This window comes from Gastrolobium bilobum, unplaced genomic scaffold (genome assembly GCF_033153095.1).
Source record: "Gastrolobium bilobum isolate Gb01-03AN ecotype WA unplaced genomic scaffold, APGP_CSIRO_Gbil_v1 utg7102, whole genome shotgun sequence".
Taxonomy (NCBI): domain Eukaryota; kingdom Viridiplantae; phylum Streptophyta; class Magnoliopsida; order Fabales; family Fabaceae; genus Gastrolobium; species Gastrolobium bilobum.
In genome coordinates, this window is record NW_026898776.1 from 297,902 (window position 1) to 369,990 (window position 72,089).

A 72,089-nucleotide genomic window follows, 5' to 3' on the forward strand; every position below is an offset into this window, starting at 1 on the left:
TTGTAAATCTTATATTTTTCATTGGGCTGGACTTAGCTTTTAATGAGTAGGAAAGAGTAAGAAAACAAATTGGGAAGATAGAAGAAAAAAAAAAAAATTTAATGCAAGTGTCAATATTCTTACTCCAGGAATCACAAAATTCAGGACTATATTAAATTTTTTCACTTTTAATGATAAAAGCCCAACACAAAACTCAAATTATCATTAACTCAATTATTAAGCCCAACGCAAGTGCCCTTCCATCACAGACTTAGTTAAACACAATTGCCTACACATTTGGTCCAATACCAATAGAAGTTCAAACTTAACTAATATGATCACATAATAGAAAATAATTAATTAGAATATTCATTAACTCAATTATTATAAAAACATAAAAAAAAATTAATTAATGATACACATATGAAGAAAATGTCCAAAAGTTTATATAGTAAATTGATAGTGTAAAGAATCAATTCAACTCAAAGGTTTAAGCTATTGGATGAGGCTACATTAATGACTTTATATTCTCTAACATGTCCCGTCACGCGAGAATTTACGTGTGCTAAGAAACTTCACAAGACTTAATTAATTATTAATCAAATGGGAGGCAACGAGAATCGAACTTGTGACATCGATGCTCTGATAATATCATGTAAAAAATCAATTTAATTTAAGCTTTTGGATAAGGTTATATTAATGACTTTATATTTATGTAACATAAGAGTATTGGGGAAACTCCTTAAATAAATAGTTGTCCAAGATGTTCTTGCAGTAGTTGTTGTCTACAACCGTTGGCGCACCGCAGTTGTTTCTCACGTACTGATCGGCCTTGTGGTTTGGAATTGCATCAGGTCACTTCTTGCAGCATACGAGGGACATTATCAGGGTTGGCGCAAGCTGGATCAACCTCTGGGTACAAAAGGTTAGACGAACAAAACTAAAGTAAAATATGTGAGCAAAATAAAGCGTTATCATATTAAAGTGTTGTCGTGCCCTTTTCGAACCCGTTATAAAAAGGTTAGACAAACAATTGAAGCCTTAATTCAAGGACTTACTCCCAATCTAACTAATTGTGAAACGATGAACTAATAAGAATTTTTTTTAATTTAAAAATAAAAGGAACAGCAGGCGAAAATTACATCCCTAATCACATTAATTATAGTTGTAGTCTAACACATCAAAAGCCCAAATAGATGCCACATGTTTAACTCTTGAGTAAATTAATACTCTATAATATATACTCTTATGAATAGTAAATTAATACTCTTTCACATGTTTAATTTCACTATGCCTTACCTTAAGCTCTTTGGTTGAGCCTACATCATACAAACAGGCTTCACAACATGCCTGCTAGATTGATGCTACGCAGCAAGAGCTTCTTGCCTTAGACATCAATCATACCTGGTCCTTAATAGATTTGCCAGATGGTGTTAAACCCATTGGATGCAAATGGGTATACAAGATCAAAATGAAGGCTGATGGGTCTATTGAAAGGTACAAGGCAAGGTTGGTTGCCAAAGATATAACCAAATGGAAGGGATTGATTATTTTGATACCTTCTCACTAGTAGCTAAGTTGGCTACAGTTTGAGTGCTTCTTTCTATTGCTGCAACTCGTGCTTGGGATCTTGTGCAATTGGATGTTAATAATGCATTCCTTCATGGTGAGCTCCATGAGGATGTATACATGCTACCCCCTCCAGGTTTGACCAATGTTGTTTCTGGTCAGGTTTGCAAGTTACACAAGTCAATTTATGGCTTAAAGCAAGCTAGTAGGCAATGGTATGCAAGGTTATCTTCATTACTTGTTTCTCTGAACTACACACAATCCACTGCTGATTATTCCTTATTCATTAGCCAGAATTGCTCATCCTTTACAACAATTCTTGTTTATGTTGATGATATAATCATCACTGGAAATAGTTCTTCAGAAACTACAAGAATCAAACAATTACTTGATGCTGAGTTTCGGATCAAAGATTTGGGTCTTCTCAAGTTTTTCTTAGGACTTGAGGTCAGTCGTTTAGATGCAGGGCTGGTTCTGAATCAGAGAAATTACACATTGGATCTTCTACAAGATGCTGGTCTCTTAGCTTCCAAACTGGTCAGCACTCCAATGGACCCTTCTGTGAAGTTACAACGGGTTCAAGGGGAAGTTTACTCTGATCCTGCCTCCTATCGTCGTCTCATTGATCGACTGTTATACCTCACAACCACACGACCAGATATCACCTTGGCAGTTCAACAACTCTCTCAGTTTGTGGCCAATCCCATGACTTTACATCATCAAGCAGCTACTCGGGTCTTAAGATATCTTAAAGGCTCTCCAGCAAAGGGTTTATTCTATCCCAGAACCAATGATCTTCACCTATCAGGTTTTGCAGATGCTGATTAGGGAGATTGTCTTGATACCCGAAAATCTTTCACTGGTCAATGCATTTTCCTTGGTCCTGCACTCATCTCCTGGCGTGCTAAAAAGCAGACCACAGTGTCACGATCCTTCACTGAAGCTGAGTATAAAGCATTGGCTTCCATTACTTGTGAAATCCAATGGCTCCATTTTCTTCTCACTGATCTTCAAGTCCCTGTTTCTTCTGTTCCTACTTCACTTTATTGTGATAACAAATCGGCTATCTACTTAGCCAACAATCCAGCTTTCCATGAGAGGTCTAAACATATTGAGCTTGATTGTCATATCATTCGTGAGAAGCTTAATCTTGGCATTCTCAAGCTCTTTCCAGTTTCTTCTCACAACCAGTTAGCTGATGTGTTTACCAAGCCTTTGTATTCAGGGCCATTTCTTTCTATTATTTCCAAGCTTGGTCTTTTGGACATCCATAGTCCAGCTTGCGGGAAGGTGTAATCATATATAATTGATGATGTGGCACTAACTAATTGTATTAGTTAGTTGCATTAAATGTGTCTTGTTAAGTTGGTTATTCGGTTAATGAGTTGTATAAATACTCATCCAAGTGTTAAACTGGTTCACAAGTTAATTCAATGAATGCATGCTATCTTTTCTGTTTTCCTCTTTCTCAGATGTGCTTCATCTTCTTCTGCATTATCTTCATGGTATCAGAGCTTGAGCCTTCACCGCCTCCCACTTTAAAGTGGAATTAAAATAAAAATAAAAAAGCATAAAAGGTAAACCAAAAAATTGGGCCTGTGCAATTCCACGCTTCTAGCCCAAAGGGCTCTTGCGTGAGGGGGCGTGTTGAGATATATAATCCCACATTGGTTAGATGTGCAACTAATGTGGCATTTATAAGGCCTTGGACACTCCCACCCTTTGAGTTAGCTTTTGGGGTGGTGTATCCCAAGGTTCTTTACAAAATTTAAAATAAAATAAAGGAAACATGGTTTGTTCTTTTAACTGTTCATAACTATGTACTCTTAGAGTACATAGTTTTAAGATTATAGTTGTATTATTTTTCTCTCTTCAGAAACTATCAACTGATGTGAAAAATGAAAAAAAGGTATAAGTTTAAATTCAGTGGCGGAGCCAAATTCAATTTGAGCCCGGGCCAAAAATTATATGTATTTTTTTAAATTTTAATTAATTCATATTATAATATATTTAAATTATATTAAATACAAAGCACCTGAGGAGACAGCACTAAGAAAAGTTTTAATTTTATTAAATATTTTTTTTATACAAGTAAGAATTGAACACATAATCTAGTACAACTTACTCAAATCTGTTATCAAATATATTTTAATTTTTAGATTGGGCCAAATACAAATTTTAACTTGGGCCAAAATACAATTTTAACTAGGTCAAATTATAATTAATTATATAATTATATACAATAAATATAATTTATTAAAATTTAGCACTGGCTGAGGCCACCCCCAACTACTATGTGGCTCCGCCACTAAGTTTAATTTTCTAACTATGTACTCCCCTCGGAGTACATAGTTATAAACAACTAAAAGAACATAACTTAGGTCTTTTAAAAGGACAATTTTTTTCCCTAAAATAAAATTATTTGACATTAAAAATAAAAAGGAAAAATTTTGTTTTCAACCATTGTGATTTTATGATTTATCATTTAACCCCATGTGATTTTAAACTTATTATTTAGGTCTATTGTGCTTAAATAATTTATCATTTAACCCTCTATGATTTCAAATTTTCACTTCCATTCATTGTGGTTATAAAAATATATCACTTAAATCTCTTCTGATCTTATATATATATATATATATATATGAGAGGGATATTCTAACTACCGAAATTTTTCACTGCCAACTTACTACTTATTTAATCACTATTAGATTAACATTTTCTCTCTCATCAAAAACTTTTTAACATTCTCTCTCTTTGATCCAACGGTGATGTGATGGGTAACAAGTTAGTAGTGAAAATTTTTGGTAGTTAGAATATCCCCACTATATATATATATGTATATATTATATATATGTATAATTTTATTTCTCAACTTTTATCTTATATTATTATCATATTATAAATTAAAATTATGTATTGAAAAATATAAATTACTTATTTAAATAAATTAATTTTAATTAATAATAATATCATTTATATCCTTATAATTGCATACATGTACATTTTTTTATTTTCCCTCTTTTAATTTTTTATATCCTCATCCAATGTATTTAAGGCAAATAAATAAAAATAAACTTTAAAAAATTGATTTATTTTTATCATGAAAATTAATGCAAATTAAATATTATTTTATTCTATCTATTTTTTAACCGATATCATTATAAAATTATCTAAAAAAACTAAATATATTATTTTGATAATACATATTTAATTTATCTTAAATAATATCTTTAAATTTTTAAATATACTTTTCAAATTAAAAAATAAGATAATTTATAAATTAATTTCAAAATAAATAAATTGAAATATTCTTTAATTTAATATTTAATTATCTGATAAAATAATTATATAAAATTAAATTTGAAAAAAGTAAATATTTTTATATTTATACGACCAGAAGCGATTTAAGTAATATATTTTTGTAATTACAATAAGTGTAAACAAAAATTTGAAATTACATGGGATTAAATAATAAATTATTTAAATACAATAAACTTAAGTGACAAATTTGTAATTACAAAAAGTCAAGTAATAAATTATAAAATCAGAGCGGGTGAAAATAAATTTTCCTAAATAAAAATATAGGTGAATGGGTTATCCAAACGCACTTATGGAGTTCCCTACACACGTGAGAGAGAAATTGGGCCCGTTGCATTGACATTATTCATTAAAATTAATTGTATCGAAGATTTAAAATTGGTCCACCAGCAGCGTTAGATACTCACCATTAGGGGTGTAAATGGGCCAGGCTGGCCCAGCCCAGCCTACGGCCCGGCCTACATTGAGCCCAGCTCAGGCCCGGCCTTTCAGAAAAGTAGAGTAGGCTTAGGCTTATAAAAAAACTTTTTTAATAAATAGGCCATAGGCCAATTTTGTCAAGCCCGGCCTACAGCCTTGTAGGCTGGCCTATTTAATTTATTAAAATAAAATAATAAAATAATATTTATTTTATGTGGCAAAGACACAAAGTACCAAATACCAATATCTCTTACTTTTTGTGCTATTTTATTTTATGAAAGGAAAACTTGTCTGATGTCTCCAAATTTTACATGCTGTTGCAGCTTAATACCATGGAACAATGAGTACCTTGCTGGATTATGATGTTACTGATGAAGATCTTTCAATAATACTCTTCTTTCCCTTGTCTTGATGGTGGTTTAAAGATTTTTAAATGAATGACATTTTCTTGTAGACTTTATTTCAGCATCTAGTAATTGTATTTTTCTTATTTTTCCATTTCTTTGACTCTATTCCTCTATGATATACATTCTAGAGCTGAGGTATTATGTTGACTCTTTCTTGTTTGTCATTTTTTTCTTATAAGAAGTACTAGTGCATGCATGAATGGAACTTTCTTTGCTCTATATAATTATTTTTTTTGCTTGGTATATATACAGGGAGGCCTACATGGCCTGTAGGCCATGTCAGGCTTTCTTATTTTTGAAAATGGGCCGAGCTTGGCCTACAAATAAAGCCTTTAATAGGCCAGTAGGTCAGATAGGCTGAATTTTTTTTTATATAGGCTTGGGCCAGGATGGCCAAAGCCCAGCCTATTTACACCCCTACTCACCATTAGTATAACATGCATCGATACTCACCATGTGTATAACATGCACTGGTCCACTTGCTTTTTATAGGTGATCAAATGAGACCCTACATACACCATTTACAGTAATAAAATGATACCATTTGCGTATATCTTTGTCGCATGCTCTAAGAAGTATGAAAGACTGGTCCACTTTCTGCTCGTTGGCATCAAATCAGGTGAATGCAAGAACAAATCGCATTGACATAGGCCCAACTAACTTGCTTTTAATCAAATTTTAAAACTTCTATAAGTTTCTGAAATTATTGGAGGTCGTGGGGACAATCACTATTTTGTTATTTATCAGAGTGTTGCGGGAACAATAAATTTGTTTGGAATGTAACGTGACATAATTCGTTACACTGTGCAGCAAAATATGTTTACAAATAATTCGCTACACAGTGTAGCGAATTATGTCATGTCAGGTTGCACAGTCATCAAAAATAACACGTGTCAAGCAGGCAGTAATTCGCTACACTGTGTAGCGAATTATGCTTGTATTGTTGTCTGCTTGACACGTGTTATTTTTGCTGACTGTGCAGCCTGACATGACATAATTCACTACACTGTGTAACGAATTATTTACAAACATATTTCTCTGCACAGTGTAGTGAATTATGCCGCGTGACATTCCAAAAATTTTTGTTGTTCGCGTGATAGTCTGATAAATAATTTGCTTAATGTGACAAAATAATCACTCTTCCGAGATCGTAGGTGTTCAAATCGTGTAGGGTAAATAATGAATATGTGTTGTACCAAAAAAAATAAATAATGAATATGTGTTTCCACGTGGACCAATTAACCTCAATCACATGATGCATTTTGCGAAACGCACATGGAATATGCGTGCGTGTTCAAATCCCATAAAGGCAGAGTGCGCAACTTGCACTATTTACATCCCAGCGAATGTCACGTGACATACTTCGATGGAACCCCGCGCAAATGAGCACTCATCCCCTGAACCGACAACTTAAATGTGCACAACCCCCTGTGCCTCTCATTGTATTATTCTTGCAAATTGTTTCACAACGTATTAATACGATAAAACATTTCGAAATTTATTTTAAATGAATCAAAAGACCTTTATATGAACAATGTAACTTTAAACGATGTTTAGGGTGTGATCGGGCTGTAATAGGTTAATTATAATTTAGACACACAGATTATTGATCCGATATATATACTTTTATTTAAGTGGTGAGTTATTTCTTTTGATTTATTGACTTATATTCTATTTATTTATTTATATAATACAATTTAAAAATATTTATTATATAATTTTTTTAATTAATTTATAATAACTAGATAAATTTATATTAAAATATTTAAAATTGATTATTACTTAAAAAATACATCTAAAAATATTCATTTAAAAATAAATATTCAAATACACTTAAATATTTTGTAATAATTATAATATTTTTAGCCTTATCAATTGACTCGCGTCATGTGTATCAAATGGAATCAAGCCAAATAAGGTCACAAATTATTTTTTTTTGTTTAAAATTTAAGGGGTAAGATATATTAATGACCTTTTTTTTCCCTTCTTGTAGTCACTTTGCCATTATTGGATCCAAATCAAATCAATAGCTCTATTTGATGATATGTTGTAACTGTTGATTTAATTTTGATCAAACGATAACAAAAATTGTTATAAGAAAATTCTTCCTCAAATTTTAATAATCAAACCCACATAATTTGTAAAATTATTAATCAAATAATCTTACCACTTGACTCATGGCAAAAATACTGTAGAATGCAACAATTCACTAAGCAGTTCTTTGTTATATCTTTGATGGATTAAAAGCATTAGGAACTTTAGATGAATGTTCAAGGAAAAGAAGAGGATTAATCAATGGTTCATGAGCTCTTTGAAGTCCAATATTTATATCTCTATAAATTACTTTTTTTTTTTTTGGGGGGGGGGGGGTCGTAAAGAGTTTATGGAAGCATAGTCTTATTTTTTGTTTTTTTGTTTTGTTTCTGTTTTGATACATGAGGAATAATTAGAACATACACCATCTAATACAACTACTCACCACTAGACTAACTCTAATGACTTGAAGCAGAGTCTAGTTGATAACACATGGAAGTGATACATTCATCAATTGCAGGATTTGAGTGGTTCGTTCTAAACCTAAATGATATTGGTGATAAACATATATGCATTAGCAAAGATTGTGGGTGTTGGCACATGATGCTCTATGCATTAATTATTGATGAGCCGTCAGCTTGTACAATTATGCTTAGGGCTCGTTTGGATGAGAATTTTTTTTCTCCAAAAGCTATTTTTTTTCAAGAAAAAAAACACTTTTCATTTTAAATTCGTTTGGATGTTTATTTTTAAAAAAAATCGAAGTCACAAAAAATCAAAAATATACTTTTTTTTTAGAAGTTAAAAATTTTAATTTCTAAAAAAAATAGAAGTCAAAAATCAATTATTTTTTTCAAAAATTAAATATTTTTATAAAAATATAAATAACTTTAACTTTTATAAAAAGTACTTTTAAAATAAGAAAGAGATAAAAGCTATTTTTTTTAAAAGGAAAAACATACGCGCTCTTAGACTTGTCCGTTTGTTCATGTCGCATAAGATTGAGAAATCCAATTTAGTTGTTTCATTTTCCAATGAAGATGCTTCGTTCATAAGCCATAACATTATCCGTTTGCAATGCCATTTAGTTGTTAAAAAAGAAAAGGAGTTGCTTACCAAAAAAAAAGAAAAGGAAAAGGAGTTATGATATTAAATGATTTACAATTCGTAATACTTTATTTATTTATTAACTGCTAATTGTGTAATACATATTTAAAATAAGGGAAATTATACTCTTATGTTACATAAGATATATCTCTCATGTCACACTCACATAAAAAGATGTGTCCCTCTATTTTTTTCTTTTCTTTTTAAAAAAATTGGTAAACCTCACTTAATTCATCTCACAACATAAGATAACATCTCTCCTATAACATGAGAGAAATAAAACCCTTAAAATAATCCGTCTATAAGATGCTTCGTTTATTTATTCACTACAACTAGTGCGTGCAACTCGTGGCAATATTAAATTGATATTTTAAGAAAATATAAAATTAGCAAGGTCAATCGAATTATTAAATAAATATGAAAAAAACCAAAATTCCATGACAGTTCTGTTGTACACCCAGGACCAGGAGACAGGTTACTTAGGTTGAGCCATTGATGCCAAAACCTTCCTTCCTGCAATCTGAATAAGTTGGTCAAGAAATAATAATAGTTTTTTTTTTTTTTTTTTACCTTTTGTCCTTATTGATTAATTAATAATCATTTTGTCTCTTATGCAGAACTATCTAACAATGTGTTCTCCTTTAATCAATTAATTTAAATATTTAATTGATTAAATGGTCAAAATAAATAAAAATAATTGACTCAAAATTTAATGGATCAGAGAGACGAGCGGCTCTTCCTGAATATATCCTGTTTTCCTGTGTACTAGTCCTTCGAATTCCATCCTCCAGTACTCTTTTGAATGAACAAGATAACCGGTCCAAAACAATATTATAGTATTTATATTGAATTTTCTATTGTACGTAAAACCAAGAACATCGTTAAAATGGAATATGATATATATATATATATATATATATATATATATATATATATATGAAAAAAAGTGACTAAATCGTCCAGTGCACTAAATTCTCCTGCGAGAACATAGTGCACTAAATATTACAATTGTGTTCTCCCGGGAGAACATAGTTATAATATTTACTATAACTGTTCTCGTGGGAGAACTTAGTGCACTGGACCAAATTTTACATCCAGTCACTGTACACTCACTAAACTCTATATATATATATTGATGATTTTTTTTTTTCAGAAATGAAACGATTTGTATATAGTCTCATATATATTAACAGTGGATTGATCAGCTGCATCGTTTTTGTTAAATTCTGTGATCCAAGATAAGCAGGTTTGTTCCATGCCTCAAACGTTGTATTATCTTATAACCAAGTTTAGATGACTAATCTTGTATATAAACAATCTCAATTTAAAATATGAGTTTCAAGGGAACACGTTATATATTGACACGTGGCAGGAACATTGTAGAATGCAATGATTCACTAAGCAATTTTTTATTACACCTTTGATGGATAAAAAGCATAAGGAACTTAAAGATGGCTGATTAAGCAAAGGAAGAAGATTGATCAGTCGTTGAAGAGCTCTTTGAAGTCCAATATTTTTCAATCTCTTCTGCGGTCCTTCCACGGATTCTCCCAGCAATAAGAGACCACCTGCAACAAGTCAAACTCAATCTAACTTGAAAAAATTACTCCATGATGGAGACACACATATATATAGGAATAAATATTTCTACAGCCACTTTAGATAAGGTTATCTACAGTTACCTTTTTATAAGTATGTTCTCTGGAAGAACATAGTTATAACATTAAAGTTGCTTTTTATTCTCTCTCTTCAGTTACTTTTCAGAACTTGTTTGCTGACATGGAGAGAGAAAAAAAAACAATTTTAATGTTATAACTATGTTCTCTCGGAAGAAAGTTGTAGATAACTTTATCTAAAATGACTGTAGAAATATTTTTTCCATATATATATATATATATAATATCATTTCATCATCAGTTATTCAATTAGTCTTATCTGAGCTGAGTAGGATCACGTAGACAACAAAACTCTTTCTATCAAGTTTTAACATAGCTGCATTTCCTTAAACTTAAATTCAAAACTACTAATTAAATTGGAAATCCCTTACCAATTGATTATGATCAAATAAATATATATATATATATATATATATATATATATATATATATATAATATTATCTAGTTACTCATTTTGACCACCCATATATCACATTCTCAATAGGAGAGACAAAGGGTAAAAATCAGTTGAAATTGTGATTTAATGATATGGAAAACATGAAAAAAAAAATACACATAATATCTTATCCATTTGCATGAAACGTGCAAATCGAAGGTAAAGTAAAGCAACCTCTTTCCAACCAATCTAAACACTCTAGCGATGAGATCCTCCTCGTCTTCGGTGAATTCTGGCATAGGATCCTCACGTCTCATCCCTGAGACAACAAAGAACATAAACACATAAATAAAGAGAGCTATTAATGGGGAGGGAGAGGGCAAAGAGCTGATGGAAGTATAGTTTAGTTGAAAACATAACATGCGAGTTGTCAACTTGAAGTGGTACCTTGAATATGTTGGTCATTGTTGACACTGATAGCATCAGTTGCACGATTTGAGCCACTCATAATTATTTTAGTACTGAGAAGGATGAGTTGATGTTGGTGTAGGCACTTGAGGATAAGCATATATATAGCATAAAACAGCTGAACCTAAACGGCGCGTTGAAACACTGGTATAAATGTGTAGAGCCTTATCACCACTGCTCTATGTAATGGAAATACCGGTCCACTTTAATTTCTACTTACACCGTAGGCATCAAAGCAAGACAAAATAATGACATTGACATCGACCCTACTAACTTGCTTTTGACAATTTTTATGCACCACGCAACTTTAAATGATATTCAATTGTTTTTTTGGAAACTAATGATATTCAATTGTTAACTATATTTTAGACTGACAGATTATTCATCCAGTCTTCTTTTTTTTTGGAAGAGAATCTATTTTTATTTAAGTTGTGAGTTATTCGGTTTAGTTTATTAATTTATATTTATTTATTTGAAATTTAAAAAATATTTTATATATAATTAATTTATAATAAAAATTTAGGTAAATTTTCACTAAAATATTTAAAATTAATTATTACTTAAGATATATATAAATATTTATTTTGAAATAAATTCAAATAGACTTACATTTTTTTAATAATTATAATATTTTTAGACTGATCAGTTGACTGGCAATACGCTGTATCCGATCCAACCAGCCAAATAAAGTCACAGTCTTTTTAATTTGGTTAAATTTTAATAATATAGCCCACATAATAATATGTAAAATTATTCATAAAACTCGACATATTTTAACAACCTTATTTGACATGAACGTGAAGGGCTCGTTTGGTGGACATGATAGGATAAGGGTAGGATATGATATGGGTATGATATGATATGAGGCTGATAAGCATATATCATGTCCTGTGTTTGATGAGCACTTGATTAACAATCTGATAAGATTATGTAGAAGGAGAAAAAAAAACAAAAAACAAAATATAATGCAATAAATACAAATATATTGAGTAGCGTGAGAATATATTGGGTAGCGTGAAGATATATTGAGTATCCAATATTGATATCATATCCTGTTGAATCCTAACCCAGCTCCCCTCGTAGGATAAGAAATCATGTATTGGATAGGATAAAATGAGACAATAGGATAAGCTAATCATATACTATTGACCTATGAAGCACCGACACTTCAAAAATCCTGACGTGTCGTGTCCGACACTTCCCGACACTCTAGGACACTCAGACACTCCCCGACACTTCAACACGCGTTATAGAAATTCAAAAAAAGGTTCAAAGGTTGATTTGCGTTAAGTTTTTTGTTCCAACTGCTAGATTCGTTGGATTACGATTATCATTTTATTGAGTTTAATATAAATATTTGACATATGTTATGTTTCTTTGCAAAATTTATGAATATTATAAGTTTAGATTCATTTTTTTTAAATTATTGAATATTAAATATAATATACACTACATAAACTAAAAATATTATTGAATATCAAAATGTGTCCTAATGTGTCGAAATATAACATTTTTTAGAATTAACGTGTCGGAGTGTCGTGTCGTATCGTGTCCCGTGTCGGTATCGGTGCTACATAGCTATTGACCCACCAAACAAGAGATAAAAGTAGAATATGATAAGTTATCTTATCCTATCTTCTTTATCAAGTGCTCCAAACAGGCCCTGAGAGGACGAAGATAAGGCTAAATGAAAACCTATCTTTAAGAAACTACCTGAAGTAGAAAATTTGTCACTACAGAGAAGTCGTTGATCGTGCATTAATTATATCCTCGAAAAGGTAGTTCTCTGTTAATTATCTCATGGACAATCAATAGCTGGCATTCCATCTCTTCTCTTTAGTTTTGTCGGTAGAATTACGTGTTGGATACAACAGTCGGACTACAGAGATTTATGATCTAGTTTATATCAGGTCACACTCGGCTTATTATGAACATGCTCAACTTTTTAAAAAAATTTATTTAGAAAGCAGGTCATAGGTTTTTTTTTTATGCAATGGCTTATAAGCCTACCGAACGGCTTATATCATATTATTTATTTTAAATTAAATAAAATAATATGATTCATAGTATTTTCAAATGATAATAGTTCAGTTGGTGCATGTGAGCTGAGTAGGTGGTGAAAATACCTAAATTTGATGCCCCACCAATACTACCTTTGGGAGTGACATAAGATTTGTACCAATCTCTACAGTAGCATCAGAATCAATATTTAGTGTTAGAAGAAGAGTTATTGATGCCTATCATTCTAGCTTGACTAAAGATACCATCCAAACTCTAATATATAGTGGAGATCGGTTACGTAATAAGTATGACTTTAAGAAAAAAATAAAAAGTATAAAAAGGGTTTTTGTTTTTAATCTTTTTTTTTTCCTATTCTTTAATCTTGTTTTCTGTTTTCTACATTTACGAATTATTTCCCAATTTATGTAACCTTTGAATTCTATTTGTAGGGGAGAGAAGATGATGAGAAATTTTTGACTACTAGCTACAAGCATCATGATACATTTGTTGAATTCATGTAGTTATTTTAATTTGCATAATATGGATGATTTGTTGGATCTCATGAAATATATATTATTTAGTTTAAGCATCTTGCTTATGAAAGTGACTTAAATGCATATTGTGATAAATTGTTGTTGTGATTCATGTTTTTGTTTGAACGTTAAAATTGTGATTTTTGTTTTAACAACAAAATTTGAGTATTTTGTGAAGTTAATTTATGTTCTACTTGGTAGTTAAAAATTAACAGGCTAACAAGTTAGACCAGACCATTTTTTTTATAAATGGGTCAAGTCAAGCTAATAATTAGACTCGTGTTATGCTATCGGGCCAAGTCAAATTGAAATTTTTTGGCATAGGCTTGGACTTTCCGGGACAAAGCTCAACCCAACTCAGCCTACTTTCACCCCTAGTGTTGGATATACCAAACCACTCCACGACAATTGATTAAATTGTCAACAGAGAATGAAAGATCATCATTTTGAAGGACATTATAGGGTCGAGCAATGGTGGCAAATGTAGGAGCAATTGTATCTGCGGAAGCGTTTTAGACCATTATGGTTTGGGATGCAAACGGATCATCATCGTTTTACTGATTTACCTCTTGATGTGCATATCTCATGTAGAATCTCTCCATGTACGATTCCTCTTCACGAACTGCTTATCTCCGCGCCGCAGCACGAACAAACTCCTTGAGGCTGGACAGTGGCAGATCTTTCAGACAATGTCTCAAGGGGAAAGGGGAAGTGTGTGGACACTTTTTCACTTTCATGGAGATGACCTTACCTCAGCCTCTGCAACCATCAAGTAAAGACCTAATAGGCTAATGACTATAAGTGTAAAATATATATGGGTTTCAAGAAATTCTAGCCCTAAGTTGAATGGGCTCTAGGTTCTTGGGCTATTCTTACACAAAGGCCCTATTGGGCTTTAATGAAATAGCAAAACCCAACAACAAGAACTTTAAAGCAATGGAATGCTTAACCTTTGATCTCTGTATAATTCAGAATTTATCTGTTCATTTTAGGGGATGTTTGGTATTAGAGAAAAAAAAAATTACCCGGGAATCATGATTTCAGGCAATATGGGAGGATTTTTTTCTGGGAATGTTATCAAAAAGTTGTTTGGTATGACAAAATTTTTCTGGAAATGTTGTGTTATTTTTTTGATGCGTTATGTTTGGTTAATTGTAAAATATTGCTGGGAATGTTGAATGGAATTACAAAATACCCATTTGTTTGAATACATCATCTGTTTAATCGTTTCCCAAGGCATGACAATTTTGTCCAACAATTTGGTTTATCGTTTTCCAAGGGGTGGGAAAAAAATTTATACCATGAGTCAAATGGCATTTTTCTTTAGGAAAGTGTAGTGTTAAAATAAATGATGGGGAAAATAGCTGAAAGTATTTTCAAAATCTTCATAACAAACATTGGCAATTTTTCCCCCAACCCAATTCCCGGGAATCCACACAAAATCTACGTACCAAATGCCCTAGTCCCTTCCAAATTTGTCTTCACCGAATCACAATGTCTTGCGTCCTTGGCGCAAAGAGAAAACCATGTAGTACATGACTTGCACGATATCGTATTATAACGTTTTATGTATTTTTTTTATTTAAGATGATTTAATAATATTGAAATAATAAAATAATGAAAAACCTGAATTTAATGTAGATGAATGGATAAAATTTAGCCATTTTAATTTATCGTTAGTCATTTATAAAAAAAAAGAATTTATAATAATAATAATTAAATTTTGATAACTAATTAAGTTTTTATTAAATTATGTATAAAAAATTATTAAATTTTATTATGATAATTAGATATGACAATTCAAGTTGGCAAATCGTAACGAAGACACGAGCACAAATATCTCAACTCAAACACGACATAAGTAGTTATTTGTGTGAAAACCCTTGACACTAACATGGCTTATTTGTTACGCGACTTGACAAACACAACAAAAATAACTTGTCAAAATTGTTATAAAATTAGAGGAAAATTTTCGAGGGAAATAAAGAAAAAAGAGAGAGTAGGATACAAGAACCTTATTATTCATCGATCATTCACATTCTTACAAGAGTCATGTCCTTATATAGGACTTTGAACATAATGAAGGAATAAATACATTGAATACACGATTAATGTTGTAGTTACATAATACACTAAAAAAATATAGGCAACCAAAGAGTCATCCACATATTAAATTATATATTTTACAATACTCCCCTTTGGATGAATATACACTATGAATATGCCTCATTAAAAACCTCTCCAAGAAAAAAAATCCAGTGGATAAAAACTTGGTAAAGAAAAAAAAAGTGCAGTGTCTATAACTCCCCTCAATTAAGTCATATAGCTACTGCTGGAGTTAAGAGAATAGGTCAACATTTAAAATTTTCTAAAATGATTATCTCATAATCTTCTCCTGAAATAAATTGTAGTAATGTTCATTCAATTAGATCATTAACTTCCATTTATAACGCATCTCGTTGGATATTATTACGCTAATTTCATGCTTCGTTAAAACCTTGCTAGAAAAAATGGGAAAAAACTAATGAAGGAAAAAGAGTACATGATGTATGCTATTAAAAACATCACATAAACTGTCTCATTAAAAATCTTTAAGGTAGCATCCACTTACCACCACTAAAGTATACTACCTTTACAACCAATTTGATTATTGTTGGATTAAAATTAAATCCAATGGCTCATGATTAATCTTTATAATCCTAATTTTTTACCTTTCATTCTTTCACATCTTCTCTCATCATCTCACAACTCTCTCTAGGTCCTCCGTATTTCATCCCCTCTCTTTTTTCCTAGGGTTTACAACAGACGTTGAATCTATTTTTTTATAATAATGACCCTTTCTTGAAACATGTTTTCTTTATTATGATTTTTATACTCGCAAAAGTTATGGCTCAGCAAGGTATATTAACCTAGAATTTGTGTGTGGATCTGCGATTAATAAAATGCTTGGTAAATGCACGTACTGATAATGCTCGTACTGATAATAACCGCAATAATCAAACCATAGATACCTAACGCACCAGCCATCACAACTGGAACTATCGACTTCATCACCAGCTCCGGTTTACTCATAGTTTATTTTGACTCATTATTACTCTTTATTTTGACTTGAAGGGGATAATTTATTTGATTTCAATATCATTTGATCTCTTTATCCATATTTTATCAAATATCCACACAGTTGTTAAACAATTTATTTTTTGGTCATATTAAATATCTCATGTGGGTGTAATGATATATTTTAATAGCACCCTGTTAAAGATGCATAATTCGGTGATGGTAAATTGTCACTTAGCTGACTCTTGATGGCATACATCGTTTTGAATATAATCTGGGTACCTCTTTATCAACCTAATCGAACTTTCTGAGCATAATTCATGTTTCTAATTATGCTTTCGATCTGCCATTAAGCAAACACTATAATGAACCCTAGAATAAAAAGGATGAAATACGGAGGACCTAGAGAGAGTTGTGAGAGGATGAGAGAAGATGTGAGAGAATGAAAGGTAAAAAATTAGGATTATAAAGATTAATCATGAGCCATTGGATTTAATTTTAATCCAATGATAATCAAATTGGTTGTAAAGGTTGGTATACTTTAATGGTGATAAGTGGATCCTCCCTCAAAATCTTTAGCCAAAAAAAACCCTTGGGGAAGAAAACCTTAGCAAAGAAAAATTATAGTAATAAACCTTCAGGGATAGTCATAATTTATTCGCCATGGGGTACACACACAACAAACACTAACCAAAACTTATAAGTAGAAAGATTAAAAAACAAAGTATACCAATCTTGAGTACCAATTTTGGTGTCTCATCCCTCATTGACAATGCCACACATCAGATCTATATCAGCTTATTCTTAATAAAAGGTATAAATAATCGTTTCAACAATATTTGAAACAATTCTAATAATGGTAACTTTAAATCATAAATGTGAATATAATAATATCATTAATGTTGAAATGAATCGACAACTTTAAATCATGAATTTAATAATATGCTCATAAATGCTGAAATGGTTTCAAATAACTTTAGAACAATTTTCTTTAAATAATATTTTTAAATCATTTTAATTGCCATTAATTCCTTATATATATTCAGAAATAAACTATCACGATCATAATCATAATCACAATGAAGAAACATATTTGGAATTAAATTCTAGTACCAAATACACATGCTGAATTGTTGATTTTGATTTTATTTTCATTTTGTATTAAAGAAATTTATAAATATTTTAATCGCTCGAAGTTTAAAAGTTTTGTATGAAGTCATTAAACGATTATAACATTCCAACTAGCTTTTACAAGTTGTAGTGAAATACTAAAAGTAATGAATTAAATCTAAACAGATATATGAATTCCCTAGTAAGGCAATTTATTTACCAGTTCTTTATTTTATTTTGATTCATTAACAATAACAAAAAAATAGAAAATATTATATTTGCAATTTAGAAATATAAATAAATATAAATGAACCGAAAAACAAAAAACTCTCATCGCGTTCTATCAATCATGAGAGGATAATATAGATAAGTTTATTTCTTTCTATTCCAATTGGAAAATTTAAATAAGTTCCTTTTTTTATTCAATTGACCATAACTTAAGATCCAAATTCCACTTGAAAGTTTGATTATTTTCCTTTTCTTTTAAATATATTTTCAAACAAATTTATGTTATTATTATCGTTTTGAAAGAGGGGGCTGAACCTTTAGCCATCACTCACCCCCGCACTCCGGATTAGTCCCATAGCCGGCTCAAAGAGTCGAAGCTTGTGGGGATACCAGAGGGAGCCAACTCGCCTCAAAGAGGTAATTAAGGTTGGGTAACTCCAAAAGAAGAAGAAGAGGGGTGTGAGTCTAGAAAGATCATATAGAGTAATTCAGAACTTACTCTTTGAAAAAGTCTCCAAACCCATTTTCCACCATCTCTCTCGTTCCTCTTGGCTTCTCTCCTCCACTGTCGTAGTCGCCACCTTCATCACGAACGCCTAGCACGCCACCGTCAGATCCAGTCTGATTCCTCCTAGCACAGGTGACCTGCACGGGTCCAGTGGCGGGGATAACTTGCCTGTTTGTTTCGACCACCTCACCCTGCAACGCAGTCTTACCGCCCTAGACTCTTCCTTCGTGGAAACTGACGGTACTAAAGCTCTGGCGAGGCTCTTAATCTGGTGAGTCATGCATACTTTGATCTTCGAATCCAAGGCATCAGAATCACATCTTTCTGCAAGTGTTTACTCAAATTAGTGAATCCCCCAAAAATTCGTCTGGCATCGTAGAGTCCCACTTCAATTCTATAGCCTACCACTAAAATAAACATTAATATATAATTTAAAAATAATTTGTTTGAGGTATAGTAAAAGTGTAATCCATTTTCATCCTCTGTAATTTCTGCATGTATATTCTTGATCTTCAATGTTGTTCTTAGATCCAAGAATGGTGGTTGGAAAGTTTGGTCTTTTTTAGTTGGTAACCTCTGCAACTGCAAGATGTTGATGAAAAATAGTGGTGCAAGATGTTTGCGCGACAACAAGATTTGGGAAAGGAACAGAAAAATATTGAATTTTGATAGAGAATCCTAGGTAGAATTTGGTTTGACAAGGTAGAGCGTATTCGTATTGATAACGTGTTATAAAACTAGAGGAAAAGATTTGAGGAAAATAGAGAAAGAAGAGAGTGTAGGATGCAGGAACCTTATTATTCATCGATCATTCACATTTTTACAAGAGTCTTGTCCTTATATAGAACTTTGAACATAATGAAGAAATAAATACATTGAATACATTATTAATATTGCAGTTACATAATACACCAAAAGATATGGGCAACCAAAGAGTCATCCACATATTAAACTATATATTTTACAACAAAAATCAAATTATATGGATAAATAGTCTCAAATTATATGAAAATGTATAAAATTATATAAGTATTCTCAAATTGATGAACGAGAGTGGGAGTAAATAAATAATTGATTGAGCCTAAAATTTCAGATTGGATTAATGAGTTAAGCCAAACACGAATACCTCTAAAACAAATGCAACACCATTTTTTCTATTTCATTTTTTGATCAACGCGAATACAAATAGATCTAATACAAATACGAAAATCTTGTGCGGTATTCAATTTTTGTTGGCGTGTCGTGTTGAAAATTGATATCCCATAATACCTTTCCCAAATCTAAAATTTAGAGAGTTGATAAACTCTTACAATATACAAGTCCTTTGCAAGTTTGCATCCCATTTTTGACTATTTCGAATGGACAAGATAACTAGTCCAAAAAAATAATATAGTATATACATCAAACTTTTTTTTTGGAGAAATACATCAAACTTTCTATTGTGAAATCATGAACATCGTTACAATGGAATATGCAACACTCAAAATAACAACATTCTACAATATTTAGCGGGCCAAAATCAAAGGAAGCGATTTGTATAGCCTCATCTTTGCAACTTTCAAATCAAAGTGTTTTTTTTATGATAATCAAAGGAATTGAAGAAATCAGGTTGGCAAATATTACATGCAAATGTATTGATGTGGACTGCATTGCCTTGTTTTGTTAAATTCTTTGTCCAAAGATAAGCAAGCTTGTTTTATGCTTCTTTAGTAGCGTCATGTTGTATTATCTTACAACTAGGTTTAGATGACAATTATGTTGGGTATATTAATAACATTGTCTAATAACATGTTTACATACAAGCTCAATAGGTGAAAGCATTGTTATTTGGATCCATATGAGCTGGAGCCCAATAACTTGTGTTATCTTTAGGATTTTCCTAAACTGCAGGTAACACTGTTGAGCATTCCAAATTCTGAAGCCTCTTGGTGTAATACTTCAAGCACCAACCCTGCTTTTTCTTAAACTCATTATTTAACTCATAACCTCCAACAATCTTAAGTATTAGCTTCATGTTTCAGATTTGAACAAATAAGGTGTCTATTCAAAGATCTTATCGAGATGAACTCATATGTTTAATCACTTTCATGATTCGATGGAAGGATTTTTTGAGATCCGAGTTTGAAAATACTGTACCCGTAACTTTTTGGTCCAAATCCCATAAATTTTAGCCATTTTGAGGAAGTGAAATCTTCTGGGCTTTGTTTTACTCGTCGAGAAGATCATTTTGACTGGTTACTCGCCTTAAACAGAGGTTAGACGAATGAGATATGGCCATTTGAAATTCCAAGTATACTTTTCTGTTAAAAAGAACATTCCTGCGAAAATGAATATTCCGAGGGAATATTCTATCAATCGGGGAATATTTCAGTGAGTTTTTGGCAACTGGGTAGTCCATCTTAAGATTTTTGGGCGGTCCATATCTGTTTTAGCAAATTCCAATTCTACGGAGCGGTTTGACGAAAGTTAGAGTCTTTGCTCTAATTTGTGAAGTCCGTGGACTGCAAGGTTCACTCTTCCTTACTCTTAGCTCTGATTAAAAATGGCTAAACGTATTTCCTATAATATTATAAAGCTGCAATCATTGATGTTATTGAGTTTCATGGTTGAAAACTACATGTTCAATTCGGTATGAAAGAACATGAAATATTCTATATACCATATTATGTGATTTTGCATCTACCATTGAAAATGAGGATGAATATCAACGGAACAAAAGATGAAGACTTTTGTAGGGATAACTTGCTAAATTCTCTAAATCCTTACCTAGCTATAACTTATAATGATTATAAGATGGCGAAAGATATATGAGATCACTTGAATGCTCAGTTCGAAAATCAAGATAACCTCTCCAAAACTCTCTTAGCAGAGAAGTTCTTTGAATTCAAATTTAATATGAATCCAAGTATCACCTCTCAGTTAATTGAACTAGAAAACATGAGGAACAAGGTAAAAGATGATAAATATGATATGTCAGATAATCTTTTTGTCGGTCTTGTATTAAATAAACTACCTACTGAAAGGAGTTCTTTCAAGACTGAAATGCACAGACTGAAAGAATATATTAGACTGGATGAATTAAACACGTTTATTCATACCGAGGATCAAAACTATTCTAGAAATATTTTAGAACATGTAGGACAACAAAAGTCAGTTGCTAACTTAATTTCACATTCCAATAAACCTTATAACAAGTCCAAGTCACTAAAATGTGAATTCTTTTCACAGTTAAAGGCCAACAAGACTATCTTCAAAAGAAAGAAGAAAGGCAAGTGCTATAACTATAGAAAGTGGGGTCACTGGGTAGTAAAGTGTAAGCTACCAAATAAATTAAAGAATAACACACCATAAAATAAGGCTAATATTATAACTAATGGACCTGAGTCTTAAGCTTTTATTGGAATAACGAAGAATGGAAATGCCAATGTCCTTTCTAACTTGTGGTTGGAAAGTGGTGCTACATGTTGTGCTACATGTTATGCTACAAATGACAAGAATTTACTTACTGAGGTCACAGAAGTGAAAGACATTATATAAAATTGCAATGGTGGTGAGGTAGATATGACTCATGCTGGAAATGCAAATTTGATGCTTTCTTTTGGCAAAATACTAACTTGATCTATTAACTCATGCTAGTTTGGTTATGCATTCATGATTAACAGTATGTATAGGTCGAGTTTAGATACTAAAAGCTGGTAAGTCTTTCCATACGATTTTATGGTATGAATAATCTTTCTACCCACACTTAACCAATTTATTTAGTTAATCCACAATGTTTAATAACTTTTTAGGTTCACCTATATCTCTATAGCCCAAACCCTAGAACATTGCAGCTCTCTCTCTCTCTCGATAAGTCAACAAGATTAGAGACAATTTGAATCTTTATTAAACAAATAATGGAAAATTACATAGCAAAGTTTAGGCAAACATGGTTACATTACAATACAAATACTCTTTCACCCAATCATAGACAATTTAGCTCATACTTGAATAAAAGAAATAACAGAGAAAAATAAAGACTCCATAGAACTGAGATAAAGTCTCTCAACCACCGGAGTAGTGCAGGGATTAACCAAACCCACTAATCTCCCTATTGGACCTTAGCTCCACCCTTTGATCCGTTGAATCTCTCTCAACGAACCCTCAAAATCTCCTAAGTGTTTCGCGGCTTCCAAAACTTCATTCCTTACTTTTTGGACGTGCGTAGGCTTTTATTTATATAGAAAAATGTGATTTGGGCGCTAAATAGCTCTTCAAATCCTTCAAAAATAATCTTTCAATCTGACCTTGATTTAGCTAAAAATTATGGTCTTATTTGTTGAAGATACAGATTTTCTAGGATATGTGACTATTCTGATTTTATTCAGAGCATAATGACTTGGGTGCTAAGTAACTTTTCTCCCTTGCTTGAATTCAAATTCCAATGGCTAGTTATCTTTGTGTCTTCAACACATCGTATCACTTAAGCACGATTGCTACAACTCTGCTACTCAAAGCTACGGCTCTAGCCTGCAACAAAAGCATTAGAGACAGTGAATTGCTCTAGCACTCAAAATACATCAAATATCAACACTTAGCATATTTCTCATTCAAAACACAAGCATACCAGATTCATGCAATAATCATGTAATTTTAAGGGAACTATGCATTTATGTGGCACCAAATCATCAAATATAAGCCTAAAAATAACTCTCTATCAGTTATCCTTCAATTATGGATGGATATTCATATGTGTTATGGTGATCATAAATTGAAAATAGTAAGTCCATCAGTGGATATGTATCCACTTTGGGTGGTACTGCTATTACTTGGAAAATCAAAAATAGTCTTGTATTGCATTGTTGTTTATGGAATCAAAATTATTTGCTTTAGCCTCAGCTGGCGAAAAGGTAGAGTGGATAAAGAATATGATTATGGATATTCCTTTGATTCGGCTAAAGATTGATTATTTAAGCCTGTTATGTGATAATCAAGTAGTTATACAACTTGTTAAAAATGCGCTCTTTAATTCAAAGAAAAAACATGTGAGACTGAGACATGCATTGTTGAATTATCTGAGATAACAAGGAGTTATCACCTTGATCGATGTGAGATCAAAGGATAACTTGTGAGATACTCTCACAAAAGATATGGCTAATGATCGATTATTCAAAATAATAGAGGAAATGAGGTTAAAGACTATGTAGACAAGTCTTAATTAGCATTTACTTACCTTCTAATTGTGTGTTTTGAATTATCAAATCTTCCTTTGTTGGCCAAAATGATAAGCACAATTTATATGTTTCATCATTCTTTTGTGGTTGCTGATTAATTTGAAGAGTAAGTTGTCTCATTCCAAACTTGATGAAGATAACTTGAACCTAATTCAAAGGGCCTATCAAAAGTGGGATTTGTGCTTGTGGAAATTATAGAGTAATTGGAGATAAAAAAGACGATCCGGGAAAACTTGTGTCATTCCAAACTTGATGATACAATCCAACCAGGTTGGACCATCCTTTTGGTTAAATGATCTTATTCCAAACTTGATGCTAGATTATTTGACTTTGAGGAATTAATAATTGTGACCTTCAAAAATGGCATATTGCCACACTACAACCTAAGATATTATTTTATTAAAAATAATAAGATATTATTTTATCAAAATAATAATAATTATTTAATAAAAAATATTAAAAAACACAGGCCAAGCTTAAAGCTTAAAGGTTAGACTTTCTGAAATAGGCTTGTGATCTGTTTTCTAAATAAGTCTTTTAATGAGCTCAAACTTGTACTATTTTTAAAACAAGTCAGGCCAAATGCAAGCCAGACTGTAGGACCCTGACAAACCGCCTGACCCATTTACACTCCCGCTCTTAACAAAAAGAGACCACCTACAACAACTCAAACTCACTTCTATCTTCCATAACTCGCTACCTTACATAGGAATAAATCTTTAGTGCAACTGATGCACTGAAGATTTAGTGCATCTGCCATTCATTTTGTGACACATAGATAAAAAATATCACATATCTAGAAAAATAAAAGATTAAACGTTAATTGAAAAGATGTATGATATTTTTTATAGGAAAAAAGTATCTAATGTTACTTTAGATAACTTTGTCTAATGTTCATCGAAATGACGTCGTTTTGGGGTTGAAAAATTAAAAAATCAGAATGATAAAGACTATTATAACCCTAAAATAAATTAAAATTACAAATACACCATGATTTCCGTCTCAAAACGACATCGTTTCGATGAACATTAGATAAAGTTATCTAAAGTAACTTTAGAAAAAACAAACCCATTTTTTATCTACATATCACAAAATAAATGATAGATACACTGAATCTTCAGTGAATCACTTGTACTAAAAATTTATTCCTTACACAGCACACATATGAAAATAATATAAAAAAAGAAGAGTTATAATGTTAAGTTGTCTACAGTTTTTCGTAAATTTCGCTTATTAACTATGAATTTTATGAATTTTATAATAAAAATTCAAAATTAACTGAAATAAGATACTTAAAAAGTATATATATATATATATATATATATATATGTTTTTATAAAGGGGTTTGATTTTCTCATGTTGAATGAGAATTCAATTCTCATGTTGTAGAGATAAAAAGCATGCGGGACCCATGTGTTAGAAAAAATTATATGTAGGACCCATGTCAGCACGGAAATCGAAGGGTGTGTAGGAAAATTTGAATTCTCATGTTGAATGAGAATTATAAAACCCATATATATATATAAGAATTAACGTTTCTTCTACAATATGAGATAAAATTATTTTATATAACTTTAAATTTGAAAAAAATACTGGGTCCTTTAGTAGAAGGAAAAGTAAAATTATTTAAATATCCTGTATTTTTTCATCTCATATTGTAGAATAAATATTTTTTCTATATATAAAAAAATAATTTTTTTTTCTCTATTTGATCGCTATTCAGTATTTACGATCGAATTAGTGCGTGCAACTCGTGGCAATTATTAAATTAATTTTTTTAGGAAATTTAAAAATCAGTAAGGCCAACCGAATTTTATGACTTTAACTTTAAGGTAGTGTTTGGTTGGGAGCTTTTCAGCGGATATCTATGTTTCTCAAGTATAGCTTTTAGAAACACCATGTTTGTTTGAACATATTTTCACCAAAAATCCATCTATCCAATTTGTCTGGATTTATGAGAAACATAGATATCCGCACTGTTTAGAAACCCAATTTGAAGGTGGAATTTTTCGAAAAACCGGTTATCTGCCTTTTAATGCACGGTTGATTTCATAAAGTTACCTAATTTTTCAGTAAAGTTTTTCCTCACCAAACAACTTTTTTTACATTTGTCTACCTATCTCACTTTATCTATCTTTTCAATCATTTCTCTATTTATTACATTTTTTATTATTCCAAAAAAATTTCGTCAACCAAACGCTCCCTAATTGCTGCTCTGTTGTACAGCCAGATGACATGATAGATGGTTGAGCGATAAGACCCGACAATTTGAATAAATTGGTCCAGAGATGATAATGATCACTCCAAGTCGTTAAATATATATCGGAGGGTAGTTTTGACATTATAGTGGATTGATTTTACAAATAAGTAACAATTTCACTACTTCAAAACTTATCCTCATATTTTTACATTAATATTCAATTAAATTTTATAAACGTAAAATAATAAAAAATATGGCATATACAAATTTAAATGAACGAAAATAATTATACAATTTAAAGTAAAAATGTGTAGATTTTTTAATTAAAAGAATGTATTTATGGAAAAAGTAATATTTTTAAGGGTTTTATAATTCTCATTTAACATGAGAATTCAAATTTTCCTACACACCTTTCGATTTCCGTGCTGACATGGGTCCTACATATAATTTTTTCTAACACATGAGTCTCACATGCTTTTTATCTCTACAACATGAGAATTGAATTCTCCCTTAACATGAGAAAATCAAACCCCTATTTTTAAAGGACAAAATATTATATCATTTCAGAATAAAGGATTTTGTTTTTAAATTTTAAAATGAGGAAAGGTAAGAGATTATTGATGGAATTTTTTTAATTTAAATATTAAGTGCAACATTACTATTCCACTTAAACTAACAGAATATTTTTTTTATTTAAAAGTACAAATAATTTTTCATTTAAATGAAATTCCTTAAGTGTCTATGATGTTTTTTTTTCAATAAAAATGTACAAAAAATGGTAAGCATGCCATGTTTTTTTTTTTTTTTTTTTTTTTTGATAAACAGAATGCCATGTTTTAATTAGGGAACAACACCACAAAGTATCGCAATAATTTTAATTATTTTTATCTTATTAATATTTTATTTTTAATTTGGTACATTTAATTATTTATTCATCCACCATTTTCTTTTCTTAGACTTCAAGATCGCAACCACTCCCTTGATCTTGAGTTTGCTACCCCGAGCGACCATCAGAGGAAAGGGAGTTTGGTGGAGGGTTTCCACTTGGCAATGGACAACTTGGCCGGTTGAAGATTAGGTTTTGTGGGTCTTCCTGGTTTCATAATTTGTTATAGAAATAATATATAAAATTATTAATATATCGAATTCATCTTATCATATATCAAGTAATCAATTTAACTTAAAATCTTAAATTATTAGGTTAAGACACTTTTATTATTTTGATTATATTATTTCTTAACATATATTTTTCGCTCCAAATATTTTCAAAGTATGGGCAAAATTTTTGGGTAAGAACCGAATTAATCTGAGAATGAAATATAAAATCAAATGAACACTCCAAAACATCGTGTCCAGAGTTAGAAGGGAAGAAAAACAAATCAACACTTTTTTTTTTTTTTTAATATAAAATGGGGCCGAAGCCCAAAAAGAAAACTAATACATCAAAACCCCAGCCTCAGAGGCCAGCAAACTTCCCAACACATGTGGGCGCTCAAGATAACAAATGAACACTTCAAAATAGCTATTTCTGTCTTCGGGTTGAACACTTTATCTTCGTGTACGTGTACGTGTACGTGTGATCTTAGTGTTTGCGTTCTGGATTGGATCGGTTTTGGAAGCAAAAATCATCTGATTCAATCTCTTCGGTTTGATCATATAATCATCCATTCGGTTTTGATTTTTTTTCAAATTCGATCCGATCCAATCCAATTTTTTTCGGTTTGGATTGGATCGGTTTTCGGTTTTTTGAAAAATCCTAAAATTTATTTCATGATTATTGTGCAAATAACATCTTTTGTATATATTGGCTTTGTAATTTTTTTTTGAAATACAAAAGCATTAGTAAACTATAATATAATTTTTTTAATTTTGGCAATGAGATATGAAGCTCTACAAAGATAAAATTTTGTTGATGAGATATGACTAGATTTTTTTTTGGGTTCAGTTGATGGGTTAATGGGTCTTGGGTTTAGAAATTTTTAGGCTATGATTAGGGAAATACCCAAGTAGGTAGAGGGAAATTAATATATTGGATCGGTTTTCATCAACCCATCCAAAAACCGATCCAATCCAATTAAAATTTGCGGTTTTTAATCGGTTTTCGGTTTTTCGGTTCGGTCACCGCGGTTTGAATCGGTTGATGAACACCCCTAAATCCTATTGTATTTGTGTTCAATATTATACCTGATAAACGACCATCTCAAATGCGCCAAAAAAGAAAAGAAAAAAGAGACTCGATCAACGGGTTAAAAGTAAAAAATTGAATGGCTTTTAATTAAGGAAGTGATGTTTCTTATATTATAGGAGATGAATTTTATATCTTATATATACATAAAATACACAAGAGTATATGAAGTTCATGTTTTCTTTTTTTCTCTCTTCTTTTTACATGGTCTCATACATTTATATATATATATATATAAGAGATAAAATTATCTCTTACAATATAAGAAACATTAATCACTTTAATTAAAGAGAAATAATTATTTCATGTTGCATGAGATCTCATGCAACATAGACAAGATGATGGGGTCTACCATTTAAAAAATAAAAATAAAATAAAAATAATGAATCCCACTGTTTTATCTCTATTATATGACATAATTATCTCCTGTAACATAACAAACATTAATCACTTTAATTAAATAATGAAACTGGTTTACAAGAATCAAAACTGGTAACCAGCAAAAAGACATGTTGCACCCAGACTACTCAAGGTACACTGTAGAACTCTCCAAACTTTTGGGCCTTGCTGTAGTTGTGGAATAAAAATTGTAATACAGTGGGTATAATACATAAACACTTACAAATTTGGGCCTTCTTTTGAGTTTTGAACTCTGCCATATTTGCAATTGAATTCTTCCTCAATGTCCATAACAAATTTGCGTCATGGAGATTTTATCAATCTATAGCGTTACCATGCTAAATTGGATTAGTTTAATTTCTCAATTTCTGATCTAGGGGACATGCTTAGTTGATTAATTTAGGGAGTGAATTACTAAATCATCTCTGGAAAGTTTAACATAGCTTGCTGGGATTATAAAATTTAGGCTAAAATGTAAGTTACTCCATTGAATTTTGACCATGTTTCAAATGAGGGGGGATATTTTGACTACCAAAAGTGTCCACTACCACCTTACTACCTATCAAATCATCATTGGATCAAAGAGAGAGAATGTTAAAAAGTTTTTGAAAAGAGAGAAAATGTTAATCCAATGATGATTAGATAGGTAGTAAGGTGGTAGTAGAAACTTTTGGTAGTCAAAATAACCTCCCTCGTTTCAAATTACCCCCTTATACTTTTAATTATTTTATTTAACTCCTTGTACTTTATAATTGTTTCAAATCAACAATTATGTTAAAAATTTTACAAACGCTGATAAACCTCCTCACATGTCCTAAGCCCCAAATCTCAAAAAAAAATTCTCTCTTTTCTTTTATGTTCTCCCATCTCTTATTAAAATTTTCTTTGGATATTTTCTCAATAATTTGGGATGATTTTGATTTGGATCAAAGAAGATTAATATGTCTCTTTTCTTCTACATTCTCTTATGGTCTCTATTAATACATGTTAAAATATTCTATAAACACGTGTTTCTTTGGATTTTGAATGAATGATTTGATTGTGCTCACGACTCAAATTTGCTTATTCTTCAACATGTAATCACTACTCACTGATTTCAACATTTTTATAAAAATGATTTCTTTATTATGTAAAAAAATATATTTTTTCATTAAACATTGTTCTATGGACTTCCCTTGGATGCAATACAAGGTCAAAAGAAATAATCTCTTTCGTTCAAAAATAACATGCACCTCTGTATCTTGTATCTGTGAGTGTAAACATTTAGCTTATTCTTGTTATTTTGTTTTTACCACAAATCAAATAAATAAATAATGAAGAGCTAAACACTCATATTTTAGGAAGCCATGGGTAATCAAACTTACATCCATAACAATAGTTAGAGGTTTCTAACGATGATTGTTTTCCTTTTATAGAAGATGTTAACATGTATTAAGAGAGACCACGAGAGAATGTATAAGAAAAGAATCATCTTAATGCATTTTTTTTTTACTACCAAATCTAAACCGTTGATTTCCGTCAATCTAACGGTTATAATTTATTGAAAATTAATAATTAATTAATAAGTATGATCTAATAAATTATAAACGTTAGATTAACAAAAATCAACGATTAAGATTTAGTAACAAATAACAGTAAAAAAATTAATAAGTATAATCTCCCTCTTGCTTCAAATCCCAAAATACCCACATTTTAAACCCAATAACCCACGACCCGAAAAATACCCATGACCCAAAATCACTTATCACCGGAAAAAACAAAATCCCTAAGTCAGTAAGTCCCTGAACGGCTATCTCGCCTTGCGCGACACCGCCTTCTCCTCCCCTCCCTCGTGCGACCGACGTCTGCGACTGCTTGCCATCTCCCGCTTCTGCTACGGACGACGGAGGCTCTTCTGCCATCTCCCTGCGTGAAACAACCTTCTCCTCCACTCCTTCTTGCACAAACCAAAGGTGTCTCACTCTGCGATTCTGCCATTCTGGTTCTGATTGTAGTTTTTGGAAGATATTTGGTGTCTTTATACATTTTTTCAACTGTCCATAACATTGGAATTTCAAATTTTTTATTCCTGATCTATTCTGCCATTCTGCGCGTATTGTGATTGTTATGGACATTGCCTTAATGGTACTGTAGTGGTTTGTGGTGCTGATTTATTTGGGGTCTTCTTAGGAAATTTTGGAACAGAGCCAAATAGCCAATTTTGGAACATGAGTTATGTGTCTTATGACTTTTATATTGTGTAATGAGTTTGATAATTGACATCAGTTATTTTACATGCACATATATGGTTGAAAGTAATTTTGTATCTTAGGTAGTAGAATCTTGCGATCCGTGTTGATCCCGTGATGTTCGATCCTACCATACCTTTTTGATCCTGCGTAGAATCTTGATCTTGACAACATTGGTGCTGTGCCTTGGTGTCCTATATTTTGGACATTGTCTTTGTTCGTGTTGTGTACGGTATCTGTATCTGTGTCCGTGCTTCATAGGATTTGGAAGATGAATGCAAAAGTACATGTTTGCATATGCACTGGATAGCCTCATGAGTTTTGTATTTACTGATGCTTTATGCTTTGTTCAGGGTTTCCAGTGATTTCAACTTCCATCTTATGGATACTGCCTCTTACATATACTTCTGAATGTCTCTAAGGCTCTTAAGCATGAACAATAGCCTTATTTTGTTTGTTTAAAATGTCTTCATGCTCAAATGCACAGTCAGCTAAAGTTGGCTTTGCCATGAATTCAAATGCACCCTCTTCTACTGACAGCCATGAAAGGACTTTGAAACCTGAAAAGGATAAAGAAGAAGATGAGGAAGAAGAAGATGAAGATGCAGATTTTAATCCTTTTCTTAAAGAAACTCCTTCACAAGAAGCATCTTCAAGTTTGAGCTCTGAAGTTGATGGTTTGGATGGTAATGTTGTCAATAGTGGTCTATCTGTGGGTACGAAGTTACCAAAGCTAACCACTAAGGAGAAAATCTGTACTGTTTTAGATTGTCAGCATGGTGAGGAGGAAATTATTTTACAATCATCAGGAATGATCTCTCAACTAGAGACTAATCAGGAGAGGCACACTAACTTAACTAGTGCGACTGATGCTAATGGTTTTAGGACAGGAGAATTAAGCAACACAAAAAAATCCCGGAGTCCTATAATAGACATAGATAGCGAGGATGCTATCTGTATGCGCACCAGAGCTCGTTATTCACTTGCAAGTTTTACTCTTGATGAGCTGGAGACTTTTCTTCAAGGGACTGATGATGATGATGACCTTCAAAATGCTGATGATGAAGAAGAGTATAGAAAATTTCTAGCTGCTGTATTGCAGGGTGGAGATGGTGGTGATCATTCAACTCATGAAAATGAAAATCTTGATGACGAAGATGAGGATAATGATGCAGACTTTGAGATAGAGCTTGAAGAGTTACTGGAGAGTGATGCCGATGAGAATGCAGCTGTACAAACCCCAAAAGTGAATGATGGAGCTGGACGACGACCAGAGACTAGGCAAAATAAGCGCCAGAAGGTCCCTTCACAGTGTGAGAAGAAAACATTAGGACAGGTCAAGAGGCCACTGCGGCCCATTTTGCCTAGTTGGCTTAATGGATCCCTTGCTTCGGGGAAAGGTTTGATGCCTGAAACTGCTCTGAACTTTCAATCTTCTGCTTCAGGAAATGGTCTTGTCAATGGGTTTACTCCCCAGCAGATTGGCCAATTGCACTGTTTGATATATGAGCATGTGCAACTTCTTATTCAGGTATTTTCTCTGTCGGTTCTTGAGCCTTCACAAAAACAGATTGCTTCTCAGGTTCAAGGTTTACTTTTTGAGATGCTTCACAAACGTGATGAAGTATTAGTTTCGAAAAGAGCGCCATATCCTAGTATTTGCTTCTCCCCGTCTTTTGCTTGCTCATCTGTGTCCTATGGAATCTCCAAATTTGTCCCAGGCCAGTGCAACATAGAATCTGCTTGTACACAAGATGCACAGAGTATGTGCTTTTCTCAATCCAATCAGAGTTTTTCTGAACGTTTGAATGGGCAAAGAAGTTGTTTTCAAGATACTGAATGTTCTTTCTGGGTCCCTTTTGTAAGAGGTCCTATACTATCTATTTTGGATGTTTCTCCACTTAATTTAGTAAGAACATATGTTGACGACATTTACTCTGGTACGTCATATCAAAGATTTTAAGCTTTCTTCTTGCTTTTCCATTCTATATTGGTTCATAAGAGTTGACTTTTACATACTCAGGCATTGGTTTGTCTTGTAATTAAGGAATGTATAATTGTGTAATTATTATAGATTTGTTTTTCCTTTTATTAGACAGATTATGATAGGACAGATTATGGAGAAATTATGTTACAGATTATAGGTCTGATTTACTACTGATTTGTTTCTCTAGAATTAACTCTTTATTTGGAAAGCAATTATTCTGACTTGTCTACATATTGCAAACCTATCTACATGATTATTCAAGCAGTAATATACACATTGCCTCATTTTTCAACTGTTTGAAATTCCTTTTACAGCTTCCCAAGAGTTTCGAAAGCGATACATTGAATCTGGTTGTGACTCACGTGTTGAAAAGGAACCTCTTTTTCCTTTTCCTTCATCATTTACTGAAGCTAACACTCAAGTTTCGAGTGGAACCATCTCTGGAGCAGTCAATTCAGTCCCAACTTCATCTTTTCAACAACAACCTAAGAAAACATTGGCTGCCATGCTTGTTGAAAGTACCAAGAAGCAGTCAATTGCTTCGGTACCAAAGGAAGTTGCAAAGTTAACTCAAAGATTTTTGGCCCTGTTTAACCCAGCATTATTCCCACACAAGCCACCCCCAGCAGCAGTTGTAAATAGGGTACTTTTCACTGATTCGGAGGACGAGTGAGTTGCATGCCTCCCCTTTATGCTAAGCAACTGTATTAAATGATTTACTGTAACAATGCTCGATCTTTATTCTGTTTACTTAAAATTATCAGTCATTATATATTTCCATGTTCACATGTGTATGAATATAGGTGTAGCCTCGAGGTATAAAGTCTTGAAGAAAACTTTGTTAGAGAAGTCAATATAAAACCACTAAAGTGGCCTTCACTTAACAACTTGAGTTTTTAGGTGAGATAGTTGTTTAATATGGTATCAGAGCCAGTGATCAAATGGTCACGAGTTTGATCCTCATCACCTCCATTCTTCTAATAAATATTTAATTGTGGAATTTCTTAGCATGGGTAGGTGTGCCTGTCCATAATCCACCATTCAAGTCCAATGGGTTATTGTGTGAGGGGGTGTTTTAGAAAAGTCTAATATGAAACCATTAAAAGCAGCCTTCACTCAACAGCTTGGGCTTTTAGTGAGATGGTTGTTTAATAAAACCCATTTGAAAGTAACAATGGTAAATAATGGAGTGCAGTAGTTAGAGTACTGAAGAATTTTACTAATTTAACTTCCAATACTACCGTTTTAATTTTATTGGTATTGAAATTAGTTATAGTACTGCAGGTTAAAATTATAAATGACCATCTTAAGAAAGGGGAGAAGTGTTCCACTCCATAACCCCCAAATTAGACGTATGAATATTTGTGAGTTTGAGTTCTGTTGGAGATATAAAATCAATCTTGGAGCTTTCACTTATAAGCTTAAGCTAAGGTGAAGGCTCCAATTTTGGCTTATATGTCTAACAAGTTCCCTTCTTTAACCTTTTCTTCCATTACTTAAAAAACTCCCAAACAATGGGTTGACTTCCATTTTTGACTCCACTGCATCCATCCATAGTATAAGAATAGAGGCTTTAGAAGTTGAATTGGGTGATTTTGAATAATTTGAAGATATGATGTTTCTGCTTATATTGATCAAAATGGGGATTGTTCTTTTGTAAGGTGCAATAGCTTGTACTAGGTAGTGGAGTATTTATATGTTTTTGTTAAGTTACAAGGTTACAGCAGTAATGTATTATTTGCTTCGGCATTTTTTAATAGAAGAAATCTTTAGTAAAAAAAAAAAGCAGGAACAAAGGTAGAGGATAATATATTTTCTTATAGTGAAAGACATTTATGTTGACATTTTTTCTTCCTATGGATGTAGATCATCTCATGTTTCCCTTGAATTTGATGCTCTGTGTTTTTTCTTTGCTATTTATGAGTCCTATGTTCAAGCATGTATATGCAAGAGAAATGACTCGCAATTTTGAGTCATTTTAAATAATTTTTTTATAGTATTTCTTTTCTTTGCTGATGCCTCCGTTTTTTTGGTGGTGTTTTTCTGGTTGGACACCTTATTTCTTTTTCTTTGTACCCTTCCTACTCTTTCCTTCTAATGAGGATCATGAAATAAATTAAATCAATACAGAAGTGATCTTTCTATATCTCTCTTCTCTGTTTCTCAACTCTTTCTCTCTGAAAAATTCCCTCCATTGCTGGGAATGGAATCGAGATTTGAAGCCTAGAGAGTTATGTAGAATTTCTGAAGAGTGGCCTGCGATCATAGATCTCGACTATCTGAAACCAAGAAAAGTATGGATGGGATTGTTGGCATCAAACAATTTCTTGGACGGTGGATGCAGAAACAGGGCATCAAGTAGGAGGATGACAACATCAACGAGAAACATGTTCACGGTGGGGTTCCACCTCCTTTGGACATGTATTTAGGGAACACATAGGATTGTGGGTCAGAATGCGACCGTGAGGAATAAAGTTCTTGGTAAAAAAAGATCAAGTTACCCATTTAAAGGCAGTGATCCTTTGGGATAGATAGCAAGGACTGATTTTTTTTAGGTGTATGTCAGTCCAACCAGAATTAAAGGTTACAGGAGAAGACATGGAAAATTATATTGATAATAGTTGATTCAACTGAAATACAACTCATAACAGTAAAATAGAGCAAGAGTACAGCAACAGGTATGAAGAACTGTAAAATAACAAGAAAAAGGAAAAGATATTCCAAGAGAATTCGAGAGCTCCTGGTCTCTCCCAAATCACCTAAGAGGTGCCCAAAAGTTCCCAGTCCCAAAGATCCTGAATGTCTTTCCATGATCCCTTTTTATGCAACAGAATTGTAGCTCTAGAAGCTTCCCAACATTGCACCACATCAGCCATATCATAACCGTTTCTCCCACTAACTGAATGGTGAATTTGTGCTACTGACTCAGCAAGTAATAATGGAGATAAAGATCTCCTATAACTCTCCCTACAATGCACCTTATCTTTTTTGGTCTCCCTAACAGTGTAGCAGATCAAGCCTCCAGATAAGGTGTGATTAGCCTTCATTAGCATGGATGGAACTGCTGTACACTTGTTTTCATATTGGCAAAAGACAACCTATCTGTCTTGGAAAGACTTTATGGAAGCATATTGATTTGAAGATTTGGTGGACAGAGCAGGGCCAATGTCTACAAAAGGCTGACTACTCTGCAATAGATGGGTTCTATAAAGGAGTATGTCTAGGAGTTCGAGGAGTTCGTTGCATAAGCTTCTGCGACATTGGAAGTGCAATTGCTAGGGGGCCTACGACAAGAAGTGAAGTGCAGAGTTACGACTCTTCACCCCAAGGAAGAGACAAATGCCATCAATATGGCTAGAGTAAGAGGAGCTTTGAGCTACCAGAAGGAGGAAAGGGTTTGGTTCCCAATTTTGACCTCCGATGTCAAGTTCCAGCCACAATTCAGGAGTTGTGCCTCAAGTAGGGTCGATTGGGTCAGACCCATAGGGTTTATCCAGCGTGATAAATGATAAAGGGGAAGACAACGTGCGTCTCTGGAGTATCCCACTACTCAGACAAGGGTGTGCAAGGAGGGAGTAGAACTTCAAATCTGATAGCAGCAATGTGGTCAACCTTATGGGCCGATGCATAGGTGCCCAGGAAGGAGCTTGTGGACAGAAGACGAGCAACTGTATGATAATGGGAAGGTTGTATGGGTAGATATGCCAGGGGACGAAGCTATGGGTGCTGCTGGGGAGGTGGCAGAATAGACATGTTAGAGACTGGCATTTTACTAGGGTAGGTTCTCTTGTCCCCAATGCCCACCTTGGGAATAAGATTGAACTTCAAGGGGATGACATTGATAGGTCCTAACAAGTAGGTAGTTAGTCTAGTTATGGAAGTGAAGTGATTGGGCCGATAAAGTTGTTAAATGTAGAGAATTGGCTTAAATAGTAGGAGAGGGTAGAAGAGAGACATGCAGAGTTGTTGTTATTGAAAACAGAGCAATGACTTGTAAAGAGGAAACCTTTGGAAGGAGATTTCTCTCCTTTGTTCTTTGTTTGTGATTTGTTAAATGAAACAGAGGTGTTCTTTCTCTCTGTCTCTTCTCTGTTTCTCGGCTCTTTCTCTCTGAAAATTAAGACTCTATTTTAAGGATCCAACACTTTGTTTCATTTGTTGGAGCTTAGAACCTTTTTTTGATTCATTAGTAATTTCTATATAAGCTTACATATTGAATTCCCTTTCACTTCATAGTTGTCTTTGATAATCTGCATATTTTGGATTTAGTACTAGTTTTGTTCTCATTGCATATGACAAGCTTATGGAGTTCACATCTCTTCCTTATGATTTTTTTGTAGATTACTAGCCTTGGGGATGATGGAATATAATACAGATTGGAAAGCAATTCAACAACGTTTTCTTCCCTGCAAGTCTAAGCATCAGGTGATTACTATTGCAGGCTACTTTCTTTTTTGTAAGGACATTTTTTTGGGTAATTTGATTTACGAAGCTTCTTCATTCTATTTTTGTTACTATTATGTTCTTGCTTGTGATACAATAGATAGACCGTCTTTTTTGGCACATACATGTACATTAAGTTTCTGTTGTACACTTTTCTTGCTTAAGATATTTTTTTCTAATTTGTGAGCATTCTCATGTAATATAAAGAAAGAGATTGATACGAACCTTGGGAGAGCCTCATCCCGGAAGCTAGTTCATGAGGTAGGAGAGCCCAAAGTCCATATAAAGCCCACACTAGAACCTTATATTTCCAATGTGGGACTCCAAGTCCCATATCTTGGAGTAGGATCATAATATTCCACCATGCTCCGCAGTCCCGGCGTCCAAGTAGGCTAACTTTGCGCTAGTATTTTACTAGCTCTGGGCGAGCACTATTATGTCAGTGTCACCACCCACGCCGCTCGATTACAACTAGGAGACATAGTGGAAGGCTCTTATACCAATTGATACGAATCTTGGGAGAACCTTACTCCAAAAGCTAGCCCATGAGGTAGGAGAGCCCAAAGTCCATATAAACCCCACTCCAGAACCTTATATTTCCGATGTGGGACTCTATGTCCCATACCTTGGAGTAAGATTGTAACACAGACCTATATATGTCTATAATAATTTAGTTCAGCAATTTCATTATGGTGGTCAAGTTTTGTTGCCTATCTAATATGATATGGAATGATCTGGTTACAGATTTTTGTCAGGCAGAAAAATCGTTCTTCTTCGAAAGCTTCAGAAAATCCAATAAAGGTAAATCTATATACTTAATCCTATATAATGAAATGTCATTGATATGTCTTTTCTTATTTGTGTTTGATTGCTGATAGAATAAAATTTTGAAATCAAAGTATATAAGAACATTGTTTGTGGTTGTAGTTAGGGGTGTCAAAACGGGTTGACACGACACGAATTTGACACGACACGAATACATAACACGACACGAATTTTTATTCGTGTCAAAATCTTCAACACTGACATGACACGGATTTTTTGCGGGTACTTAAGATTAAAGAATAATTGTATATTGAATAATCACATAGTGTATTACAATGTACAAGAGCTCTCTATTTAAAGAGACTAAAAGACCTAATAGGTTGAGCTCATACGATGTGAGACTATATATATACTGAACTATTTCTACAACTATTCTAACACTCCTCCTCAAGCTGGAGCATATATATTGTAAGCACCCAGCTTGCCACAAATATATTCAACCCGAGGACCCCTAAGAGCTTTAGTGAAGACATCCGCGAGTTGATCATTGGAGTTGACAAATTCCATTTTGATTTCTCCTGACTGAATCTTTTCTCGAATGAAATGACAATCGATCTCTATATGTTTGGTTCTCTCATGAAATACAGGATTAGAGGATATATATAGTGCAGCTTGATTGTCACAAATGAGAGTCATGGGTTTTTTCTGTTCACAAAGATGGAGCTCCCGAATCAACTGCTTTAACCAGATTAGCTCGCAGGTAGCAACTCCCATTGCACGATACTCGGCCTCTGCACTAGATCGGGCAACAACAGTTTGTTTCTTACTTTTCCAAGAAATCAGGTTTCCTCCAAAGAAAACACAATAGCCTGAAGTAGAGCGCCTATCCGAGGGTGATCCTGCCCAATCGGCATCTGAATAACCACAAATTTTTGTATTTCCCTGATCTGAATATAATAAACCTTTCCCTGGTGCTCCTTTGATGTAACGAAGGATCCTAACAGCAGCATCCCAATGAGAATCACACGGAGAATCAAGAAACTGACTAGCGACACTAACAGCAAAAGAAATGTCCGACCTAGTCATAGTGAGATAATTGAGCTTCCCAATCAACCTCCGATAACGTCCAGGATCAGATAATGGTTCTCCTTGTCCGGGTAGTAATTTGATAGTAGGATCCATGGGTGTGTCAACTGGCTTACACGCCAACATACCAGTCTCTTCTAGGATATCCAAGGCATACTTCCTTTGACAGATAGAAATGCCCTGTCTAGATTGTGCTACCTCAATTCCCAAGAAGTAACGCAGCTTTCCGAGGTCCTTTGTCTGAAATTGACTGAATAAATACTGTTTTAACTGACAAATTCCAACTTGATCACTCCCGGTGAGGATGATGTCATCAACATAGACTAACAAATAGATGCACTTATCAGGAGATGTGATCCTATAAAACACAGAGTGGTCAACTTTACTGCGAATTAAGCCAAACTCCTGAACAGCAGAACTGAAGCGACTGAACCATGCTCGAGGAGACTGCTTGAGACCATATAAGGATTTGCGAAGACGACACACCTTCCCAGACTCCCCCTGAGCAACAAAACCCGGTGGTTGCTCCATATAAACTTCTTCTTGTAAATCACCATGAAGAAAGGCATTTTTGATGTCAAGTTGAAGGAGTGGCCAGTGACGAATAGCAGCAAGAGCAAGAAATAGGCGAACTGACGCCATCTTAGCGACCAGAGAGAATGTATCGCTATAATCAAGGCCGAATATTTGAGTAAAACCCTTTGCAACTAGGCGGGCCTTGAGTCGATCAACATGGCCATCAGGTCCAACTTTCACAGTAAACACCCAGCGACAACCAACTGTAGACTTCTGTGGAGGAGCAGAAACAAGGTCCCAAGTGCCATTGGAATGAAGTGCAGTCATCTCATCAAGCATCGCTTGGCGCCACCCTGGATGGGAAAGTGCTTCACCTGTGGTCTTAGGAATAGAAATAGAAGAAAGACTAGAAACAAAGGTGAAATGAGGTGAAGAAAGACGGTCATAGCTCAAAAAAGTATAAAGAGGATAAGGGTTACGAGTAGTACGGGTACCTTTTCTTTGAGCAATGGGAAGAGCCTCTGGTGAAGGATCCGGAGAGGAAGAAGCAACAACAGTGGGTGATGAGTCAGCAAGAGTCGAGTCGACAGGAGGCATAGTTTTGCGACGCTGATAGGTGAGAAGTGGACGGTCCTCAGGTATAGAAGCAATAGGTTGCTCATTTGGAATAGAAGCACCTGCAGCTGGCAAAGACAAGTCAAGAAAAGGGACAGGAAGAACATGATCAACCTGTGACAACTGAGATGGAATAGAATTAAAGGGTTGTTGATCAAGAAAAGTGACATCAGCGGAAACTAAGTAACGCTTAAGATCAGGAGAATAACAACGATAACCCTTTTGAAGACGAGAATAACCAAGAAAGATACACTGAAAGGCTTTGGATGTTAACTTATCCTTACCAGGAGTGAGATCATGAACAAAACAAGTACAACCAAAGACATGTGGAGTTAGAGGATAAAGAGGAACATCTGGAAGCAATAGGTTATGAGGAATGTCATTGTTGAGCACAAATGAGGGCATGCGATTGATGAGAAAACAAGAGATGAGTACAGCATCTGCCCAGAAGTGAAGGGGAACCTGCATATGAAGAAGAAGGGTACGTGCAGTTTCAATGAGATGTCTGTTTTTACGTTCAGCCACCCCATTTTGTTGTGGAGTGTGAGGACAAGTAGTTTGATGTAAAGTACCTTGTGTGGCCAAGAAATTAGAAAAATCAATAGAAACATATTCCTTAGCATTATCACTACGTAGAATACGAATAGAAACACCAAATTGAGTATGAATCTCAGTATAAAACTTTTTATAAATGGAAAATAACTCAGAACGATTTTTCATTAAATAGACCCAAGTGCAACGGGAAAAATCATCAATAAAGGTAACGAAATACCGAAAACCTAAAACAGACAAGGTACGACTTGGACCCCAGATATCTGAATGAACAAGAGAAAAAGGGGCATCAGCTCGTTTATTGACTCGACTGGCAAAAGAGGAACGTGTATGCTTCCCTTGTTGACATGACACACAATCTAAAGACTGAAGACCGGATAAAAGAGGAACCATTTTCTGCAACTTCGAAAGACTTGGATGACCGAGGCGACTGTGGATAAGTTGTGGAGATTCTGTGAGAGAGAGTGCCACTGAAGGACGAGGCACATCCAGATAGTAAAGCCCCCGTGACTCACGACCGACTCCAATCATTTCCCCCGTACCCGGATCCTGCACAGAAACAGAATGGTTAGAGAAAGTAATGGTGCAAGTGAGGGAGTGGATCAACTTACTAATAGAAATTAAGTTATAAGGGATGCCAGGAATGTAATAAACAGATGTCAAGGCCAAGGTAGAGGTCGGACGAGCTTGTCCAATCTCACGAACTGGGGCTTTGGTTCCATCCGGAAGGGTAAAAGAAGGTAAATGATCAGAATAAGTAAGAGATGTAAAAAGTTCCTTATTACCTCAGAGATGATCGGTAGCACCTGAGTCAAATATCCAAGTGCCAAGTGATGTAGAATGAGAAACACAAGCAACGGGATTACCAGTATATGGTTGAGACTGAGGAGAAGCCTTCTTGAGAAGAGTTTGGAGTGCAGCATAGTCCGCAAGTGAGAGAGAAACTGAACCAAATGATGCATTGTCTGACTGAGCTATATTCGCAGCAAGAGAGGTAGAATCCTTCAGTTTGGAAGATGTAATGGGCCCAATATTAGTAGAGATGATTCCTGAGGAAGTTTTGACAGGAGGACAAGGAGAGTTAACCTCCGAGAGATCAGTGGACGCTGCTGCCATTTAAAAACAGAATATAAAAGCCGTAAACGAAGGCAAACGATATCCAATCAAGGAGAACCACGCGTCTAAAGTGAGACCCACAAAGAACCAAGCACAGATCCAGAAAGAGGAGAAGAAGGCGAGAAGTTCTGTCCAAGAACGGCCGGAAAAATCCACCGGAACAGTGCACACGCGCCGGTTGAAGGTGGCGCGTGAGCACCACGCGCAGAGGAGAACGGCGCGTGGATGACGCGACGGTGGTCGGACCACCACAGAACTGGTCGCCGGGATGAGACGGTCCTGATCGCAGGTAGTCTGGGCTGAAAACTCGCCGGAACAGTGCTCTGGTGGCCTGAACAGTGACGAGCGGCGGTTGTTGGCGGCCGGAAGTGGTTCCGGTGGCCTGAACAGTGACGAGCGGCGGTTGTTGGCGGCGGGAAGTGGTTCTGACAGTTGAAGAAACAAGCCGGAGAGACACACGGCTTAGAGAAAAACTCGCCGGAAGAATGCACGGCAAAGTAGAAGAGAACACCTAAGCAGTGGGCTTAGGGTTTTAGCGGAAGCGGATCCCCAGAGCGAAAAAGCTCTGATACCAACTTAAGATTAAAGAATAATTGTATATACTTGAAAAAGGGTATTCTGATATATTTTAGAATTGTGAAATAATATGATACAAAGAGGTCTCTATTTATAGAGACCAAAAACCCTAATTCTTGACCTAATGGGCTTGGCCCAATACAACAAATACTAATAATAATAAAAGACCTAATATTTACAACACTCCCCCTCAAGCTGAGGAATAGATATTTATCATTCCCAGCTTGCTAGTAAGTTCTTGAAATCTATCTGAAGGAAGTCCCTTTGTCAATAGATCAACTAATTGACGCCCAGTGGGAATGTATGGAGTGGTAATCAACCCGCTATCAAGTTTCTCTTTGATGAAATGGCGGTCGACCTCAATATGTTTAGTCCGATCATGTTGAACTGGATTATGAGCTATACAAATAGCGGACTTATTATCACATAGCAGCTTCATAGGTCCCTCACATTTTATTTTGAGATCATCAAGTACAATTTTCAGCCACAGTAACTCACAAATGCCTTGAGCCATAGCTCGAAATTCAGCTTCTGCACTTGATCTGGCAACCACATCTTGTTTCTTACTTCTCCATGTCACCAAGTTACCGCAAAGAAACATGCAATAACCAGTGGTAGAACGACGGTCAGTCACGGATCCAGCATAATCAGCATCAGTGTAGACTTCTAAAGAGAGATTACCATCACGTCGGAATAACAATCCTTTACCAGGAGTAGCTTTAAGATACTGAAGAATTCTCTCTACTGCCTGCATGTGTTTCTCCTTTGGATCGTGCATAAACTGACTGACAACACTAACAGCATAAGCTAGGTCTGGCCTAGTATGGGCCAGATATATCAATTTTCCAACTAGCCGTTGATATTGTCCTTTATCAACTGGAGGACTCTCCTCTTCAAAGCCTATCTTGTGATTCTGCTCAATAGGAGTATTAGAGGGTTTACACCCGAGCTTCCCTGCTTCTTTGAGAAGATCCAAAACATATTTCCTCTGACTGATAAAAATTCCTTTGCTTGAATGAGCTACTTCTATCCCTAGGAAATATCTTAGTTTCCCAAGGTCTTTGACTTCGAACTCAGAGGCAAGTCGTGTCTGCAGAATCTGTCTCTCCACAAAATCATCACCTGTGATAATAATATCATCAACATATACAAGGAGCACAGTAAGCTTCCCATTTTGGGAGTGCTTGAAGAAAAGAGTGTGATCTCCTTGACTCTGTCTATATCCTAAGGTCATCATAACCTTAGTAAACCTTCCAAACCAAGCACGAGGTGACTGTTTCAATCCATACAAGGCCTTTTTCAATCGACAAACTTTATTTTCCCCCTTCACAGAATCAAAACCAGGCGGGATTTCCATGTAGACTTCTTCTTCTAACTCACCATTGAGGAAAGCATTTTTCACATCAAATTGATTTATATCCCAATTGTAATGGGCAGCAAGGGACAACAAGATTCTTACTGTATTCATCTTTGCAACTGGAGCAAAGGTTTCTTCATAATCAATGCCATAGGTTTGAGTGTAACCTTTGGCGACTAATCGAGCCTTGTATCTCTCAAGAGTGTCATCAGAATTATATTTCAGGGCATAAACCCATCTGCACCCTACTGCTTTCTTTCCGTTGGGTCTATCAATAACCTCCCATGTTTTATTTTTCTCCAACGCATTCATCTCCTCTTGCATGGCTTGAGCCCAATTCCCATCTTTCAAAGCTTCATGTACTGATTTTGGGATTGAAGTAGAATCTAGTGCTGAAACAAAGCTTTTGTGCTGCACAGAAAGATTAGCAGAGGAAACAAAATGGGAGATAGGGTATTGAGTACAAGAGGGACAGGAAGAACAAGTTTTCTTGGAACAAGATCTTTTTCCTTTTCTTAAAGCAATGGGTAAATCATCTGAAGCAGTAGTAATGGGTAAGTCATCAGAAACAGTAGTAATGGGTAAGTCATCAGACGTATTAACATCATGATCAGAAATATGAGATTCAGGACTTACCACTGGTTCAGACGATTGAGGTTGCTGTTGAGGCAATGTGGGCTGTTTCCTTCTTTGATATACCAATTCAGGTGTCACAATCTTCCGTATCTCTGGTGTATTTGATGTATCAGTCATAGGAGGATCAGTCACAGGAGGATCAGACATAGACACATTAGGAACAGGAACAAGAGGAAGAGACACTGACACAGGTGAAGAAGTAGACACTGAAGATTCAAAGAAGGAAGGTGATGAGTCTTCTGGTGAATTATTCTCCCCCTGAAGATGAGGACCTTGGAAAAAGGACTCAGATTCCTGAAATGTAACATCCATAGAAACAAAAAATTTCCGACTTCCAGGGTGATAGCACTTGTAGCCCTTCTTATCAGGAGCATAACCAAGGAAGACACATTTAAGAGCCCTAGGATCCAATTTACTGCGATGCTGTTTATGAATATGAACAAAGACAACACACCCAAACACTCGAGGAGGAAGACTTTGCAAAGTTGGAACAGAAGGAAAAAAAGAAGTCATGGAGTGAATAGGACTTACATGATCGAGAACCCGAGTGGGTAGACGATTGATCAAGAACGCTGCAGTAAGAATGGCATCTCCCCAATAGCATTTGGGTACATGTGTTTGAAACAGTAAGGCACGAGCAACTTCAAGAAGGTGACGATTTTTCCTTTCAGCAACCCCATTTTGTTGAGGGGTGTCTACACAAGTAAGTTCATGAATCATACCTTGATTTTGTATAAATTGGGAAAAAGAGTGATTGACATATTCAGTACCATTATCTGTCCTTAGTCTTTTGATATTTTTACAAAATTGAGTCTCAATCATTTTATAAAATTGAAAGAACAGTTGTGGTACCTCAGACTTTTCACGCATTAAGTAAACCCAAGTGGCACGAGTGTAATCATCAATAAAAGAAACAAACCATTTATTTCCAGAAGAATGAGGGACCTTAGAAGGACCCCAAACATCAGAATGAATAAGATCAAAAGGTTCAACACTCTTAGTAATACTAGAAGGAAAAGACACACGATGATGCTTAGCAAATTCACAAACATCACAATGAAAAGACTCAACAGACTTAGACAAAAACAATGACGGGAATAAAGATTTGAGTAAACTAAATGGAGGATGACCTAAACACTTATGATGCAGCCAAATTAAAGAATCAGCAGTTGATTGACCATGAGACATGAATGTGTGATCTATTACTTTATTTGCGGGAGATTGTGACACCAGATAGTACAGCCCACCTTGCTCTTTAGCACTACCAATCGTCTTCCCTGTGGCGAGATCCTGAAAAACACAATGGGTAGGGAAGAAGGTTACAGTACAATTCAAATCTTTTGTAATTTTGTGAATAGAAAGAAGATTCGTGGAGAGTTTAGGAACATGAAGAACATCCTTAAGATGTAAGGACTGCTGTAAGTTTATGTCACCAGAACCCGCAACTGATGTATGTGAGCCATCAGCTATGGATATTGTATGAGTTCCAATGGTAGGATGATAAGAAATAAAGGAGTCAGCACAACAAGCCATATGATCAGTAGCACCAGAATCAACAACCCAAGAATGTTTAAAATCATTACATGAAGAAATGAAAGAATGAGTTTTGGAGCTCATACCAGTCATAGCCAAAGCACTTGTATCAGATGACTTACTCAGATAATCAAGAATGGTTCGGAGTCGTTCCAACTCATCTGGACGAAATGCAGATTGGGTCTCATTAGGTGCAGGGGTTATTTCAGAAGAAGTAAAATGCGCTTGACCACGCATCCTTGCCATCTTTTCTAAGACAGTTTGCTTTCCATAAAGGCGAAAGCATAAATCCTTGATATGACCTGTTCTTTTACAATAAGAACACCATCGATCATTTCTCTTAGGTCTAGAAGAGGTACCATCATAAAATTTTGAAAAAGAACTCCTTTGAGAAGAGGCCATACTGCACAACAAATGGTCAAAGAAAAGCTCCAAGAAGCCACAAAATCACAAACAAATACTAAACAACGTCAGATCTGACCGGAACAGTAACACAGCGGCCGAAACAGTAACACAGTGACCGGAACAAATACCAAACAACGTCAGATCTGGTCGGAGGCAAGAAATTGGTGAAAGAACAAACTCCAAGAAGCCAAGAAATTCTGAAAAAAATACCAAACGATGTCCGATCAAAGTAGAGAGCACAGATCCAGAACCGGCTTGGAGAGACGATCAGAACCGTGGTGGTCCGCGGCCGAGAACCACCGTCACGCGCTGTCACGCGCCGGTGAAGCTGGCGGCGCGTGGGATTCACGCGCAGAGACAAGGGCGGCGCGTGGAGGCGCGTCTGACCTCCGATGGTGCTGGGTTTTTCAGGCGAAGGTCGTCCGGCGAGCGCGATGGTTTCTGTGGCTGTTCGGAGTGAAGAATCCACCGGAAAAAGGTTACAATCGCGATGAACAGGTTCTGTACGGTGGTTCTGTACGTTGATTCTGTGAACGTTTGTTTCTGGTTGTGTAATAGACAAGAAAAAGAAAGAGGAACAGTGAAGCAATGGTCTTCTCGGTCCAAGAGGTCCCCGGAAAAAAAATTTCCGGTGGCGGCTGATGGCAGCGAGAGACGTGAAAAAGAATAGAAAGGTTTCGTAGGCGCGGAAGCAGAGCCCTCTGGATCGAGAGCTCTGATACCAACTTGAAAAAGGGTATTCTGATATATTTTAGAATTGTGAAATAATATGATACAAAGAGGTCTCTATTTATAGAGACCAAAAACCCTAATTCTTGACCTAATGGGCTTGGCCCAATACAACAAATACTAATAATAATAAAAGACCTAATATTTACAACATATATTGAATAATCACATAGTGTATTACAATGTACAAGAGCTCTCTATTTAAAGAGACTAAAAGACCTAATAGGTTGAGCTCATACGATGTGGGACTATATATATACTGAACTATTTTTACAACTATTCTAACACGGGTTAACACGACATGACACGAATAACACGCAAAATAGGGGTCAAAACGGTAATTGACAAAAAAAAATTAAAAAAGATGGTTCAAAATTAAAAAATAATAATAGAAAAAATAAAAATAAAATAATTAAAAAAAATATGGGTCGACACGAACACGAATACCTCAACACGAACACGACACGAATTTTTTACGTGTCATTTTTCCTAACACGAACACGACACAAATTTTTTTACGAGTCAACCCGAACACGAATTTTCGTGTCGTGTCACGGGTCGACCCACGTGTCATAACTTATATTGACACCCCTAGTTGTAGTACTTTCTCTCCTCCTTTCTCTCTTACCCTCTGATTATGATATATAAATTTGAAATTGTTAGGTGAAGGCCATATTAATGGTTATATATTCTATTTCTCGAATAGAAATAGTTGTGCCAATGCTTTATAACTTTTTATACTAGTGTTTTTTTGAAAAGAATATTTTATTCTCTTCTTGTATTGCGTGTCAATTCCCTTTCCTTTTGTTTGAATTATGAAATCCACTGAGACTGTAAAATATAACCTCCTAAAAATAGGATATTGAGTTTATAGGACAAATAAAAAATATACACCCAAGAAGGAGGATCTTCTTTCAGTAGTTGTGCAGAAAAAATATGCATGAGGCAGCCAAATGGGGTTGGCTTACCTCCGCTTATGGCAACGACATGACTTGGGTTCTAATATAGGAATTCCCTGTAGGTACGTGATTTGTAATTCCACTATAAATCTTCACTGTGGTTGGTTATTTGCCTGTCCTTGGAATGGGGAGAGCCTCTCCTCACCCTAAACTTCTATTCACCAAAGAAAAAAAATGTATCAGGCAGACTTGGATCTGATATCACCAGGACCAAGTTAAACCCAAATGAACTTGCCTAAAAAATATCGTATCTTTCTACTCTCTTTCCTAATCACTAAAATATTGTATCTTAGCATGTAGGATCATTGCTAAAAGCCAATCGTCATGCATATACATCTTAGTTATCTGATTCATGGCTGTCAAATCATGAATTGGAATTTGGAAGTCCAATTGTCTGAATTGTGAATTGAAAATTTTCATCTTCTTGGTAAGAATACATGATTTGATTGTTCAAAGTGAAAAATATCAACAATAAAGCCAAATAAATCATCGTTTACCTGAAATTTGTAAGTCTAAACTCAAAAGTAATTTGAGATCAAGTCATATAGTCAGTCATGTTACGATCGGAATTGCTAATGAGGGACAACCAGCAACTTGGAAAGTTTATTCCAGAAGGAATAAACCCAAAGCAGCAGGTCAGTTGAGGGCATTAGTTAAGAGTGCTGGGAAGTTAGCTACTGATTTTAAGTCAGGGCATTAGAGAAGTAGGAGGGAGATAACAGATAGTTTATATATGGTTCATAATTGCTATCGATAGTCACTTTTGGAGATTTGTTTGTTAACTGAAATATTCTCATTCTGAAGAGATTATTCCCTTTTGAAGAGCTTTGCTCTTGTATTCATAAGTATCAGCAACAACGAGTTCCATTCTTTCTCTCTTCTCATCTTTTTCTCTCAATCTTTCTGACTTTAATACTGTAAGACTCTCACCCTTAATCCAGAGTTGTAACACATCCTCCCAGAGTTATTGTTCAAAAAAGAAAAAAATATCAACCTAGAAAAAGTGAAATACAAAAAAAAAAATGAAATATAAGAGAGGTGGGCTTAAAAGGGTGTCCAACGTATTTGTAGTTTGACAAACTGCCCCAAATGCTTATAAGTCACAGGGATGCTAATGAAACAAGTATATTCCTTAACAGAAAACGGTTAAAAGGCATTGTGCTTTAGCCAGATTGTATATGCAAGCTGTATTTATAGAATATATGGAACCATACTACGATTTGATGCTAGCGAACACCTTTTTTTGAAAAAGGGAGTCACATCTAATCACATATCATAGTGGCCAAAATCGTAGTCAGATTGGTTTCTTTATGGCTAGAAGAGAAGATAGAATTTCTTGTGTCGACTGTAAGGTCTACCCTGGAGAGTGTGTCGCTACGCAACATAAGCTGGTAGTCCTAGAAGTTTGGTTCAACAAAGTACTTACAATGAAGAAGAGGGCTCAGAACCTAAGTATAAGATGGTGGAAGCTTAAGAAGGGAAAAGAGAGAGAGTTCAATGAAAGAATGTTGCACGAAGGACCTTGGGAGTTTGATGGAGGAGCAAATGCAATATAAAATGAGATGGCTAAGTGTATTCAGAATATAGGAAGGAGGGTGTTGAGAGAAAGCAAAGGAAATGGATTTCATACAAAGGAAACATGGTGGTGGAATGGAGAGGTGCAAGAGGCAACATAAGAAGGAATGCTTCTTTGCATAAAAGTCCCAGTGAAGAGAACTTGCAAAAGTTTAGATTGGCAAGAAAAAATGCAAAGAAAGCAGTGCGAGAAGCTAGAGACAAGGTTTTCGTCAATTTTTATAAAAATCTTGGGAGCAAGGATGGTGAAAAATGTATATATAAACTTGCAAAAATAAGGGATAAGAAAAGTAAAGACCTCACCCAAGTTAGATGCATCAAGGATGAAAATAAAAAACTTTTGGTGAGAGATAAAGATGTAAATGAAAGATGGATGAACTACTTCAACAAGCTGTTTAATGGGGATGGCGATACAAGCGAAGTGGACTTGGAGGATGCTTATGATGATTTGAATAGAAGATTTGTGCGCAGAATTAATACACATGAAGTTAAGGAGGCTTTAAAGAGGATGAAGACTAATAAGCCTTGGGACCTGATGGTGTCCCTATTGAAGTGTGGAGAGGCCTGGCGGTGTGGCAATGTAATGGTTGACCAATCTTTTCAATAAGATTCTTCAGACAAATAAGATGCCTGATGCATGGAGGAAAAGTATGATTGTGCCTATTTACATAAACAAGGGAGATATACAAAATTGTTCTAACTATAGAGGCATTAAGCTAATGAGCCATACTATGAAGTTGTGGGAGAGGGTTATTGAACATCGCTTGAGGAGAGATACCAAGGTTTCTGTGAATCAATTTGGATTTATGCCAGAAAGATGTACCATGGAAGCCATTTTCTTGATGCGACAATTAATGGAAAGATATCGAGAAAAGAAGAAGGACTTACATATGGTGTTCATAGATCTTGAGAAAGCATATGATAGGGTTCCAAGGAAAGTTTTATGGTGGGTTCTGGAGAAGAAAAAAGTACCATCAAAGTATGTAAAGGCAATCAAGGATATGTATGATGGGGCTAGTACATGTGTGAAAGCTTGTAACGGAATATCCAGTTATTTTCCTATCACGGTAGGTGTACACCAAGAGTCGGCTCTAAGTCCTTATCTCTTTGCCTTAGTTATGGATGAACTAACAAAAGATATTCAAGAGGAAGTGCCATAATGTATGCTTTTTGCAGATGATATTGTGCTTATTGATGAGAACAAAGATGGTGTTAATAGAAAACTTGAATTGTGGAGAAGCACATTGGAATCTAAAGGATTCACATTAAGTCCGAGCAAGACTGAGTATCTGAAGAGTGAGTTTTCTCTGGTAAGAGATGTAGACCAAGATCCCGTGCATCTAAGTGGTCAAGAGGTACCCAAGAAAGATGCTTTTAGATACCTGGGATCCATTTTGCAAAAAGGTGGAGAGATTGATGAGGATGTAAATCATAGAATCAGAGCAGGGTGGATGAAATGGCGTAGTGCATCTGGGTTTTTGTGTGACCGCAAAATCCCCCTTAAGTTAAAAGGAAAATTCTATAGAACAACAGTAAGACCTGCAATGCTATATGGAGCTGAATGTTGGCCAGCATATAGACAACATGAGCATAAAATGGGAGTAACAAAGATGAGGATGTTAAGGTGGATGCGTGGTTATACGAGGATAGATAAGATAAGAAATGAAGATATTCGACGAAAGGTAGGAGTACTACCGGTTGCTGAAAAGATGAGAGAACATAGATTGAGGTGGTTTGGGCACGTAATGAGAAGGCCCCTGGATGCTCCCATAAGAACAAAAGTTTGTTACCAAGAGCTCAACACAAAAAAGGTAGAGGTAGACTGAAACTTACTTGGGGGAAGGTAGTAAAACAAGATTTAATGGAGTGAGATATAGATTGACGGACGGTATGCCTTAGAACGGAATGGAGAAAAGTTATAAGAATAGTGGAGGGTTAGACCCGTTGTTATTCTTATGTTCCAGATGGTCCCTTTTTAGTCATTTTCCTCTTCATTTTCCCCTCTTCTTCTTTTCCCTTTCTTTTTTACTTATATATATATATATATATATATTTTATTTCTATTTTTATTTTTATTTTTTCAACCTTTTTGTATCTTTTATTTGGGTTCATCTACCACTGATCCCAATTAATTTGGGATAAAAGTGTTGTTGATGTTGATGTATTTGCCTGATTTCTCTATGCAGGCAGTTCGAAGAATGAAAACCTCGCCTTTGAGTGCAGAGGAGATAGCATGCATTCAAGAGGTAGTTTATTCAACAATATCTTTGGATTTGAAAATTTTCTGATTGATAGCATTGTGACTTGCTAATAATGTATGACAAAAAATACACAGGGACTTAAGATTTATAAATTTGATTGGATGTCAGTATGGCAATATCTTGTTCCACACAGAGATCCATCCTTGCTTCCACGCCAGTGGCGTATTGCCCTTGGGACTCAAAAGTCATATAAGGTAGACGCATCAAAAAAGGAAAAGCGAAGATTGTACGAGTCAAAAAGACGAAAGTTGAAAGCTGCTTCAGTAGAAAGTTGGCAAGCTATATCTGATAAAGAGGTTTGTTACTGTCTGTAGCTTAGAAGCATTGTTGAAATTTTATAACTCAGGTCTTTCCTGTGTATGAGATGCCATTATAGTCATCTTAATTGTTGCTTTTGCTAACTGCCTGCTTGGCTTATGATGACTAACATACGGATACTCAATATAGAGTTTTAATTTATCTTTATGCGATCTTGGCTCATAAGTTAAATTCACCACAAGTATATAAGAATCTATAAATAATCAGAATGATGTTGGTGTGCTTGTAAATCTACCAATATATATGTTTTCCAACATCTCTTAGTTGTGTACTTGGCGTGTGTGAAACAGCCTCTCACCTCTACACCGGTTAGTTCATCAATCAATGCAGTGGACCATGGCCTATGGCTTAGTTTGAGCATTTAGTTTTTTCTATGGGTCATTGAGGATTGAAATTCACAAATTTTTACAGGTTTTTTTGGAAATTGTTGCAGGATTTTGAGGCGGAAATTGCTGTTTCAGAGAATTGCATGGGTTGTTCAGATGTTCCATACGTCCACCAGGCATTTCTGGCAGATTGGAGGCCAGACACATCTACTCTTACTCATTCTGAATGCATTTCCTTAACATCTGGACAAGGAAACCTTGCTCATGATGCAATTTCACAAGAGGATATTCAATTTTATAGAGGCATTCACAATTATGGTTTAAGTGGAAAAGTTCAACTTCAGAATGGTAATCGGCCTTCATTTCCATCTGTATCTAAGCTTCCCCAGCTTTTTCATACTACATCTGATTTAAGGAGTGGCATAAAAGGTACTCCTAATGCCACTAAACCAAGAAACCCGTACTACTGTCGGCCCTATCGGTCTCGGAGGGCAAATAATGCCCACTTGGTGAAATTAGCACCAGACTTGCCCCCTGTAAATCTTCCTCCATCTGTTCGTGTAGTTTCTCAGACTGCTTTTAAAGGATTCCCGTGTGGAACATCTAAGATTTTCCCTCCTGGAGGTGGTGTCACTGATTGTAGAAAAGATAATTCTGAGTCTCAAATTCCTTATGGTGAGAAAATTAAATTCATTCATCCAGTTAAAGGTGCAAGACCTGTGCTGCAAGACAGTGTGACTGGTTCCCTATTAGAAAGATCTGAAACTGTTGAAGGCAGATCTACTGTGGCAGATAAAGGTACTTGTACTGATCTCCAGATGCATCCTCTCTTGTTCCAGGTCACTGAAGCAGGCAGTGTGCCTTATTATCCATTGAAATTTAGTTCTGGCACTTCTAGTTCCTTCAGCTTCTTCTCAGGAAGCCAACCACAATTAAATCTGAGCCTCTTCCATAGTTCACAGCAACAAAGCCACATTGATTGTCCTAATAAGTCCTTGAAGCCAAAGGATCCTACTTTAAGGTCAGGAGGCATTGATTTTCATCCACTTTTGCAGAAATCTAATGATACACAATCACAAACAAGTTTTGATGCTATTCAGGCTGACTCACTGGTTAATAGTGGTGTGCCAGCTATAGCCAATAGATCTTCTGGCCTTAATGACAAGTCCAATGAACTTGACTTAGAGATTCACCTAAGTTCTGTATCTGGCAGGGAGAAATCTGTGAAAAGTAGACAGTTGAAGGCACATGATCCAATAGGGTCTAAGAAAACTGTAGCAATTTGTGGAACAGCAATGAAACCTCAAGAGAATAGTGTTTCATATCGTCATCAGGGTTATAAAAATCCTTCTGCTAGCAGTTGCGAGATTGCTTCAAGTGCCCCTTTGGTTGTTCCTAATGATGACATCACCAGATATGATGTAGATGATATTTGTGATCAGTCCCATCCCGAGATAGTAATGGAGCAAGAAGAGTTAAGTGATTCTGAGGAAGATGTTGAAGAACATGTAGAATTTGAGTGTGAGGAGATGGCTGATTCTGAAGGAGAGGATGGCTCTGGTTGTGAACAAGCTCCTGAGGTTCAAAATAAGGTAATTTGGTTTATCTTCTCAGTTAGCTTTTGGTTTTCAATTGAGTGTGTGCACACACGCGTAGCAAAATTTAACAACGATGAGAAATAAATTTTTCAAGTTTTAATAATGGGAGAACTAACATAAATCTTCTCTTATGTAGTTTTCTTTTTTCTTTTTTCTACTTCAGTCTTCCAAAAATGAAAATAGAAAGTGAATAGATTTGTATACCAAAATTTATATTGAATTACCAATGTCTAATTTTGAGTATGGGTTTTCATTAGTTATTTTACTATGTGGTCCTCACTCCTTACTATGAAACTTTACTTGTTTGTATTGACTTAAACTATTTAAGATAAAAACTAAAAAGTACACTTTTTGTTTGAGCCTTGCATTGAGAGGACATAGTTCTATTTCCAGACTGCTCTATCCATGTCTTTCCAAATTTCCGTTATTTGCTTGTCCCTTTGCGGACTGCATTTTGGTTGTGGTGGCTGCCGCAACCTTATCAAGCCATGATTAGGGACCGTATCAGGCCGTAATTACAGACCACATTGGCTGTGAATAGCCCGCAATGCAATTTAAAACCCTTTTTATATCAGTCAATCAGTGGCAACATGATAACCCTTTTCTTAATCAGGCAAATTTAATATCTAGGTTATCCTCATCAGGCTCTCAGCTCTTCTGGTGAAACTCTAAAGGCCTAGATGATCCCATTGTTACACATGTAACTTTATCTCCCATCCTTCACAAAAGCTCTGTAGTTTATAGATATGTTTTTCACCTATCTATTACCTATTTGTTTTTGTTGCTTCTTGGTTCATGATCATTTGATGCATTATGTGCCAATCTTATTATTCTCATGGACTAGAACCTTTATGCTAGTTAGTGTTCGGTCATTTTTCTTTGCTTTATAGTCCCATATTATGCTGAGATTCAACACCCCATTACTTTTATTTGATGCTTATTCATGTTCTCTGTTAATTTCTCAAAATATATTTTTTCTTCTCTGATAACCTTCCTTTTTAACTTTGTTCTGTTAGGAGGTCCCATTGTCTTCAGATGAAAATGTTGCAAATTATACGACTTGTATGGAAAAACCATGTGAACCAAGGGCCAATTCTGATGCTCAAGTTGATGATAGTCTCCTTACAAATAATACTACACCAAATATGGCTTATATTAGTGAGGGAAAGGATGACAAAAGTAGTTCTCCATGGTTAAGTTTAGACTCATGCACAGCCGATAATCCTGTACTCTCAAAGACCATGCTTCAACCGGGTACATCTGGTGAAGCTCCTGCTTCCAGGAACTTAACAATTGGTAAAGCAGTCGCAGAGGAGAGACCTACCATAGACATGGTACAGCCAAGCCAAGGTCCGCATGCGTTTAGCACACCACGAAAACCCAGGAAGCGTTTTGGCAAATCAAATGCAAATTTGAATATAGGATTGACTGTTGAAAGATCAAGCCATGACGGTAATCATGGAGATGGTTGATTGAAGTGTTCTGGCAAGTGGAATGCTAATAGTATTGACTGTTAAAAGTTAAAGCCATGATGGTAATGATAAAGATGGTTCATTGATGCACAGTCTTTACTAAACTGACTTTTTGTTGTTCATGATGGTACCTTTGGCATCTAATATTGTTGCAATCGCTGGATGGCAGGTAATCAGAGCTTAGTTGCAACAGGATAAGGAAAATTGGCAGTCCTTTTTCCTCCCTCCCTTTGTCCTTTAATGGGACTCCTTTTTTGTAGGTACTCCGCCAAGAGCTGGGATTTTATATTAAAATTAGTGGCAAGGGTTCAAATTGATATTTAATCTTTGTAAATATGTTGCTAGAGGTCAGGGGCAAAATTGATGTACGCTCATGTTCACTGAATATAATGTACAAAAAAAAGTTCTACTGCGGCCGTCCATTGCCTCCTAGTGGTGGATTGATGAATTGTATATAACTATATTCTTCACTAATACCGATTCCCCAACAAATAATGCCCAAATAAGTGCCAAGAACTTGTGGGCAAGGTATCCATTGGCCCTGCACAGCTTTTCTTGACATTACTTTTGTTGAAATTAATACTACTCATTGCTGTTAGTTCAAATTATGAGCAAGTTTATTTAAAACAACAATTTCTTAAGTCTTAGCCAATTCATATTGGCAACCATGTATGCAAATTGCAATTCGCAACCATCTATTAGTTGCAATGCTGAATAGGGGAATCGCCTTCTTACCGAGCAAATAAGAAAGGGAATTGCTGATTTTCATGAAATGAAATTCATGAAACAACTCACGAATTGAAAATAATTGTTGTGATTTACCCATCAAGTATACGATGATTCCATATAGGGGTGTGTAAAATAATCAAAAAAATTGAATCGAATCATGAACTGAACCGAACTGTTTTTAAAATAACCGGTTTTTAAAGATCAGTTCATGAACCGAACTGGTTTTTAAAACCAGTTTAAGAACCAAAACGAACCATTTTGAACCGAACCAAATTAATTTTTATAACTTTATTTTTTAATTTTCTTTTCTTTTCAAAAGAGGGTCGACCTGAACCGGTTTTGAACCAAACCACTTCCGAACTAAACCATTTAAACCAATTCGGTTTGATTTTTCAAAAAATCCGATTCGGTTCGACCCATGCAACTCCCTAATTCCATATGCTGTGCCTTTAATCATTTTCGTCTTTTATTATTCATGTGTCGCATTCATAATAAGGGTTTGTAAAAACCTTTTGCACAATATAACAGGGCTCAGTAAGAAATGGTGGATTTTCTTTAAGTATACAACTAACTTTAAGTAAACCTTTTGAACCCAGTTAAGTGCAGAAGGAATCACCACTCGAACAGCCGCATATACCATGAGACCAAGACACATCAGATTGGACCCACAAGAATTACACGTACAAGGCAATCTCCTCTCTCCACCAACGGTCAAAATCGTTATCCCAAAACCTCATCCACTCCCTCTCTTTCCCTCCACTCATTTTCCACTTATTGTTTCCATTGCAATGGAAAATCTCAGCCCAACACATTGACGTAGGGAGAGGATAAGACCTCACAAACAAAACAACCATCTTAACATAAACCAACCAAACTACAGAACACAAAACTCAGTTGCAACAATGTCTTGCTCCAATCTCACAATGTTGGTGTCCTCCAAACCTTCTTTATCTGATGCTTCTAACCTCTCCTTCCGTTCTGTCCTCAACCCTTTTCAGCTTCCTTCACAAAACTCAAATTGCAGCCCTTCAAGACCCTCTGTCACCCCAGTTCAGTGTGGTCTCCGAGAGCTCAGAACCCGTATTGATTCTGTGAAGAACACACAGAAAATCACAGAGGCAATGAAGCTTGTGGCTGCTGCTAAAGTCAGAAGAGCTCAAGAAGCTGTTGTGAATGGAAGGCCTTTCTCAGAGACCCTTGTTGAAGTCCTTTACAACATCAATGAGCAGCTTCTAACTGAAGATATTGATACCCCTCTCACCAAGATTAGGCCAGTGAAGAAGGTTGCACTTGTTGTTTGCACAGGAGATAGAGGTCTTTGTGGTGGGTTCAATAATCAAATCATAAAGAAAGCTGAGGCCAGAATTGCTGAGTTGAAGGGTCTTGGTCTTGATTATACTATCATTAGTGTTGGTAAAAAGGGTAACTCTTATTTCCTTCGTAGGCCTTACATACCGGTTGATAAGTTTCTTGAAGGTGGTTCACTTCCCACTGCTAAAGAGGCTCAAGCAATTGCTGATGATGTTTTCTCACTGTTTGTGAGTGAAGAGGTTGATAAAGTGGAGCTTTTGTACACCAAATTTGTGTCATTAGTGAAGTCAGATCCAGTAATTCATACCTTGCTTCCACTCTCACCAAAAGGAGAGATATGTGATATAAATGGGAATTGTGTGGATGCTGCTGAGGATGAGTTCTTCAGGTTAACAACCAAGGAAGGCAAGTTAACTGTGGAAAGAGATGTTGTGAGGTCTAACACTGCAGATTTTTCTCCCATTTTGCAATTTGAGCAGGACCCAGTTCAGATCCTTGATGCACTCTTGCCTCTATATTTGAACAGCCAAATCTTGAGGGCATTGCAGGAATCACTTGCTAGTGAGCTAGCTGCTAGAATGAGTGCTATGAGCAGTGCATCTGATAATGCAGTTGAGTTGAAGAAGAACTTGTCAAGGGTCTACAACAGGCAACGTCAGGCTAAAATCACAGGCGAAATTCTCGAAATTGTTGCTGGTGCCAATGCCCTGCAATAGTGCACTATGCCTATTCCTTCTCTCATCCATGTTTGGATATCTTTGTAGGTATTATAATGGGTATCGCCCCTTTTCTTTCTCATATGCTGGTTTACTAAATGACTGTTATGCAATTCTTACGCTTTTATTGTCTCTCTCAAATGCGCAAACTTTGTGCTCTAGGAAAACTGTTCTTTAATCTGAAACGGATGCCTTTTTTAGTTAAGATTTTGTTTTTTCCACTTATAAATTATATATGTAATAATAAATCTATATAAAGATTCTGAGAGTTCTCTTTTTTGATTTGTTCTCAACTGCAACATGCTGTACTTCTAGAGTAGTATTTCACTTAATTACTTCCTATGAATCACAAAATGTTCCAGTGCAATGTGGTAATTGTGTTTGATACTTGTATAAATGTTGGATATATTAATAACATATATGTTCACATCCAAGCCCAATAGGTTTCAGGATGGTTATTTGAGCCGATATGAGCTGGAGCCCAATAGCTTCCATTATCTCTAGGGTTTCCTAAGCTGGAGGTAACACTGTTGAGCATTCCAAACTTGATGTTTCTTGGGTAATACTTCAAGCACTTCAAAACTCTTCTCTCTTAAACTCATTGCCTCCAACGGTAAATACATATATTATGACATGGGAAACTAAGTAGAATGGCACATATCATAGTGGATATAATCTATTCACAGATGCATGACCAAACAGTATCTATAACATTGAGAAAACAACACACAAAAACAAAGATAAGCTATCTCATGTTACCTGGGTTTAGGCATTAGATATGTTCATCAATCCCTCCCCACTATACTGAATCTCATTAGCTTTTGGCTATCAGGCATTTATCCCCTAAACTAAAGTGACTCTTAGATGTTTTTGTATATCTGAACTATTAGAGCAAGTCAGAAAGTAACCTCTCACATTAACTCTGTTAATTACAACAGTGCATGATTCTTGTCTTGTACAGTAATATATACGTAGTAAGTAATTCAAAGCATTCTATTCACATGCTTCCTTGCAAGTTGCAATGAAGATTTGTAGCCGGAAAAGTTGTTGGGCTTCCTTTTGATTAATCAAAAAATGTAGCTTGAGATGATGCAATTCTAAAATGTCCCCTTAGATTCGTTATAGATTCATATTTGACATCAAGAGATAAGCACCTAAAGCATAATAGTGCACAAATTGCTCTAATGCTTTACAAAGGCAATACATGGTTGCTGCAATGTCCTTTTCTGTCCTGTTTTATCCTAAACTTAAGCAGTAACATTTTTTGCTTATGAGTGCTATGATGAAGCTGTAGGGAAAATGAAAACGGAAATAGGGAACTTTAATTTTAAACAAATTTAAAAATAATGGTAGAGAGTTTATTTTGTGTATGAAACTTCATAGACTGTAAGAAAACAAAGTGTTGCCTGATGGTATCTGGTATCAATAGCAGATTGTCTGTTCATTCCTATAAGTGAAACGAACTTACCCTAAATTAATTACAGACAAAGTATGAAGAGTTCAAAATATCAGTTAAGTTGTAAGTACAACAGGTAAAGGATAATTTGACTGAAAACATGATATCAACCAAGCACATCGGTGAAAACGCCCTGGATAGGTGACATGAATTCCTTGTGACCAAGAGGTGCAAATAGAATGGAAGCATTTTTATGAGGACCATTAGAATTTTTCTCAAATTATAAAAGGCAAAAGTACATATCCACAAAACTATCATGACGTTGGATCCTGATAAATTTTTTTAAAAAACATAATTGGTGTTGGATCTTGATAAAAAAAATTTTAAAATAATAATTGGTGGGTCTCCTTTTTTATCTTTGAGGCAGACACTACTTTTCTGCCGCTGCTACAGAAAAGTAATGCACATGAAAAAATAAAGGGTTCCTGATGAACTGAAGCATGGATACTTAAAAATAAAATCGTTTAAGAAGTTACAAGCAACCACCTATTATTTGTTAAGTAATGCAAATTATCCTTTTATGTATTATTTAACATGACTATGTTGTGAAAGAATTCTAACCACACAAGAGTGAATCAATAATAGTAAGGGATGAGAGAAAATTTATTAAAAGATGAAGTTATAAAATTATCACGTTAATTTGTTCATAAATAAATGAATGTTGTGCCATCCATCTATTGACATTCAAGTTTATGCTATCATCAAATGGAGGTACTTTCTTCGTAAGGGTCAGACCAATCAATCAATCAATCACATTTAAGGTCACATTTATAAAAACGGCATAGAGCCATCTAAGGCTCTCTTCATACCTCCAATAATCCATGTTGATAATGCTGTACCGAAGTTCCATCTATAATAGTTCTAGCTTAATTAATTAGTAAATTACATGTGATTTAATAATTAAGTATGTATTAGTGAATAAAATTAAGTATAGGGCCTAATTAAGTGAATTGGGGTCACTTTTGAGATAAAAAGTGTACTCAGTGAAAATTAAGGAGTATAAATAGGTGTAAGCAAAAGTACCCAAAATATAAAAATGAAAGAGAAAATACTCCTAGAAAAATATTCCAAACCTTTGGGTAAAGTTTGGTGGTGAATGGAGTTGAATAGATAGATGAGCTAATACCCACTTGATTTCACTTAACATGTTAAGCGACTAAGAAAAAGTGAAATCCCTTTCATCCCCCCCCCCCCCCCCCGACCAGAAAAGAAAAGAAGAGAAAAGGAGAGAGTGAGAAGCAAAAGAGAAAGGGAGGGAGCCAAAACCCTAGATCCTTGGATTCTCCACCTATTTGAGTGATTCAAAAGCCTCAACCACTTAGAATCTTCCTCTCATCTTTAATCCAAGCTTGATTTTGAGTGGGGAGCTTTGTGGTGTGAGATTTTTCCTCTCAAAAATTCGCCCTCTTTGAAGGTTGAAGGGGTTTGGGAACATTTCACTTCTTAGAAGCTTGAGGAACCATCACTCCTTGATTATGCAACCATTGGTGGTAAGATTTTACTCCTTGAACTCTATTTCCATGGAGATTGTATGTTGAGGAAGATGATGAATAATGTTTTTAGGGTTTTATGATAATGTGAGTAAATTGGCTGTGTTCAAGGAAGAATGAGGCTTAGTGTATGTTGTGAAAAATGCTAGGAATGACATTTAATCAGTGAAAATGAGTTTAGGTAGTCAATTGATTATACTTTGGAAATTGCAAGATTATATACTTGATTGTGGATTTTCTTGCATTAGTAATCAATGGTTTGATTTGGTTGATTATTGATTGTATCCATGTGATGGTTAGGATTGAGGCAATTGGATCACCCTTGAGGGACCAACCATTGGAGCAAGCTATGGAGCTTGATTAGCCCAATTGGATAGGTAAGTCCATGCAAATTGTGGTGTGGAGTTGTTGTGTTGTTGATTGTAACGCCCGGCGGCTTCAAGAATCAATGACTATCTTGTATCGTCTGGCCGCTTCAAAAATCAATGACTATCCCCACATACTAACACGAGACTTTTCAGTGTGTTTTTTCCTCACTCGCACACTTTCTGGGAAAACTTCCCAGGAGGTCACCCATCCCAGAATTGCTCCAAGTCAAGCACGCTTAACTATGAAGTTCTTCCGTTCCGGGCTACCGAAAAGAAGATGCATATTATTAGTATAGGTAGTACCAATAATTCTTATAAGTCATTCCTAACTGTACCGTCCCATACCAGCACAGTCTCTGGAATCCCTCTCTTTCGGGTGTTGATTCGATTCATTCATGAACCCCCAAGCTGCAAGATGCGGCTCATGCTTTTTCCTCACTCGCACACTTCCCGGGAAAACTTCCCAGGAGGTCACCCATCCCAGAATTGCTCCAAGTCAAGCACACTTAACTATGAAGTTCTTCCGTTCCGGGCTACCGAAAAGAAGATGCATATTATTAGTATAGGTAGTACCAATTAATTCTTATAAGTCATTCCTAACTGTACCGTCCCATACCAGCACAGTCTATGGAATCCCTCTCTTTCGGGTGTTGATTCGATTCATTCATGAACCCCCAAGCTGCAAGATTTGGCATGAGCCGCTCATTGTCTGTGCCCTTTCGCACCGGCGATCACTCCCTGCCTTTGCCAGCTCTTGGGATGTTACATGCCCACCAGCTTCTGCCTGGTTCGTCCTCAAACCACACCGTACTGGAAGAGAGGCCCTGCTCTGATACCACTTGTAACGCCCGGCCGCTTCAAGAATCAATGACTATCTTGTAATGTCTGGCCGCTTCAAGAATCAATGACTATCCCCACATACTAACACGAGACTTTTCAGTGTGCTTTTTCCTCACTCGCACACTTCCCGAGAAAACTTCCCAGGAGGTCACCCATCCCAGAATTGCTCCAAGTCAAGCACGCTTAACTATGAAGTTCTTCCGTTCCGGGCTACCGAAAAGAAGATGCATCTTGTTAGTATAGGTAGTACCAATTAATTCTTATAAGTCATACCTAATTGTACCGTCCCATACCAGCACAGTCGCTGGAATCCCTCTTTTTCGAGTGTTGATTCGATTCATTCATGAACCCCCAAGTTGCAAGATTTGGCATGAGCCGCTTATTCTCCGTGCCCTTTCGCACCGGCGATGACTCCCTGCCTTTGCCAGCTCTTGGGATGTTACATTGATGAATACATGGATATTCATTAAATTGTATTGATTGATTGTGTGACACCTTGGTGTAGGTGAGTTTTGCAAGTTATAGCTTGAATACGAAGTTGACTGGTTGTAGAAATTGTTAGTGAAGAACAAAGGTTGAACTGAAGCTTTGAGGTAAACCTTCAGACCTTGGGTGTAAATCCCTTTACTGTTCCACCAAGCCCTGAATGGGTAGTGGTGATTGATAGTGTATATAAATGCAATGAAATAGTTTAATGCTTTGTTATACGTATGTGTATGCATTTGGTGTGGCATAGGACGGTGTTTCCCTATGTTGGTATGTTGCATGACGATGCGTAATTCATACTTGGTAGTTTAGCTGGCCAGTAGGACTATTTGCACCTGAGTATCCTTAGGAAAGCTTGAGAGCTCGAGGGATTTCTCCTGGAGATGTTTGTTACACACTGCATGGATATGTATTTATTACATTATTTATTGTTATTGCTATTACACTGAGATTGAACTATGGGGTGGAGAGATGCTCCAAGGACCCCTGGTTTACTGTGATATATTCGTATATCTCACCCCGTGTTGTGGGGACCCCCTTTCAGGTAAGGATGCTGCAGGAGCCTCTGATGGTAAGTGGCCATATTTGCAATAGTTGATACATGAAGATGTTGCATCATTGAAATTAAGCATGCTATGTTGTAGTTCATATGTATAAGATTGTGAATTGAAAGTCAATTGTTATCTGTATATTATGTTTTATTGGATGGACTTAGCCTATGCTCATCTCCTTGGTTATCTCTTTTGTTGATGGGAGCCAAGGGATTGATCGTAGTGTTTTGTAGCTAAGTCCCATGATTTTGTAACTAAACATGTTGCGATGATGTAATGTTGTAATTATTGGATATATATATGATGAAAGGGTATGCATGTTTCTCTTATTGTATGTGTACCTTGAAAGAACAAAGAATCATGTTGGGAAGTGATTATATGTTGTCTATTAGGTGGAAGAAGACCTTTAGACTTAAAATTCATGTGGAAATGAAGATATCCTGTCTTGTTGTCCATTTTTCATATCCTATATGATAGATTTGGACCCTTGTGTCTTAATGGAAGTTGTAGATCTTTTTCTTAGCTTTCCATTAAGACCAAGATTGTGTAATTTGGATGTGTATAACTCTAGTTAGGGTTAAAGAACTAAAGCTTGGTGTTGTCCCCAGAAATCTGGCGCTACTAGCGCCGTGTTGGCGCTAACCGCGCCAAGGAACAGAGAAGGAAATGCATTCCCGGCGCTAATCGCGCCAGTCTAGTGCTAACCGCGCCAAATACAGGGAAACCCTCTGAGGCTTGGCGCTAATCGCGCCAGACCCAGTAGAAATCAGCAACTATTTTCGTAGAAGAGTCATAACTTGGGCTACGGTGCTCTGATTTGAGAGCGGTTTGAATCTACGCGTAGCTAATAAATAATCCTATAATATTTTGGGAAAATGGAGACCATAAAGGTAGTATAGGAATTTCTTAAATAAATAAAGAGTGGATACGTATAATGTTTAAGAACAATAAAGTTGAGTTTTAAGCCTTGGTAGTCTAAGGGGACTACTTGACACCATATGGTAGCAATGTTTGGTCTAAGTAAGATTTACAATAAGTATTCCACATATAGTTTAAGTTATAATCACCTTATGGGAATTGGTTTGAATTACGGAATGGATTTTAAACAAAAATATTTATAAATAAAAACAGAAAAAGTTTATCCGTATTTTAATTTAATTTTATGATTGTAACTGCGCTTAATGTCGTACATAATAGTAACAAACCGGTTCTAGAACGGGGTGTTACACCATCACTACAACTTGTGGATGGCTTCAAATTGATTCTATTTTAATGTTAAACTTAGTGTTCCCCATATTTACGATGAACTCGTTACTTTTATGTGTATATAAAGCAAGCATTAACTTTATATATATATACATATATATATATATATATTTTGATTGAATATATATATATATATATATATATATATATATATATATTATTAGTCGTTGATCTATTTGCTACTATAATTTATTAGAAATTAATAATTTATTAAAGAGTAATAATTAATTAAAGATGTAACTATGAGAATGATGTCGAACTTGCAACGTCAGTGAGCACAAAATAACTTAGGTGTCATTTGCCATATATTTGTGTTTTTGTCTCTCATCATCTACGCTTTACTTGGCTCATATTATTTTCTCTGTTTCATTTTTTTTAGTTGTAAGGTGTTTTAATGATTATTTATTACGAGATTCATCATTGTTGTGTTTAAGTACTTGCCTTGACTCCAAAGCACTTCAAATTAAATCCTAACTCACCTGGGATATATTTACTTTGCAAACTTATCTCGTGATTTTTTTTTCATTTTCTTTTAAGGGGGAAACCGATTTCACTTTTTAAGCTTTATTGCTGCACCTTCACGAGTTCTTTTTTTAAAGTTAAAATCCATCCGTGACCGTGAATAAAACGTTCCATGCATGAATTAATTAATGATTCAAATGAAGAGAAGAATGCAAAAACATTGTCCTCACGTTCTCGTTAGCTCTATGTGCCACATCCTTGTTGATTACTTGTTTCTCACCCTTGCATCCTATCAAAAGTCGAACAGCTATACATTTTTAAACTCCCATTAATTATGTATTGGACTATGTTATTTGGATTCAAATCTTTTTGTTGATTCACCAAATAATGCTAGGTTGTTTAGTACATGAGAGCTGAACAGATGGAGGTTAGAGCATGTAGTAGTATTATCTTTGAGAGGGATTCAAAAACTTAATTCTAGATCGGTCTCAAATTCTGAATCTAGTCCATAGGAAACCTATAGAATTAACGGGTATAATATATAAAAAAAAATTGTTGCTTTTTTATTTTATTTCCCAAGGTATCCATCCTCCAGCCGACAGCTGGAGACTAATCCTTTCGAGGCGGGAGATCACATTAAGTGAGTAAACCTCTCCCAACGAAGCCTTCTCCATACACACAGTCAGGAATCGAACTCCTGTCAACATGCTTAAGGAACTCAGCTATCTACCAACTGTGCTGGGCTTTGTTGGTTGCTTTTTTTAATAATAAAAGAAAGGTTATATGTATCTCATGTTATATAAGAGAAATCAATTTTTTACACACACACAAAAGTGGAGTGGGTCCCACATCTATTTTTTTTCTCTCCTCTTACTTGTAGATCCCACTTGTAATTTTGTTTCTACTACACGAGATATTTTTTTTCTTACAACATAAAAAACCTATTTCCCATAAAAGAATGGGATTTATATCTATAATATTGGAGAAAAATGGACACATCATATCATATAAACACCAAATGTGGGGCCCATAGGTTTTAAAAAAAAAAAAAAAATCACAAAGTTCAATAGTTCTGCCGGAAACATCTGTTCATTCCTTCAACATGATAGTTCTAAATCCCTATTAAGATACACGCACGACAAAGAGAGGTTAAAATTGGATACAACATTTGATGTTACAATAACCACTCAAATAAAACTCATTTTGGACCGTTGGATGTCCTCGCGAACTGTCGTTACTCCCATGAACGAATGAATGTTTGCGAAGCTTTAACACTAGACAGAGTGAGTGCATGTGTGGCTGAGACTGAGATGCTTAAATCAAAACTCTTCACAGAAAGCATAACAAAAAGTATAATATAATATTCTTGAATTACAATATAGCGTTTGTTTTATGTATAATATTTTGTGATTTGGTGCACAGATTGAGAGGGAAGATCATTATTACAAGTGATCATTGATCATGTGCTCAAGCCATTGTTGACAGCACCTATAGAAGAAGAAACGTTCCTGACGCCAAAGTAACTATGGAGATGTCTTTGCAACTAAACCGCCATCCAATAACAGCTACAATTGGCTACCAGGTAATTACTATGCTGTTTATGTATCAAACTGTTGTTGTCTGATTTACTTTCTTCTGTTTGTTCTTTTTTAATTTTTAATATTTTTTTGCTTGAATTAATATGATGGTGAATATGTCAAATTTATTTATTTATTTATTTTTGTTTCAGTCTTCACCATGCAAGGCAGGTTGGGGTGCTTATTGCATCAATGCTAGTGCAGGTTTATTAGTTACTTTATTTTCTTTTCTTGTTTTGTTATAGGAATTCATTTTTATGCAGACAAGGCAGAAAAATTTATCTGCCACGTACACATATTTACCAGGATCTGACGTCGAATCCTGGTAAATATGTGTATGTGGCAAACAAACTAACAAAGTATTTCTGGCGGCAGAAATACTTTTGCCTTTGTTATATCATAAGATTGCTATTTCAAATTTTTGAATTTTTTGGTTTTTATATTTTGGTAGATTTTTCACGGAGTAGACAACAGAAGAAGGTGTCCCTTGCAAGGCCCAATGGTCCTGGTCCTTCTTCAAAGGGTTTCAACCAAAAATCGCCTATTGGAACAAGCAGCCATAACAGGAATAAAAAGAATGCTAGAGTCAAGAGGGGAGATTCATTAACTCCAATGGTTAGTGAGATTTCAGGTGATGATAATAAACAAACACTTGATGTGAATATTGATGCTGATAAGGAAGAGGCAGTTGAAATTTCCCAGGAGGGAAATTTTGAGGTTGTAGATAGAGCTGATGGAAGTGCTGGGGAGGCAGGTGAATTATCATTGCTAGATGAGGCATTGAGTGTTGTTAAGAGCAATCAAGGTGGGGAAATTAGAAACATTTCTGTAATTGATGAGGATGTTGATGTTCTCAAATTACAGAAAGAGGAAATTTCTTACATTGGGGGTGTTAGGAATGTTATAGATTCAGAGGAAAGGACAATAGACTATGCAGAAGTTGATGAAAACGCTAAAGAAACAAATACTGATGCTGATGGTGAAATAATTGAGGAAGCCATTGAGGAAACAGGCACTGCTTCTGATGATAGAATAAATGAGGAAGCTTCTAAGTTGTTGAAGTTAGAGTTGGAAGCAAATTTGCGCAGGCAGGAAATAGAAAGGATTGCAGAGGAAAACCTTTCACAAGGGACCAAGCTGTTTGTATATCCTCCTGTGGTTAAACCTGATCAAGATGTAGAAGTGTTCCTTAATAAGAACCTTTCAACACTAAGTGATGAACCAGACATTCTAATCACGGGGGCATTTAATGATTGGAGGTGGAAATCTTTTAGCATTAAGTTGATTAAGACACGTCTCAAGGGTGATTGGTGGTTTTGCCATGTGCATGTGCCAAGAGAAGCTTACAAAGTAGACTTTGTGTTCTTCAATGGACAAAATGTCTATGACAATAATGACCAAAAAGACTTCTGCATACATGTTGATGGTGGAATGGATGCATTAGCATTTGAAGATTTCTTGCTTGAGGAGAAACGCAAAGAATTAGAAAAACTTGCTAAGGAGCAAGCTGAAAGGGAAAGACAGGCCGAAGAGCAAAGGAGAATAGAAGCAGACAAAGCTGCAAAGGAAGCGGACAGGTCACAGGCAAGGATGGAGGTTGAAAAAAGGCAAGAAATGCTGCTGCAATTGATGAAAAATGCTTTAATATCCATTGATAATGTTTGGTATATTCAACCTAGTGAATTTAAGGGCAAGGACTTGGTCAGATTATATTATAACAGAAGCTCAGGTCCTCTTGCACATGCTAAGGAAATATGGATTCATGGTGGGCAAAATAATTGGGAGGATGGATTATCAATTGTTGAAAGGCTTGTCAAATCTGTTCTAAAAGACGGTGATTGGTGGTATGCTGATGGTATGCTCTTTGACATATATTTTTCCATATCTTTGGTGTTAATTCATTTCCTTGAAATGAATCTTTGACTGGACTTTAAAAAAAAGTGTATGAATAGACAAAATATATACACTATGATGTGACATGCACAGAGGTGGAGTTTGACATCTCTTCTTTAAATATGATTGGCCTTCTGAAGGAAGACACATGCTATGTGTCATGGTATATGCTGATGCATGATGGTGATGCAACAGGTGAATGAATGGTATGGATTTGTAGATGAGATACTGATACATGATTCTGAAGTACTTTTTTATCCCTAAGAGGAATCAGGATTGAAGTGAACTGATTTTTTAGATCTTCCATGTCCATCATTTAATTTAAACATGAAAAGGTTGCATATTAAAGGGACTGAAATATTTGTGTGTATGTCCATCATTTATTTGAAGTCTTTTATGAGAAGTTTGAATTCTGAACTTTAAAAGTTACACGAGCATTTCTAACTCATTGCTTTGGATTTCTACCGTGTCTGCATTAGCTTGGCTGACATTTCAGAGATAGAGAGATAAATTTCTTAGATGAAGCATTAAATTTTTAATAGAATAGGATTTAGACTCACCTCATTAACTCTTTAAGTAATTCTAGATCAATGACTGTTCCATGGTCAGCAAAAGAACATAGGTTCAGAAGATGGATAAAAACTTGATCTTTTCTTTAGAATTAGTTTGTGAAGTATACAAAACTTCTTTTGATCAATTTTATAATCTATGCAGTTGTTGTACCTGACCAAGCTCTTGTCCTGGATTGGGTCTTTGCTGATGGTCCACCTCAAAACGCAGTTGTGTATGATAACAACCATAATCAAGACTTTCATGCTATCGTCACTATGGCTATACCTGATGAACAGTATTGGGTTGAGGAAGAGCAGTTCATATACAGAAAACTCCAGGAGGAGAGAAAATTAAGAGAGGAAGTCATACGTGCAAAGGTTAGTTCTTGCCTGAGATGACTTTTGAATAGTAACATTGAGGCACTACCGAAGATACTTGTCAAGCATAAAGATAATAAGTCTTGTAATGTAATCTCTCGTATGGCGGATAAGTTCACCTTTTTTAGTTTGATCAAGTAGATAGTTTATATTCTTTTGTTGAGAATGTAGCTCTAGTTTGATCCCCCCATAACTGTTTGCCTAAATGCTACAATGCTCAATGAAGCATTCAATGTTTTGGGAAGAAAACAGATTATAACAGATATTTAAGCTACTAAATACTCATCTTGTTGATTTGGTCCTGTTCTTGTTGCAGGCTGAAAAAACAGCACAAATGAAAGCTGAAATGAAGGAAAGAACTCTGAAAAGACTTTTGCTTTCTCAAAAGCATATCGTCTTCACTGAGCCTCTTGATGTTCAAGCAGGGAGCAAAGTGACAGTATTTTATAACCCCTCCGACACAAATCTGAACGGAAAACCTGAGGTTTGGTTTAGATGTTCATTTAATCATTGGTCTCACCATAACGGTCCACTGCCACCTCAGAGAATGTTGCCTGCAGACAATGGCACTCACGTCAAAGCCTCTGGTGAGTCTTTCCTTTAGTTTACATTTGAAAGATGATTGGACCATAGTATTCCAGCAATTAGAAATATTGAGGATTTTAATGTTTCTTTGGTTGCTCAATTTTGAATTCTTTTTATTAATTATTCTCTGTTTAGATTTTGGTGAAAGGATGTTATTTCTGAAATATGATCAGGTGTCCTCCAAATATATTATGTTACCACTTTTGATGTTATCATCATATATGGTGTGCTATTCTGGTTAGCAGATTACTGGTCTAGTGGTCTTTCTATTGAATGAATTAATGTGCTACCAAATGGTATTCTGTGTGTGGATAATGCTATTTGAACAATGCTAAAGGAGACAAAGAATGAAAACAGGTGTCCAGAGCCATTTGATTACTTGTGGATTTGTGCACCAGAATTTTGGTATGCCACTGTATAGATTTAGAGATAAATCGAATGATGCAGAAATATTGGTGCATGCTGTAGGCTGGCCTTTGATCTGAATGCCGTGTGTTTGTCGTCACAAATGTTATGAAGATAGCTGCAGTGTTTATGATCTGTATCACTTATGGTTGTACTCAGATTCCATGTTCACGGATCTTGTACCATTAGAAGTAGCGTTTCAAGATGGACAATTTTGTTATACTTTTGCATATATGACTGTGTGCAACTTGATAGAAATTGTAATCATTTTGTTCTCTCCAGGAGAAAAGACATTTGGTCCTAAAGAAATTCACTGATTTTGTGTTTCTGCAGTTAAGGTTCCACTGGATGCATATATGATGGACTTTGTATTCTCCGACAGTGAAGAGGGTGGAGTTTTTGATAACAAACTTGGAATGGATTATAACATACCTGTTTTTGGAGGTATTTTAAAGGAACCACCTTTGCATATAATCCATATTTCTGTTGAGATGGCCCCAATTGCAAAGGTAAGCTACCCTATTGCATGTATCTTATCTCAATTTCATCTACATGTATCTAGCCAGACTTTTTTTATTGCCAAGGCTGGCAAATTTTAGGAATTTTCAATGAATTGTTTGTCTTGTGTTGTGTTACGTAATGATATATATTGCCGCAACAGAGGTGTTACACATCAGTTGCAATTTTTGTACTCTTTCAATATACTTCTATGAAAAAGCGGAATTTGAGAATTTGAAAGGCTGGAAAACTAACATATTCATTTTGATGGGGGAAAAGAAAAAGGAAAACTGTCTTTTAAACATTTTAAAATATCGCAACTTCTGCAGGTTTAAGGATATTAGAGTTCAACATTCCCTTTAATATATGGGATTTTAGAACAATTTCTTGAGTGAAAAACATTCTTCTATTCTTCCTGGTCTTTGTTATATTTCTTCCAGGTCAGTCCTTTTTCTCTGCTCATCAGTCTCTACATTTTTCGTAATCTTTGATCTTAGTCATATAGGGAGATCTTGTTAATAATCAATCTTCTTTGATTATAATCTTTTCTCCTTTGCATCTTTGTGGAATAAAGAAGACAGAAGGATTATAAATGATCTCCCTAAGTGGATTCCTTTATTTGTGGATAAAGATAGAATTCTTGAACATCTTGAGAAAAAATTCATTGATCCTCTTTAATTAA

General features: G+C 35.2%; 3 protein-coding genes across 9 annotated transcripts in view; all 3 read left to right on the plus strand.

Annotated features, from left to right (window-relative positions):
* The first annotated feature begins 30,629 nt into the window (after positions 1 to 30,629).
* LOC133284003 (uncharacterized) lies at positions 30,630 to 56,286 on the plus strand. Of its 3 annotated transcripts, none has more exons than XR_009747850.1 (10): positions 30,630 to 30,744; positions 31,374 to 32,960; positions 33,322 to 33,676; positions 37,348 to 37,432; positions 38,195 to 38,251; positions 52,057 to 52,116; positions 52,206 to 52,427; positions 52,883 to 54,367; positions 55,390 to 55,907; positions 56,015 to 56,286. XR_009747850.1 is itself a non-coding variant. In XM_061480942.1 (9 exons), the coding sequence occupies exons 2-9, from the start codon at positions 31,484 to 31,486 to the stop codon at positions 55,843 to 55,845; spliced, it is 4,197 nt and encodes a 1,398-aa protein (XP_061336926.1). In that variant the 5' UTR covers positions 30,630 to 30,744; positions 31,374 to 31,483; the 3' UTR covers positions 55,846 to 56,286. The 3 variants fall into 3 exon arrangements, 1 of the variants encoding a protein (XP_061336926.1); XR_009747851.1 differs by having other exon boundaries at positions 31,374 to 32,783; XM_061480942.1 differs by having other exon boundaries at positions 55,390 to 56,286.
* A 1,081-nt stretch (positions 56,287 to 57,367) lies between these two features.
* LOC133284007 (ATP synthase gamma chain, chloroplastic) lies at positions 57,368 to 58,878 on the plus strand. Its single transcript, XM_061480951.1, has one exon. It carries the CDS (start codon positions 57,477 to 57,479, stop codon positions 58,599 to 58,601), a length of 1,125 nt encoding a protein of 374 aa, XP_061336935.1. The 5' UTR covers positions 57,368 to 57,476; the 3' UTR covers positions 58,602 to 58,878.
* A 7,919-nt stretch (positions 58,879 to 66,797) lies between these two features.
* The window catches only part of LOC133284006 (starch synthase 3, chloroplastic/amyloplastic-like), a 21,346-nt gene continuing 16,054 nt past the window's right edge, over positions 66,798 to 72,089 (plus strand). For 4 of the 5 annotated variants that reach the window (XM_061480947.1, XM_061480948.1, XM_061480950.1 and 1 more), the window contains exons 1-6: positions 66,847 to 67,102; positions 67,250 to 67,301; positions 67,549 to 68,952; positions 69,705 to 69,919; positions 70,236 to 70,506; positions 71,243 to 71,418. In XM_061480947.1, coding sequence (XP_061336931.1) covers positions 67,046 to 67,102; positions 67,250 to 67,301; positions 67,549 to 68,952; positions 69,705 to 69,919; positions 70,236 to 70,506; positions 71,243 to 71,418 — 2,175 coding nt within the window. In that variant the 5' untranslated portion in view covers positions 66,847 to 67,045. Of the gene's footprint in view, positions 67,103 to 67,249; positions 67,302 to 67,548; positions 68,953 to 69,704; positions 69,920 to 70,235; positions 70,507 to 71,242; positions 71,419 to 72,089 lie in introns of all 5 variants that reach the window. The other variant, XM_061480946.1, reaches the window with a different exon arrangement.

What these genes read in the sequence shown, in the direction of transcription:
- LOC133284003 (XM_061480942.1), top strand. Translation starts at nt 31,484, where the DNA reads ATGTCTTCATGCTCAAATGCACAGTCAGCTAAAGTTGGCTTTGCCATG. An exon ending in AGATAGCATGCATTCAAGAG is followed by an intron (nt 52,117 to 52,205) that starts GTAGTTTATTCA and finishes AAAAATACACAG; the next exon opens with GGACTTAAGATTTATAAATT. An exon ending in CTCCTGAGGTTCAAAATAAG is followed by an intron (nt 54,368 to 55,389) that starts GTAATTTGGTTT and finishes TTGTTCTGTTAG; the next exon opens with GAGGTCCCATTGTCTTCAGA.
- LOC133284007 (XM_061480951.1), top strand. Translation starts at nt 57,477, where the DNA reads ATGTCTTGCTCCAATCTCACAATGTTGGTGTCCTCCAAACCTTCTTTA.